General features: G+C 43.4%; 3 protein-coding genes across 5 annotated transcripts; 1 reads left to right on the top strand and 2 right to left on the bottom strand.

Moving 5' to 3' along the window:
- Window positions 1–3,325: 3,325 nt before the first annotated feature.
- LOC310636306 (E3 ubiquitin-protein ligase TRIM39-like) lies at window positions 3,326–27,678 on the top strand. Of its 3 annotated transcripts, none has more exons than XM_083356033.1 (9): window positions 3,326–3,976; window positions 7,376–7,587; window positions 8,374–8,468; window positions 10,069–10,490; window positions 14,152–14,247; window positions 15,039–15,269; window positions 16,831–16,853; window positions 18,457–18,572; window positions 24,987–27,678. In XM_083356033.1, the coding sequence occupies exons 3-9, from the start codon at window positions 8,426–8,428 to the stop codon at window positions 25,532–25,534; spliced, it is 1,479 nt and encodes a 492-aa protein (XP_083212159.1). In that variant the 5' UTR covers window positions 3,326–3,976; window positions 7,376–7,587; window positions 8,374–8,425; the 3' UTR covers window positions 25,535–27,678. The 3 variants fall into 3 exon arrangements, with proteins under 3 accessions (XP_083212159.1, XP_083212158.1, XP_083212157.1); XM_083356032.1 differs by lacking the exon at window positions 8,374–8,468 and adding an exon at window positions 4,793–4,929 and having other exon boundaries at window positions 3,334–3,976; XM_083356031.1 differs by lacking the exon at window positions 8,374–8,468 and having other exon boundaries at window positions 3,336–3,976.
- A 4,731-nt stretch (window positions 27,679–32,409) lies between these two features.
- On the bottom strand, window positions 32,410–38,105 carry LOC310636329 (uncharacterized protein). Its single transcript, XM_083356074.1, has 2 exons — window positions 37,978–38,105; window positions 32,410–34,417 (listed from the first exon to the last, which is right to left on the bottom strand). The coding sequence occupies exons 1-2, from the start codon at window positions 37,988–37,990 to the stop codon at window positions 33,447–33,449; spliced, it is 984 nt and encodes a 327-aa protein (XP_083212200.1). The 5' UTR covers window positions 37,991–38,105; the 3' UTR covers window positions 32,410–33,446.
- Window positions 38,106–47,914: 9,809 nt separating this feature from the next.
- Window positions 47,915–57,894, bottom strand: LOC310636284 (uncharacterized protein). Its single transcript, XM_083355981.1, has 5 exons — window positions 57,735–57,894; window positions 55,309–55,405; window positions 54,562–54,633; window positions 52,913–53,023; window positions 47,915–51,058 (listed from the first exon to the last, which is right to left on the bottom strand). Exons 2-5 carry the CDS (start codon window positions 55,403–55,405, stop codon window positions 48,789–48,791), a joined length of 2,550 nt encoding a protein of 849 aa, XP_083212107.1. The 5' UTR covers window positions 57,735–57,894; the 3' UTR covers window positions 47,915–48,788.
- Window positions 57,895–71,171: the final 13,277 nt, after the last annotated feature.

Genomic DNA, 71,171 nt, shown 5'->3' on the forward strand with positions numbered 1-71,171 from the left:
GAAGAGTTTTCTCCTTAGACATAAAAACCACTAGCACAAACTTTGCAGGTCTGTAGAAAACAGCCATTTTACCTCATGCTCTCACTGTTGGCAATGCAACACTCACTCTTTCTGAATTTTTTAGCTTTGAACAAGGGTTTTATGTTCCCTCTTCCACAAATGTTTCCTTCAATAGCAAAACAATGGAAGAGAGTAAGAATAGCACTGAGCAGATTGTTTATGAAAACTGCAAACATCTCAGGAATGACAAAATGTTCTCTCTCTCTTTCTCACTTTTTGGATCTTCTCTACCAGTCCCTAAGAACACATCCACAGGGCCTTTCTTGTTGATATCAGAACTCTGCATAACTTCAAACTGACAGGAGGGAAGCTCAAAAATAACATTAGACAGTAGTACTTCACCGAGAGTAGTAAAAGCTTGGAATCAATTTTCAGCAGAGATGATAAGTCAGTCATAGGTAACTGTGCTTAAACATGCTGGAGATGAACACATTTGTCTGAAATGGTATAGGTTTCCTGCCTAAGCAGGGGGTTGGACTAGAAGACCTCCAAGGACCCTTCCAACATTATATTATATTAAATATTATAATTACATGTCTGCCATCTGACAAAACATTTAAAAATAATAAATTAAAAACTCAAAGGGCAGACTTGATGGACCACTAGGCCTTTTTCTGAAATCAGTTTTCTATGTTTCTATCCTAAACTATCACAATCCCGTTATGGATGGATGGATAGCACATCTCTCCCGAATGCCTTTTTGAAAGTGCAACCCAATACACTTCTACTCAAATAAAAAGTTCACTGTTTCAATCTTTGTTCAGTCTCCTATGGAAGCAGGAGGCACAGCCACAGTACTGGATCTTTTGAATCTTTACCAATCTGGTATCCCACAGCAAGCTCATCTGAAATGGGGTCATTCAGTGTCAGGACCCACCCCAAACCATGTCTTAGGAAGACAAAACTCTTGGAGCCAAATCTATTCCAAAAAGAATCTTTACTATGACATGCTTGGTTGTAGGAATACAAGACAGGACTTAAAATTATTCCACGAACTAAACCCTTATAAAGAGTTCCCGGTTTAACCCCCCTTAACCCCATTTGGTCAGTCCCCCATCATTTACCTCGTATCATCCCTCTCGTGGGAAAAAGGAACTTAGGACCTTTTATGTTTATTGCTCTCTTCCGTGACACAAGCCAGATGCTAGCCCCCACTTTTGTTTCCCCATTTCAAAAGGCTTCTCTTTTCCTTTGAAATGCCTAATACCGGTTCAATACACATCCTTTCCCTCCTCTTCGGGAGATGGCAGAATCCATGGAATAATGTTTTAAACATACATTTATGAATATGATATAAATGGATTCTGACATTCAGAGTGATTCTGAGCCCCACAATGTCCATTTGCAAATAATTTCAGTTTGATCCTTTGCAACTGCATCAGTGCAACTTTCTTGAAGACATATATTTTACCCATAAAGAGCTATACTTACATCTTTGATTACATTTTTTCTGGTCTGGCAGATGTATGTATGTATGTATAGTATGTATGTATGTATAATTTTGTATTATATCATAACTGTTTTTAATTATTTTATGACTGTTCCTTGTCCAGAGGCATTCATTTGAGATGGGCAGCTAAAGAAATAAAAGAAATAAAATATCGACAAAAGGGGCCAAAAGCCAGAGGCCCACCTGATGAGCTTCAGCAAAGTTGAGCTTTGTGCTGCCATCTGCTGAAGCTTTGTTGTGAAGCCTTTAAAGCAGAGCCTGTGGAGGTTGGCCAATACGCTCGATCCACAAAGAGAAGTCAGTGGGAATTCCTTCCGAGTTTCTCCCACTCTTGAAAAATCGTCATTGCTTTTTCCAACAGGACACGTAGCGTGGTCTTTAATCGTCTTTTTGGTACGTTAGTTTTTGCTAGAGATCTTGGCTGTTCGACGGAACAGAAAGGCGGGAGCGGAATCGAATAAAGAAAGCAAAGCGGGTTGGTCCAGTTAGGTTGGATGTTTCTCAGAGCTCTTAAGACTACACGGGGACCCCCCAACAACCCTCAGTCTTTCAAAACACGTGTCGGCGTCGCCCACCCCAACAGCAAATGTACCCCAAGTCACGGGGCATCCCTGCCTTTGTCTCCCCTCGCGAAGCGCCGAAGGCTTCCTCCCCGGTTAAATTCTTGTTCCTTTGCGGGCAACGCAGCGGCGGTTGCAGTTTTTCACCCGCGCTTTGACCCGTTTGGATGCAAAGAGCGTCAGATGAGAAGTTTCTCGTCTCTGTTTAACCCTTGTGCATAAGCTCGGCACGCGTGCAAAAAAATCCCTCATAGTTTCTTACAGCCAGTATGACGCTTTATCCAATTACTGCTGAGGACATTCATTAAATGAGCTCCGGTTTCTATTTTCCACCACTAAATATATTACAGCTTGCGTGTTTGGAAGTCTTGGCATCCGTGCCACTTTCATATAAAAGCATCAAAATTTGCATCGCCCAAGGGCTGACTGTCGTTCAGAAAGACGTCTCAATAAAGGAGGATATTTGTAGCTCAGGATTGAAATGTGGGGGGGGGGGGTCCTTGGTGCTCTTTTGCGTGCACTCGTGTCAGACGGAACGTATGTCTGCACACCTCCCTTAGCAGCGGCCGATCGCTTCCTCATCTGCTGGTGCGGTGACTCTTATCCTAAAAAAGGAGGGCTGTCCAAATTTGGCAACTTTAAGACTTGTGAACTGAACGGAGATTTACACGTTTTTGCACGTGTTTCCCTTTCACAGTTGCACTGAATAAACACTGCTGGCTTAAGTATTATTATTATTATTATTATTATTATTATTATTATTATTATTATTATTATTAACAACAACAAACAACAACAAACACAACAACAACAAAACAACAACAACAACAACAACAACAACAACAACAACAACAATAATAATAATAATAATAATAATAATAATAATAATAATAATAATAATAATAATAATAATAATATTTTATACCGCCCTTCTCCCGAAGGACTCAGGGCGGTGTACAGGGCAATAAATATATAAAAAAGCGGAATACAAAAGTTAAAAAACGATTAAATATTCAGCCGTTTAAAACAGTATTAAAACATACTAAAACCCCTACCCTAACCCATGCTAAAGTCCGCGAAATAATCTGAACTTCACGACCCAGCACTTTCTAAACTAAATCAACGTTTTTCATCCTTGGGAACTTTTAAGAGGTGCGGACTTTCAAGTTCGGGAAAGTTGAAAAACACTCTCCGCAATTCGGAACGCGCGACTTCTTCCGCCTAGCTGGCTGAGGAATTCTGGGAGTTGAAGTCTCCGTTGCAGGTTCTCTCACTCGCTCCGCCCTACCCCCATAAGGGAAGCGGGGAGGCGGGAAGAATCATCCGAGCGATCCCAGAAGTTCGCGTTCTTTTTATAACTCTACCCGTTCCGAGTCTACGGCCAGCCGGAAGAACCCTTGAACTGAAGCACCCAAGGAGAAAGGGCTCGCACGACGGTTGATCCTCGACGTCAAAAAAAATAAAAATAAAAAAAATGCCCGAGAGTCCTCCTCACCATCGAGTCGGAAAGCAAAACCGCCCTCGCGGGATCCGAGGGTCTCCGCGGGGCTAGAAGGGCCGCTTCCGGTGACGCCAGAGCGGAGAGAGGTCTGCGTCGGGAGGAAGATGAAGGCGGCGGCTGGGCGAGGGGTAGGCCGTGCAGGGAGCCTGATTGCCGCCCGCGGGGACCGAGGCTTTGGTGGGGAGGGAGGCAGGTGAGAAAGCCGCCCGTCGAGGGGCAGCCCTGGGCTGCTGGCCGGGCCTGATCGCAGCTGCCTGGCCAGAGGCGTCCAGAGTCCCGCCGTCCAGGCTGCTGCAGCCCCCATGGCAGTCCCGCCTCTTGCCCGCCTCGTGGGACCCTCCGAGGGCAGCGCGGCGGCGGGTGCCGGTTCCCCTCTGACTCGCCCGCGCGTCATTGGCACGGAAGGTAGGATTTACTAATCAAGGGAGAATCTGTTGTATGTAGCTCTGGATTTGACACGAGGGCTCCTTGGCGCTCTCCCGAGCTTGCTTGCTTTTCTTTTTTTCTTTTTTTCCCCAACTCAGATGTATTTTATTTGTTCGTTTCTTGCATTTGAAGTATTCTTCCATGACATCTTTGGCCTGAGATTCTTTGCCATCGTCTTTATATTACAGGGGTCTTCAAACTTGGCCCTTTTATGACTTGTGGACTTCAACTCCCAGAATTCCTCAGCCAGGCATGCCTGGCTGAGGAATTCTGGGAGTTGAAGTCCCACAAGTCATAACAGGGTCAAGTTTGAAGACCCCTGATTTATAACAACCACACAACGTCAGCCCACAACTTTACGAGGCTTTCCTTCTCTGTCGATCTTGCAGAGAACCTACCCGCTCACCCAGCTTCTTGTTGTCATCAACCTTTATCAGACTGATCTGAGGTTCGGCACAAAGAGCTTCAACCAGAATTGACATCCGTAGGTTCATCAGAATTCGATGCAGACGTTTATTTGTTCGTTTCTTGCATTTGAAGTATTCTTCAATGACATCTTTGGCCTAAGATTCTTTGCCATAGTCTTTATAACAGGGGTCTTCAAACTTGGCCCTTTTATGACTTGTGGACTTCAACTCCCAGAATTCCTCAGCCAGGCAACTCAACTCAACTCAATTCTGGGAGTTGAAGTCCACAAGTCATAAAAGGGCCAAGTTTGAAGACCCCTGCTTTATAACAACCACACAACTGCAGCCCACAACTTTACGAGGTTTTCCTTCTCTGTCGATCTTGCAGAGAACCTACCCGCTCACCCAGCTTCTTCTTATCATCAACCTTTATCAGATTGATCTGAGGTTCGGCACAAAGAGCTTCAACCAGAATTGACATCCGTAGGTTCATCAGAATTGGGATGCAGACGTTTCGTTACCCAAGTAGGTAGCATCTTCGGAGCTAGCAAGGAGCGCGGTTTGCTGTCGGTTTGATCTTCTGGTGGCTTGCCTGACGAGATGCGTGTTTGACATGAACGCTAGTTGCATTCTTACCCAAAGCCTTTTTTTGAATATCCCAACTAGGGATGGGGAATTGCCAAACCCTTTGCAGAGCAGCCATTGGAGAACGCTGGACTTAGCATAGGAGAGTGCGTAATTTTAAGAAGCCATTTTCCAAGTTAGGGTAAGGTCAAGAAGTGCCCTAGTCCAGTCTGGGAGGCTTTCTAGTGTGGAAAAGCTGGAGAGAATCCCAGCTGGAAGGGACCGGTAGAAGCTGGAAAGAGTCCGTTTCTTCAGCTCTTCCTGGGAAGATCCATTCTCCAATCTACACCAGATAATTCTCTAGGAGTCCTTTGGTGTTCTCCCAGCTTGATTGTTTTCCTATAGACTTTTCATCACCCAAACCAGGTAACATCATCAGTTACCTAGTTACAATTAGTGCAGGTTCGAGTCCCACCAGGCTCAAGGTTGACTCAGCCTTCCATCCTTCCGAGGTAGGTAAAATGAGGACCCAGATTGTTGGGGACAATAAGCTGACTTTGTAATAATGCCGCTTGGGGGGTGTGTGTGTGTGAAAGCCCTAATAAGCAGGCATATACATAGAATGAAGGCTACTGCTAAGCTTGTAAGCCGCCCTGAGTCTTCGGAGAAGGGCGGGATATAAATGGAATTAAAATTTTAAAAAAAATTAATAAGGAGTCGGGTTTGGTCTCAATTTATATTCTAAGAGGCTTGGTCTGTCAGTGTTGGTGGCGTTGGCCTTAGCGATTCTGTGGTTGGGCTGTTGGCTTCCTTGGCAGTTTCTTGATTGGGGTATTGTTTGCTTGATTGTTGGTCTGATGTTAATCTTGGAGTTAATCTATATTCATCTGACTGCTGATTGCTGGTGGGGAGGTGTTTTGGTCTTTTTGTTGCTTTTTTTGCTTGTTGATTGTCTCTTGCACAGCATGTAGATGTTGTTTATGTGTGTATTGATGGCTGATTTGGCAGACTGCCAAGTTTCTAGAAATTCTAGCATTTTTGGACTTGGCTTGGTCTAGGATGGTCACATTTTCCCAATTAAACTATGGTTAAATCTGTTTATATGTTGTGAAATTAAAGAATTTTCATCATGTCTTCTGACTTGGTGTTCATGGATGCCTTACATTCTGGCACAGTGGTTAGAATGCGGAACTGCAGGCTACTTCTGCTGACTCCTGGCTGCCAGCAGTTTGACAGTTCAAGTGTCACCGGCTCAAGGTTGACTCAGCCTTCCGGCAAGCTTTGTTGTCTTTACCCAAGCAGAACATTCTGAAGGAAAGGGAGCAAAGAAAATTTTAAAACAGGCAAACTTTTTTGGAAGTCATATTTGGAGAGCAAATGGAATATGTTTGGCATATCGTCAATTGTTTAGATGCCATCAAGTTGTTTTGGACTCCTAGCGACCACATCTATCAGGGTCTTCAAACGTGGCCCTTTTATGACTTGTGGACTTCAACTTCCAGAATTCCTGAGCCAGGCACGCTGGCTGAGGAATTCTGGGAGTTGAAGTCCACAAGTCATAAAAGGGTCAAATTTGAAGACCCTTGACAAAGATAGATTTTTTTCCACTCTGATCTATCCTTATCCTGTTCTTTCAGGTCTCCCAATGTTGTGCTGATTGCTCCTAAAACTCAATCCATTCAACTTGTTGCTGCTTGTCCTCCTCTTCTCTTTCCTTCTGTTTTTCCCAGCTTTAGAGCTTTTTTCCAAAGAGCTGGGTTTTCATGTATTGTGTTGGAAAAGGGATAATTTGAGCCTGGTCATTTGTGCCTCTGAGTGAGAACTCTGGGTTGGTTCATTCAATGATCCATCGGTTTGTTTTCTTGGCTGCTTCAAGAAAACAGCTGCTGACAAGCAGAGTCAATGAGGGAAGTCAAATTCACTTAACAGCAACCTGATTCACTTAACAACTGCAGTGCTTCATTTAAAAACTGTGGCAAAAAATTCATAAAATGGGGCAAAACTCTCAGAACAATTGCCTCACTTAGCAATGATAATTTTGGGGCTCAATTGTTGTAAAATGAGCACTATCTGTAATGGTGTTCTTGAAATGTAAGATAAGATAAGATAAGATAACCTTTATTGTCATTTTTTTTTACTGTGGGCACAGTGGCACACATCAAAAATAAAACTTACTTGCCTGCTCTCCAAGTGAAACACATACATGACACACACCTAAACATACTGTATACAACATATGTATAGACCCACACCCCTACATATACATAACAAATAAATATTAAATACTGTCCAGCTTGAATATATAACAGAAGGTTGGTACAAAACATAATGTGCTTTGAACTATAGAAGCTGCTTTATGAATATGAGGTACTGTATTTTAATTTTGTTTTCCTTTTGGCATGACAAGATAAGCAGATGCAGGAAATACCTTATTTCAGAAGTTAAATTGGTGTTGAAGAAAGAAGAAAGAAAGAAAGAAAGAAAGAAAGAAAGAAAGAAAGAAAGAAAGAAAGAAAGAAGCTGCTTTCACTCATTGGATAAATCTCAACTATCCTCACTTCTGCCCAAAGAAGAAGATGCCTGTGATAATCGATCAGCTACAGATGAATCAAACAAGGGGTAGGTAGAGTATTGTAAAGCCATTAGTCACAGCTATCCAACAGTCTAATCTTGTGGAGGGGTGAATATTAGCTTGTTGTAGAAGTTTGGCTGTAGGGCAGTGGTGGCGAACCTATGGCATACGTGCCAGAGGCGGCACTCAGAGCCTTCTCTGTGGAGACGTGCACCATCACCCCATCCCCGACTTCCCCCACGTTCGCCTGACCAGCAGCCCCCCCCAGAGGAAAGTTGCCCCTGGGCGTGGCCCGCACAGAGCAGCGCAGCCAAGGACATGGCAGCGAGGACAGGACTCCACCCTCGTGCCCCGTCGGGCGCAGATGATGCTGCGAGGCACGGGCGGAGGGCACGGCCACCATGGCATTGCTGGGCCACTTGGGCAATCTGCTACGGCGGACCGTGGAGGCGGTGGGTGGCCCTGCGGGTGGGGCGGGCACAGGGCGGAGTGCGGGGAGGTTTTTGGGCACGGTCTCTAAAAGGTTCGCCATCAGTGCTGTAGGTCATGGTAGACATTCTGCTGCCTCCATCCTCTTTGTTAAGGCCAGATTAACAGAGTTTGGATGCGAGCGCAGCTCTGTCTATAATTTCTGTAGTGATGGAACTGTATAATCCGGAGCTGTTCTAGAGAAACTCTTTTGGCTCAGCTGGTGTGGAAATTATGATTGCTCAGGGCAAAACTGGAGTAGATGTTGGTTCTGCACGTTGTAGGCGAATTGCTCCCTTACGTAGATTTACTACAGAAGGCTCTGGATTTTTTTTTCTTCTTCTTCTTTGAATGTTCTTTCTTAGAAGTGCTGTAGATATTTGCATATCCCGTTCAAGGGAAGGTGTCCAGGTTGACATGATGTTCATCTTTTTAGCAGCTGGATCCGAATCCCTTCCAGGTCCGTAGTAATGTGATCGTGCGCTGCTTTGACAAATAGCTGTATAAAAGTCATTGAGGAGATAAAATAGAAAATGTGGATTAGTTTTGGTCACTTGAACTTTCCCCATTTGGGGGAGTGCCCTGAATTGGCCCATTTAGAATTCTGAACATCCTCTTGCTTCCGATGCCTTTAGAAGGTTTATTAGCCGTCATGCCATCCATTTCTTGGCTTCTCAGCTCTCGGCTGTCTAGATCAGGGGTAGGCAACCTCGGCTCTTTTATGACTCATGGACTTCAACTCCCAGAATTCCTGAGCCAGCATAGCTGGCTCAGGAATTCTGGGAGTTGAAGTCCATGAGTCATAAAAGAGCCGAGGTTGCCTACCCCTGGTCTAGATCCTTCACAGTCCTGCTGTGCTTCTTAGCAGGATGTTCTCCTCGGCTATCCTCTTTGCTGGTGTTGACTTTTTGTTCGTTTGTTTGTTTTGAAGTGAAGCCTCTTTGAATTTCAGCATTTTGGACAGGTAGCCCTTGACTTAAGAGCCATTCAGTGACCGTTCAGTTACAACAGCACTGGGGGAAAAAAGTGACTTTTTCACGCTTTTTCAACCATGGCCGGATTCCCTACAGTCACATGATCAAAATTTGGCCACTTGGCAGCAAGTGTCCCGGGGCCGGGCGACCTTTGCGACCTTTGCGACCTTCTGATAAGCGAAGTCAAACAGGGGAGCCAGGTTCACTTAACAATCAACTTACTAACTTAACCGTTGTAGTGGTTCCCTTTAGCAGCTGTGGCAAGAAAGGTCGTAAAATGGGGCAAAAGTCGCTTAGCAACAGATAATTTGGGGCTCAGTTGTGGTTGTAAGTTGGGGAGCACCTAACTTCCCAAGTTCAGAGAAGGACTACCGTATTTTCCGGCGTATAAGACGACTGGGCGTATAAGACGACCCCCCAACCTTTGAGATGATTTTCAAGATTTTTCGTCTTATACGCCGGAAAATCAGCGAGCCCGGGAAGGCACGCCCTCCCCTCTCACTGTGGAGGAAGCAGGGCAGGCTGACGTCTGGCGGGAGCCCGCAGGGCAGTCCTGCGCACGCGCGCACTCCCCGGCTGCTCCTTAGCAGCTGGGGAATGTGCGCGTGCGCAGGACTGCCCTGCCGGCTCCCGCCCGACGCTCTTCCCTCTTGAGGCAGCATCGCTCCCCGTCTCCTAAGGAGTCCCCGGGGATGCTGCCTCAAGAGGGAAGAGCGTCGGGCGGGAGCCGGCAGGGCAGTCCTACACACGCGCGCACTCCCCAGCTGCTAAGGAGCAGCAGGGGAGTGCGCGAGTGCGCAGGACTGCCCTGCCGGCTCCCGCCAGCCGCTGATTTTCCGGCGTATAACACAGCTGGGCGTATAAGACGACCCCCCAACTTTTGAGGTGATTTTCATGGGTTAAAAAGTCGTCTTATACGCCGGAAAATACGGTAATTTCCATTTCTCATCAGAATCTTTCAGTGTCATAGATGTAAGAGCAGATGCCAGGTTTTCTAGAGAAGGGGAGGGATGTCTATAAAATGTAGTGTTAAACTGTGAACCTGGTTGATTCTGACTGCAAGGCTCCTCCCCCTCTGTGTTACAGAAGCCATGGCCACCACAAATCCTCTGGAGAACCTCCAAGTGGAAGCCAGCTGTTCTGTCTGCCTGGAATACCTGAAAGACCCTGTGATCATCGACTGTGGCCACAACTTCTGCCGGGTGTGCATCACCCGCTGGTGGGAGGATTTGAACAGAGACTTCCCTTGCCCCGTGTGCCGTAAGACATTCCGCCACCGCTCTCTGAAGCCCAACCGGCAGCTGGGCAACATGGTAGAGATTGCCAAGCAACTCCAAGTCACCAACAAGCGGAAGATTCGAGATGAGAACTTATGTGAGAAGCATAATGAAGTGCTTCGCCTCTTCTGTAAGGAAGACCAGGAGGCCGTTTGCTTAGCGTGCGAGATCTCCCATGAACACCGTTCCCACACAGTTGTGTCCTTGGATGACGCCTCTCAGGAGTACAAGGTAGGACGATGGCAATGGCACACGATGGGTACAGAGCTTTCCCTGGCTAAACTGACTGCTGTGATAAAAGGAAAAAAAAGGTGTTTTTGTTGTTGTTGTTTCTGCTTGGAAACCGCTTCTGGACTTTGTGCTTGAGGTGGGGGGAAAAATTGAAACTTTGATTTTGGGGTTTTACCGATTAGATAGGTTTGTTGTTATAGAAATGGCTAGTTTACACTACTATGTAAAAGTAAAAAGCTGAGGTTTGATGCTATTATCTTATTTTACTGCACCAAAGGGAATCGGAAGTCAACTTGCCTTTTCTTTCTTTTTCCCTTGTTTTTTTGCACTCTCCCCTTCCTCTTTCCCTCCCCTGTCTTTCCTTCTATTTGTTTTTGTATTGTATGTTATAATATAAACCAAGGGTGTCAAACTCGCAACGCCCACTTACTGTCAGATTGTTCTGGTTCTGGTCCATCTTACATGGACCTTGTTAATCTAAGCTCTCATGACTCTCCTACAGGTGAAACTCGAAAAATTAGAATATCGTGCAAAAGTTCATTTATTTCAGTAATGCAACTTAAAAGGGGAAACTAATATATGAGATAGACTCATTACATGCAAAGCAAGATAGTTCAAGCCGTGATTTGTCATAATTGTGATGATTATGGCGTACAGCTCATGAAAACCCCAAATCCACAATCTCAGAAAATTAGAATATTACATACAATCAATAAAATAAGGAGTGTACATAGAACAATATCGGACCTCTGAAAAGTATAAGCATGCATATGTACTCAGTACTTGGTTTGGCATGGAAGCTATCAGCCTGTGGCACTACTGAGGTATTATGGAAGACCAGGATGCTTCAATAGCGGCCTTCAGCTCTTCTGCATTGTTCGGTCTCATGTCTCTCATCTTTCTCTTGGCAATGCCCCATAGATTGTCTATGGGGTTCAGGTCAGGCGCGTTTGCTGGCCAATCAAGCACAGTAATCCCACGGTCATTGAACCAGGTTTTGGTGCTTTGGGCAGTGTGGGCAGGTGCCAAGTCCTGCTGGAAAATGAAGTCAGCATCCCCATAAAGCTCGTCTGCGGAAGGAAGCACGAAGTGCTCCAAAATCTCCTGGTAGATGGCTGTGTTGACCCTGGACTTAATGAAGCACAGTGGACCAACACCAGCAGATGACATGGCTCCCCAAATCAACACAGACTGTGGAAACTTCACACTGGACTTCAAGCATCTTGCAGTGTGTGCCTCTCCATTCTTCCTCCAGACTCTGGGTCCTTGGTTTCCAAATGAGATGCAAAAGTTGCTCTCATCAGAAAAGAGGACTTTGGACCACAGAGCAACAGACCAGGTCTGTTTTTCTTTAGCCCAGGTAAGACGCTTCTGACGTTTGTTGTTCAGGAGCGGCTTGACAAGAGGAATACGACATTTGAAGCCCATGTCCAGGATCCGTCTGTGTGTGGTGGCTCTTGATGCACTGACTCCAGCCTCAGTCCACTCCTTGTGAAAGTCCCCAACACTTTTGAATGGCCTTTTCCTGACAATCCTCTCCAGGCTGCGGTCATCCCTGCTGCTTGTGCACCTTTTTCTTCCACACTTTTCCCTTCCACATAACTTTCTACTAATGTGCTTTGATACAGCACTTTGGGAACATCCAACTTCTTTTGCAATTACCTTTTGAGGCTTTCCCACCTTATGGAGGGTGTCAGTAATGGTTTTCTGCACAACTGTCAGGTCAGCAGTCTTCCCCATGATTGTGATTCCTACTGAACCAGACTGAGAGACCATTTAAAGGCTCAGGAACCCTTTGCAGGTGTTATGGCTTAATTAGCTGCTCAGAGTGGGACACTTTGAGCCTAGAATATTGCACCTTTTCACAATATTCTAATTTTCTGAGATTGTGGATTTGGGGTTTTCATGAGCTGTACGCCATAATCATCACAATTATGACAAATCAGGGCTTGAACTATCTTGCTTTGCATGTAATGAGTCTATCTCATATATTAGTTTCTCCTTTTAAGTTGCATTACTGAAATAAATGAAGTTTTGCACAATATTCTAATTTTTCGAGTTTCACCTGTACTTCATGTCATTCTCTTAATTCTGATATCTAATTTCAGAAGAAGGTACAACTTATTAAATAGCGCCATTTAAAGTTAAGGAAGTAATTCAAGAGTTGTAGGCGATGGGAGAAAAGGAAAAGGGAATACCAACTATAAAATATATTTTATATATCCAGACATAGTTTCCCTAGAGCTGTATAATACGACTAAGGATACAAGGAAAAAGGTTAGGTCAGGGATTCCCAAACTTTTCAACTTCTTCATGAAGTTTCAGATTGTTCATCAACCCATTTTACCATGTTTCCCCCAAAATAAGACCCGGTCTTTTTTTTTTTTTTTTGACCTCCAAAAGAGGCATTAGGTCTTATTTTGGGGGATATCTTATTTTTTCCACTGTCTTGCTTTGCGGTGGTGGCAGCACCACCAGCCCCTCCCAGGAGGATGGGGCTTTTGGTGCCGCGGCGAGGCAGGTGTTGGGGTGTGGGAGGCCTGGCTGCGGCGGTCCTGAAGTAAGTGGGTGCGTGGGGCAGCTCCGTCCACCCACCCCGCCCTTGCTTGATTTTTTACACGTGCTCCTCACCCCACCTCGTGTAGCCAGACGGTAGGATGGAGTGGGTGGGGTCTTCACTAGGTCTTATTTTGGGGGGTAGGACTTATATTAGGTGCATACATAAAAAAAACCAACTAGGTCTTATTTTCAGGATAGGTCTTATTTTTGGGGAAACATGGTATTATATGGAAATAATTTAATAAATGCAACTTTACTATTACTACTGATAATAACAATTTTGGATAACCCTTATTGACTCTTGGGGTCAGGATAGACGATTTTGGGCAACCTGGCTTGGATCAATCAATCAATTTATTTGTTAAAATCCCCCTGCGTATTTAGCTTTTTGTTTCCCTAAATGACCGTTTCCTTCCTTCCTATTCTCCATCTCTTCTTGGAGAAGAGATGGCGTTAGTGGTAGGAGTCAGACTGAAAAGACCCGCTGACTTCTCTTGGGATGGCAGGCACAAAAACAAATGGAGTTGCCCCCACTTTTAAATCCCTAATGGAGGGAGAAACTTTTTTAGTTTGATTCTATAATGCCATCATGGAATCAGGAAACGTTTGAATTCCTAGGTTTTGCAGTTGTCTGCCCTCTGCCTAGATTGGCAGGTATAATTTTGTTGGATAAAAGCTTTGGCACCTGAACTTTTGGGAAGGTTTTCTTCTTTTTCACTTCTGTTCCTTATAATTGATTTGTGACATTTATACGTTCATCAATACAGCTTTTGCTCCTAACAAGAACTATGAATTACATTAGCTTCATGAAATCTTCACGTATGTAAACTGTATGCAATTGAACATCATTGGATGAGGAGCATCTACAGAACTGATGGTTTATTTTCTCCTCACTGCGTTTCCCAAAGCAATCTTGTCACGTCGGCTCTTACCCTCGTTATTTATTTATTTATTTTATTTATTTTAATCCCATTTATATCCCACCCTTCTCCGAAGACTCAGGGCGGCTTACAATTTAAGCACAAACCAATGTGCTTAGCAATATTTTAGCTACCTTTGCAAGCTCTTAACTCAGATGTACTTTTTTTTAAAAAAAAATCAGGAAAAGATGCAGAAATGTTTGGAGCCGTTGGAAAAGAAATTGCAAGAGATTGCCCACTGCAAATCCCGAGAAGAAAAGAAGGCCGGGGAACTCAAGGCAGGTGTTGAGTCTTCTGTATACTGTCGAATGGCAGAATATTTATTCTTAATTTAATTCTTCACTATAGCCAAAAGAAGAACAGTTTTAAAATGGATGTTAAACTTCAGCCTTTTGTGCCTCTGTCCCCACTTTAGTTAATTTACACATTTTTCTTACAGCTGAGGGCGCCTATTTACCACGCCAGGAGACATTACCAAATCCTTAAATGATACCCAGGTCAGATAAGAAAGGCCTCTCCTGGTTTCAGAAACGTTTAAAACAGGGTCTCCAACCTTGGCAACTTTAAGACTTGTGGACTTCAACTCCCAGAATTCCTCAGCCAGCCAAGCTGGCTGAGGAATTCTGGAAGTTGAAGCCCACAAGTCTTAGTTGCCAAGGTTGGGGACCTCTGGTTTAAAAGGTATCATATTTCCAAGTAGTAACAATACACGTAGTCCTTGATTTGCAACTATTCGTTTAGTGATCACTCAAAGTTGCAATGACACCGGGGTGGGGGGAGGGAGAAAGGCCTCGTAATTACAACCATTGAAGCATCCTCCTGGTCGCATGATCAAAATCCAGGAAGTCCACAAGTCATAAAAGAGCTAAGGTTTCCTACCCCTGCCCTATACCATTTCAGACAACTGGCTCTCCAGTCTCTTCTTAAAAACTTCCAGTGTTAGAGCATTCACAACTTCTGGAGGCAGGTTGTTCCACTGGTTAATTGTCCTAACTGTCAGGAAGTTTCTCCTTAGTTCTAGGTTGCTTCTCTCTTTGGTTATCTAACCTTTTCTTCTACGTATCTGCAGCGGAAGGTTGAGGACCGTCGTCAGCTCGTCATTAGTGAGTTCGAGGAGCTACATCTCTTCCTAGCAGAGGAGCAGGAAATATTAATGCAACGCCTAGAAAATGAGGAGAAGGAAATTTTGCAGAAGTTGAAGGAAAATGTGACGGAGTTGTCCGAGCAGCGGATTGCCCTCAACAGCCTTATCACCGAAATCGAGGAGAAGTGTTTGCAGTCGGGCATGGACATGCTCAAGGTACGAGCTCCCTGCAAGAATTTAATTGCTTCTGTCTGTGAATCAGAGAACGGAGTGCATTCTGGGAGGAAACTGGGCGTTTCTGGTACAATTCAAGATTGTTTTGGCATATAACAAAAAGTGAGTTTAGAATCAGAGGGGAAAACCTGGGAGATTTTAAGAAATTTCCATAGGAAAATGCTTTCTGACAATATATACTCAAACTTTGCAAGAACTCCAGATAGCACATGTAATTTTCTGCCTGCCCTAGCTGCTTCTAGCTAGTCTTGAGTTATGACTGGACATTTAATGACTGTCTGAAGATACAGTGGCCTTGCAAAAGGTACTTTACAGCTTATAAAACCCTTCCAGCTGTTGTAAAATATTGTACCAGGCTCCCTCCATAGTCACATTGCCACATTTTTTGGTGCTTAGCCAGTGACCATCACAAACAGTTGCAATATCCTGCAGTCATGTGGCTGAGGTTTGTGGAAGTTTTTTATTTTGCTGATTTTTGACAAAATCCCCTTTGGGAGAACGGATTCACTTAATGACTGTGTGATTTGCTATAAAAACGCTAAAAATTTTTGGATCCAGTCAAGTGGATTCGTTAACTTATGACTGAAACAATTTATAACTCAAATTCCAACCCCAATTTTAGTCATAAGTTGAGGACTACCTGCATTTCATAGTGGATTTATAAAGATAGTTAAGTTGAATGGTGTAAAGAATAAATTCAGGATTTTTTGGTGGGGGGCGGGGAAGTGGGGGGAGAATCGGGGTTTCCTTAGTCTTAGACCAGCGTTCTTGGAAGCCTTTAATTGGAATGCTGGACCCCTTCCATCTCTGTAATTCTAAACTTACATCATTGTTTATTCCCTCCCTTGGGAGGCTCAAAAACTACAAGCTGCTGTTTGTTAGAAAGATGTGTATGACTGTCCATCTTAAATGTTGGTATAGGGCAGGGGTAGGCAACCTTGGCTCTTTTATGGCTTGTGGACTTCAACTCCCAGAATTCCTGAGCCAGCACAGCTCAGCTTGGAAACCTCTCCGTTTCCCCTCAGGATGGCTGGCTCAGGAATTCTGGGAGTTGAAGTCCACAAGTCATAAAATGGCCGAGGTTCCCCACCCCTGGTATAAGTGACACATTAGATAGCTAAAAAAAATGTTTGAAATAAAAGCTGCAATGTTATCTGGGTAATTTAATTGTTCTGAGTGCTACTGCTGCAGCTTCAGAATTGCAATTTTCTTTCATTGGAAGTGATTTTTCAAACGCCAGGTTTAGGTTACTTGTCAAGGTTGTGTAAACCTATCTTGTTTCTTCTGTACGACCAACATTTATTTAATGGTTAATGAGTCTGGAGCCCATTTTCTGTGGCTTTGTGAACGCAGTTTGTATAGTTCTTGCAGCTTCTAGTTTAAACGTGTTGGTTTAATTCTGCAAACGTACTGTGGGAGGATTGAATAAGTTGATGAGATCCTCACGCCACCTGCCAATCCGTCTGGTGCACAATTTCCTATGCAAATGGGATTTTTTAAAATTTCAGATGCAATCTTAATATTATTTCTTGTCTTTATGCAGGACGTGAAGAGCACCATTGAGAGGTAAGGAACAAATTCCTTTTCAAGGAATTACAGTAGTTCAGCTGCTGCTGCTTCTTAATAGAGGCTGGCAAGATTGTTATTAACTGTTATCCTCAAAGAAGTAATACAACCAACTTAAAAATGTTGAATATGTGGAGGAATGTGTATGTGTTCCCATACTGACACCACGTTTTCATTTAATTTTCTGAAATTGGAATTAAGATGGGATACTTTACACCCAGATTCACAGTCTTTAGCGAAGTTTACTATATTACTTGGGCTTTGAGTTGCATTCTGGGGCCATTTTTCAAAAAAATAAAAATTTTAAAAAAATAATACCAGGAAAAAAGTCCATTTGACTTGACTTAATGTGAACGTTAAAGGGACGCGGTGGCTCAGTGGGTTAGGACGCTGAGCTTGTCGATCAGAAGGTCGGCAGTTTGGCGGGTCGAATCCCGAGTGCCGCGTAGCAGAGTGAGCGCCTGTTACTCATCCCAGCTTTTGCCAACCTAGCAGTTCGAAAGCACGTAAAAATGCAAGTAGAAAAATAGGGACCACTACGGTGGGAAGGTAACAGCGCTCCGTGCGCCTTTGTCGACTAGTCATGCCGGTGACATGACCACGGAGACGTCCTCGGACAAGCGCTGGCTCTTCGGCTTTGAAACGGAGATGACCACCGGCCCCTAGAGTCGGAAACGACTAGCACGCATGTGCGGGGAAACCTTTACCTTTACCTAATGTGAACGTTATTTGCAATAAGTTAATAAAATAATAGTTGGTGACATTGTACCATCTTTTTCGACGTTACCAGTAAGCCCATAACATCCAGCTCATAAATAAAATAAAGTAAAAATAAATAATATTTTAAAATAATATAAATAAGAAAACAAAAACCTCCAAGGGCAGACTTGATGGACCGCTAGGTCTTTTTCTGCCGTCAGTTTTTATACGTTTCTGTGTCTTTGGCCACCTTAGGATAATAACTCTGAAATCCAATTCAGTAAAAGGTGTAGATGTGAAACAGCTCAAGATGTGTAGCTTATCAGATCTTCCTTGATCCAAATTGATTACAAATAGCCCTCAACGACCACAGTTGAGCAAGATAGTTATTAAGTGAGATGCTCCCCATTTTATGAGCCTTCTTGCCACGTTTGTTAAGTGAGTCATCACTTCAGTTGTTAAGTCAGTAACACAGTTGTTAAAGTCAGTCTGGCTTCCCCATTGACTTTGCTTGTCAGAGGGTCACAGAAGGTGATCACATGACCCCCAGGGCACCGCAGCTGTCATAAATACATGCCAGTTGCCAAACGGTCAAATTTTGATCACCTGGCCATGGGGATGTTGCAGTGGTTGTGTGAAAAATGGTCATAAATCACTTTTTTTCCAGTGCTGTTGTAACTTTGTGCTGTCGCTAAACAAACTGCTGTAAATTGAGGACTATCTCTCCTGGTAGCAAAAGTTGTTTCAGTAGGGTAGTATGTTTTATCAGTTTTGACTAGGAGGCCCGGTTCAGTCTTAGTTAGGCAGAGATAGGCTGTTGTTAAAAAAAATAAAAAAATGGGGGCCATTCTGCGAGTTGAGATTGACTGGCTTTGACCCAGTTGTTCTGTTCTTGTCCGTGCAGATGTGAAGAGGCACAAGCCCACGAGTCAAGTCAGGTCTCCACTGAGCTGGAAAAAAATTTCTACAATTTCCCAAGACAGTACTTTGTCCTGCGCAAAATTATTAAGAGGCTCACAGGTGAGTTAACGATGCTGCATCCAGCATTTTTCCATGTGGCTGGAAAGAGCTTTAAGGCAGGAAGACTCGCCTTTTGAACTGGTGATCACGTCTGGAATCTGGCAGGTCTTGCAAAATGGCTCTGGGTAGTTCTTGACGTCAACCGTGGTTGAGCCTGGAATTTCCGTGATACGTTGAGGTCATTAAGCAGGTCACAACATAGCCTCACTTTATGACTGCATCCTGACTTTCCCAGGCATGGTGCTTAAGTGGAGTGCAGAGTGCCTCGGGTGGGCGAGGCCCGTAATTTTTGAACGGTCACTGAACGAATGGCTGTTAAGCGAGGACTATCTATACTTGCCCGTTCACTAAATAATCGTTGTGGGCATTTAAAACCATTACAAAGTGCTTATTTACTAGAAAGCTGCCTGCTGCCTCCGGTTGCTCCTGTGGGGTACACTTCCTCTTCCCAGTGTTGTTGTTTTTTCCTGGAGAATGTGGAAGATTTCCAGGCAAAACCATCAGTTTTCTATAGCAAGGCTTTTCAACCAGTGGTACGGGTACCACCTGTGGTACATTGGCACCTGGCAGGTGGTACGCGACCACCCTAGAAAAGTGGTAGCAGGGGAGGGGAATGAGCTGAACCGGTGGCAGCACCGCACAAGCCTGAGCGAGAGACGGTTGGAGCTGCAGGGCTGTCAGGGCTCAGTGGAAGCGCCAGGATCAGCGCTTCTTCGGGGCTATCAGGGCTCAGCGGAAGCCCCAGAATCAGCGCCAGACTCCAGCTGTAATTTGAGGACTACCTGTACTTCATCACTTTTTTCCTTTTTTTTTTTTTTTTTTTGGTCATCAGGTTTTTGACACCTTGCTAGGCGACTGGTGGTACTCAGATGTTGCCATAACCTAAAAGTGGTACAATGGGTGAAAAGGTTGAAAAGCCCTGTTCTATAGGAAGCCTGTGGAGTCCAGAGGTGCCGTTGCTTTGCACCGCGCAATGTCAGCTTTGTATTTTCTGATAGGGATTTTGATTTTAAATGTGCTAGATGTTGAAATGGGCTGATTACGGCTTCTGGGATTAGAAGCCTTGCTCATAGGGTGAGGTGGTTCATTCAGATGCCAGGGACACTCTGTATTCAGGATGAATTTGGCAGACTGGGTTTGAGTACGCATGGTTTTGTCCCTGTGTGCACAGACACATCCCCGGAAAAGATCCCTAGATTGGCACGGAGAGGTAAGATAGCGTTAGAAAAGAGATTATACAAGCGCTTGGTAGATTCGTCTGTTCTTAAATGTGGACAAATGTAACGTGAGGCTTGACAAAAGGAAGAAAGCTGGACAAGATGTAGTCATTTCCTAAGCAGAGGAGAGTTTCATTTCCATTTATCTGAAAAGCAGATAAGAACATGAAAGATGCATTGGTGACAAGCCAAGTGATATCTCGGGTCTGTAAGTGTGTCCTTGCTGTATCCCTTTGGGTTATGCTTTGGGGCAAAACGCGTTAATCAGAAAAGTTGTCAGCTGGATCTTCCAATACCTCTTAATGATCCGTCCTACAATGCAACAACTAATGTAGATCAGCCTTTCACAATCTTGTTATTTTACAGATGTATCCCTATCGCAACACATCTAGAAGGTACCAAATTTGGAAGGCGAATTGAAATAGCCATGTTAACCAGTTTAAACTTTTTGTAAATAAAGTACATTTCTTCAGAAAACACTCAGAATCCAGCTGCCACACACGCCTTCCATCGTAACAGATTTCTTATACTTTTCACTGCTTATTTGTCTTGCCAAATTTTAACCATTGATTTCACTAGATAACAAAAACTTTGCTTCCTGAAAACTTTTTAGTGTTGTCTTACAGATTTTTGGTTGCTAATCACAAAAATTCCTGCCTGAGCAGTGGGTTGGACTAGAAGACTCCAAGGTCATTCTGTTCTGTTCTGTTCTTTCTATTCATAACCTGTAATTTAATGTATAGAATTCTTCTGTTTTTACACAAAGGCAGTGTACAACCTTCAGCACCTGCTGCACGTGTGAAAGAAACACACGAATACAACTGAAATATCTGTAGAGACTAAAAGTGGTGGCTCTGCTGCTTGGAATGCAGCTCGGCTATACCAAGAACGGTTGTTACATACGCAAATGGGACAGCTGTGCAAAGGAGTCTCATTATGTTAAAAAGAAATGGCCACGCTGAAAGAATTTGGTTCCAGGACAGAAAAACGTGGCAGACGAAGCTGTCAGTTGACCTGATGGTTATTTTTGCCTCCACTCCACATAAAACTCGGACTGATGAAAAATGTTATGAAAACGAACAAGGAAGGTGATGGTTTTCATTATTTGAGAAACATGTCCCCAAGAATAACTGATGCCAAGATTGAGAGAGGTAGTTTTGTTGGTCCACATATCAAATATGTCGTCAGTAACAAGCTTTTTGAAGCTGTGTTAGTGGGGCCAGGGAAAACGACTTCGAAAACGTTCAAGGAAGTTGTTAAGAATTTTCTTGGCAGCTACAAAGCACTAAACTACATTCAGCTGCTTGGCAAACTTCTTACAGCATACAAGATCATGAAGTGCAATATGTCACTGAAGATTCATTTTTTGCACTCACACTTGGACTTCGTTCCCAAAAAATCTAGTGATGAACACAGTGAAAGGTTTCACTAAGACATTGACACAATGAATCAAATGGCATCGGGGCAACTGGAATCCATCAATGCTAGCTGATTATTGTTGGACACCGCAACGAGATGCATCAAGTCCTTAGAACTAGACCCTCTTCATACAAATTGAATTGAGAAGAATCTGTCTTGGGAGATTTCAAAGCACTCCTTTCTGTTCTTGGTAACACGATGATCCTATAAATATTACTTTTTTCTTCATCTCAAATGATTTCTCCCAAGACCCCCAGAGAGGAGGCTTAAGATACAGAAGGATCTGGACAGACTTGAACATTGGGCGCTATCTAACAAAATGAAATTCAGTGGTGAAAAAAGTAAAGTTCTACATTTAGGCAGGAAAAACCAAATGTACAGGTATAGTATAGGGGGTACCTTGCTCAATAGTAGTAAGTGTGAGAGGGATCTCGGAGTCCTAGTGGACAATCACTTCAATATGAGCCAGCAGTGTGCTGCAGCTGCCAAAAAAGCCAACACAGTGCTAGGCTGCATTCACAGAGGAATAGAATCAAGATCATGTGAAGTACTAATACCACTTCACAATGCCTTGGTAAGGCTACACTTGGAATACTGCATCCAGTTTTGGTCACCACGATGTAAAAAAGATGTTGAGACTCTAGAAAGAGTACAGAGAAGAGCAACAAAGATGATTGGGGGACTGGAGGCTAAAACATATAGGGAACGGCTGTTGGAATTGGGTATGTCTAGTTTAATGAAGAGAAGGGCGAGGGGGGACATGATAGCAGTGTTCCAGTATCTCAGGGGCTGTCACAAAGAAGAGGGAGTCAAGCTATTCTTCAAAGCGCCTAAAGGCAGGATAAGAAGCAACGGATGGAAACTAACCAAGGAGAGAAGCAACCTAGAACTAAGGAGAAACTTCCTGATAGTCAGAACAATTAATCAGTAGAACAACCTGTCTCCAGAAGCTCTGAATGCTCCAACACTGGAAGTTTTTAAGAAGAGACTGGACAGCCATTTGTCTGAAACGGTATAGGGTTTCCTGCCTGAGCAGGGGGTTGGACTAGATGACCTCCAAGGTCCCTTCCATCATCATCATCATCATCATTATTGTATTTAAGTTTTCACATTGAGATGTAGAAGTGATATGCAGGGTGTATTATTTTACACATAGATCATGAGTGATAGATGCTGATCACTCTCAAAAAGAGTTGTTGCTCTTCCGAACACATTTTACGAAATCACAAACTTTAGCATTTGTTAGATCATTATCATTTGCCGCTTCTTAGGAATAGGAATAGGTAATCTTAATATGTAATTCAGGATTTTTTGCACACATTTAACACACACATATAATAATTAGTCACCAAATGTACTCATTGGAAAATAACAACTGGATGATGGCAACTGTAGGATGATTAAGATACCATGATTATTTCAGAAGCTTCTTCTGCCACCAGGATTTCCAAATAAGCACGTTCTTCATCTTTAAAGGAGAATGTCCTGGCACATCTGGAGAATTTGTCAAAAGATTGGAAAATGCTGTCAGCTCCTTTTAGCTGATCTCTTACGTTGATCTGCAGAATTTGGAGACCAAGTCTTTTTTTCCCCTGCCTTCAGAGAGCTGAAGTTTCTGTTGAATCTCAAGTTTTTAAGCCCTGAGTGACAACCAACCTGATTTGTCTCTACAGGATCTGGATTTCCAAGTAGTATGGGACAAAAACAACCAAATCGCATATGAAAAGTCAAGGATGACTTTTATTCTTCTAACATAACTATCGTTGAGGCACTGCAATCATGTTCACAGAACAGACAACTTTCAGATCCAATGGATTAAGAAGGAAAGAAATTTCAGTTCACTGGAAGCATTGGGAAGCTTGTCCTTAATGGATTATGATCTGTATTTTTCATAGCCTTACTGTGCCATTGAAGGACGGAAAGCAGCCCTGTTTTTTTCTATTATACAGACACTGCCTGTAAAGGATATACTTTAGGATGGCAGACATCCATGAAATTTGCAGTATGTTACCATTTTATACTTTATCATTTTTTTTTGCTGTCTCCAGCATTGCAAGTCTCTCTTTTTCCTCCATTTCCCCCATTTTCTCAGATAATACTATTCATAAATCTCTCCCTCCCTCTCCCCCGCCCCCCTCCTTCCAGGCTGGTCCTTCAGGCAGATTTTTCTTACCTCCATAAAAAAGTTTTCCAATGCATTCTTGAAATTCTGAAGCTTTGTTTTGAGAGAGCAAACAGTTCCTCAGGATAGTGTCATCTTCTGCCCTTTTTTCTCAAATATTCCACTTCTGGCCTTTAATGCCACGTAGCTGTTTCATCTCAGTTCTCAATGTTTATGAGCACTATGGATTCTCTATTAGCCCCAGAAAAGACTCCAATTTCAAGACAGTCCTCTCCTCAGCCTTTCTGAGCACTTACTTCCACACCGAGTATAAGCTTTATAAGTCACTGTGTTTGTGAATCACACGTGAAGAGCTGATTTCTGACCCATAATTATTTATTTGAGTGGCTTATCTGTTAGTGTTAACAGTCTGTTCTATTCTGAGGCCAATCGTATTGGTATCATTACGTTATATTGAAATTGATGAGACAGGTGGCTTTTGTATCTGAAGATGCCCGTTGGCATAAGGACAGGTTTTTGCCTAAAATCCTAGATATGCAATAGTCCAAACATAATGCCTGCATGGTCGCTATAATTACATTTCTAAATTCACAGAGGACCACTCAGAGAACTGAAGGTACAGGTAAATAACCAGTTTTGACCTTGCTGGATCAGACCACAGTTCATTTTCTCCTAGGTAACGTGGCACTTAGCAGCAGGGTCTCAAGGGGTGAAGAAAATAATCTGCTAGTTGGTAACTGGGGTTTGCTTGGCAGAATATATTCTGTTGGTACGTTAAAAGATGCACCGCCTCCCGGTGCATTTTTTAAGCAAAATTCAAAAAGTGAGGAATCTTTTGGGGTTGGCACTGGAGTCAAAGTTGTGTGCTTGCTCGCACCCCACCCTGTCTGTGTGCTGCAGTTATCTTCCAACATTCCTAAAGTAAGACACTCAGTTGAAAGCTTTTTTTTTTTTGTTTTTTGGCCTGGGGCATGCCTCACCAAAGGAAGACCCTCTGTGTCCTCACTCTGATGTGCCTGTTGCACCAGACAGATGCTTTAAGTGCGTTTTCTGAGTCTTTTCTGCTTCTGAAGGTTGCAAGGCATCTTTCCTGCTTCCAAGGGTTGAAAGCAGCATGGTGATCGTACAGTAACAGCCCTCCATTTCACAGAGTTTTTCTGTAAAGCAAAATAAGTGGCTTCCAGGTGAGGACTATGGAGAACTAGGACGACTCCACGGAGGTCCAAGCCTACTAAAAGATTGAAATGCAGATGTGTTGGTGGCGGATGCTTTTTTTAAAAAAAAAAAACATTTCCAGCTTTGTTTCATTGTGTAAAAAAATCTGTTGAATGTTGCTATTGAGGAATGCTGGGGAACTGGTAGAAATAACAATATCTTCAAAGACTTTTAATGGCTATAATCCAAATTGGATGAGGGATCAAAACAAGTCAGATGAAGAGAGGACATACTGTAACACAGGAGTCCCCAATCTTGGCCACTTTATGGCTTGTGGTCTTCAACTCCCAGAATTCCTCAGCCAGCATGGCTGGCTAAGGAATTCTGGGAGTTGGAGTCCACAAGCCATAAAGTGGCCAAAGTTGGGGACCTCTGCTGTAATAACTCTAATCGTAAGAGAAATGGCAGAGACAAACATACGTCCTTTTTTTTCCCCTGCAGGAGATTTGACCCTCGACCCGGAAACGGCTCACCCCAACTTGCTGCTCTCTGAGGACCGCAAGAGCGTCAAGTTTGTAGAGCAGCGCTTGCGAGATCTGCCCGATAGCCCAAAACGTTTTACCATCTATCCTTGTGTGCTGGCCACCGAAGGTTTTGTTTCAGGCCGTCACTACTGGGAGGTAGAGGTGGGAGAAAAGACTCACTGGGCGCTGGGGGTTTGTAAGGACTCGGTAAGCCGTAAGGGAGAAACAACCTCTGTCCCAGAGACTGGCTACTGGCGGGTACGGCTACTCAATGGAGAGAAATACGCAGCGACCACCACCCCGTTCACTCCGCTGCACATCACTATCAAGCCTAAGCGAGTAGGCGTCTTCCTGGACTACGAGGCAGGCAAGCTCTCCTTCTACAACGTGACGGACCGTTCCCACATGTATACTTTTTCCGATACTTTCACCGAGAAACTTTGGCCTTTTTTTTACCCGGGGATCCGAGCTGGGCGCAAGAATGCGGCCCCCCTAGTCCTCCGGCCACCCACGGACTGGGAATAAGGAAATGATCGTATCCCCATCTTCCTTTGCTACGCTTAGCCCGTGAATTGTGTAGAGAGAGTTTCTCCAACTCGGCTTCTGTGTGGGAAAGTGAGCAGGCGTCAGTGGCCGGCCTGCCTCTAACTAAGCAACACCGTCCCCCCAACCAGAAGAAGCGAAGCATCGCAGAAGGGAAGAGCCTCCACGCCTAGTGTTTAATGTTAGGCTTCTAAAGCTGTTGAGGTGACGTTACATTAGGAAAGGTTTGGAGAAGGCAAATCCTTTGTTAAGGGGCAACAAAGACCTTGTACTTTTCTGTAATCTGCAACTTGGGTTTCTGAAAGTTTGGATCGCGGTTACACCCGGGGGAAGAAAAGCTCTTAAGCTTAGTACAGCGTTCGGCAACGAGCCGCGTAGGATTGCGTCGGCGGTGGGCAAGGCTGGTCCAGTGTGGGAAAGGTAGCTGTTCTGTGCACCGTAGAGGAAGTGGTTCTCCCTCTGAAGGGGTTACAACCATGCTTAACTTTTGCTTGTATAAATGGTGGAAATGATCTGTTAACTCGACAGTCTTGTTTTTTACTGGCAGGTCGAGTGGATGCAGAATAGGAGGAAAACTAAAGTGCATGGTGAGAATGCTATATTAAGGCAAGGAAGCTAAGGAAATAATTCTCTCCAAGCTGATTGTTCAAAGCCACCAGTGGATTGCCGAAGCTTTTTTAATTCCCTTAATAATAAGTTGGAAAGGGCCTTGGAGGTCATCTAGTCCAGCCTCCTGCTCAAGGAGGAAGCCTTATACCATTTCAGACTTGGTGGCTGCAACCAAATGGCAGAGGTGGCCTCTGAAAGACAGTGTTGAATCAGTCATGATACTGATTTAGCTACCGAAGGAATTGCCTTCTGGATCTGGCCTTCTGACTGCTCTTTAGAAGGCCAGATCCTGAAGCTAAAACTCAAATACTTTGGCCACCTAATGAGAAGGAAGGACTCACTGGAGAAGAGCCTAATGCTGGGAAAGGTTGAGGGCAAGAGAAGAAGGGGACAACAGAGAATGAGGTGGCTGGATGGAGTCACTGAAGCAGTAGGCGTGAGCTTAAATGGACTCCAGAAGATGGTAGAGGATAGGAAGGCCTAGACTAGAGGAACATTGTCCATGGGGTCGCGATGGGTCGGATACGACTTTGCAGCTAACAACAACAATGTCTTTATGATTTGAATGCATTGGGATTGCATCAGAAGGGCCAGTGCACAATCTCTCTCAGTTCATAGTTCCTTTGCCTGTGATATTTCAGCTACGTAACCTCATCAGATGCAAGCAGACTCCCTGAGAGGTTAGTGGAGTGTTGGCCATCTTACCTGGAGGGTGAGACAAATAGCTTATGGCATTTGCCTAGTCAGGGAAATACTAGGTTCAAAAAGAAAAATAGGGGTCAGAAGTCAAATATACAGTCACTTTCGGTGGAATCTGAATGTCTTCCAGTACTTCGCCATAAATATAATCTCCAGTCCTGTTCTTTCTTCAGGATAATCTCTAGCGCCCATTGACAGGTACAGCTGAGCCAAAATAGACACAGGAGGACATTTTCAGTGTAAAGCTTCCCACCGACCTTCTCCTCCCCCATTATTATTCAGAACCTTCTTTCTTGAGAAGATGGGCATTGGACAAAAGCCAAAAACCTGTTTGCATATTCAGAGTCCAGGTAAATTGGGTTGACTGATGTGCCATCACCCTGCTAGCTACAGGATCTGTGTTGGTCCCTCTCAAACTAGTCTTTGCTAATCTGTTGCCCTCTATGTATGTTAGGGGACAGCTTATACAATTCCCATATAACAGGGGTGTCAAACTGCTGGCCCGCAGGCCGGAGCGTCATGGAGAAACCATGCCCATCCCATTTTCAGCAATGGGAAAAAGTTCCGATACGCCGCGCGACGTCACGTGACATCGCGAGCTTGACATGCCTGCCATATAACATGGCCAATGGTTGTACATCATGGAAACTTTAATCCCAATATATCCAGCAGCAGCAATGGAAGGCTACCTCCCTTTGAAAGAAAGCCTGTCTTGCTTTGTATTGTTTGGGTAAAATGTTTTTAAAATACAGACAGCAAAAGATAACAGCAAATATGTGGTTAAATGGCATGCAAAATAATAAAAGTGGAAGACATTCCGTGCCTTTATGTGTATGCAATTCTTTTGCCTGCTCCTTTGACAAAAAAAAAAAAACCCTAACAAAAATAATATAACCTTTTGATAAAGGAACCTCACCTGCCTTCATTTTAGCTACCAAGGTTTTATTCTGGATAGCGGAAGTCCAAATGAAGCAATTGCAGGGGAAAAACAGGGCCTTAACTAGTTCTCCATGTTTACAATTAGATCAGATTTCTCTTCAAATTATGCATGAAATTCTGAGAACTTTGTACAGAAAGTATCAAAGTTTTACTTTTAAGGTTTGAGATGAGCCGAAAGTATAAAACTTCGAAGTTCAACACAGACCATTTCAGACAACAACAACAAAAAAAGCATTGCTATAGAAATGATAATGGAAAGTTCAGCTGAAAATGTTCTGGCCGTGAGCTGAGATATGCCACACTAGGAGTTTTCCTAACAATCTTATTCCTTAAAAAAAAAAATCTCAGTCCCAGAATAAAAATATAAATACTAATTGAATTAATAAATAAATAAAATTCCTTGTGTAATAATATATTCCTTTCAGAAAATTAACTTCCCTGGATAGTTAAAGTGACTAAGAAGCAAGTATTGGAGCGCATAACACCGGACATGTCACTAGAAGGCAAAAATCACGAAACTGTGTCTCTTGGGCCATGTCATGTGGCGGAATTCATTGGAGAAAACAATTGGGTTAGAAAGAGTTATTTATTTATTTATTTTATTTTATTACATTTATATACCGCCCTTTCCTGGAGGACTCAGGGCGGTTTACAGGGTAATTAAAAACCAAAATACAAAAGTTAAAAAACCAAGTTTAAAAAAAATTAAATTTATCCCTGTATAAGTAAAACCCCAGTTAAAATAAAATTAATCCTCAGCCTGGGCCAGAGAGCTCGAAGAGCCAGGTTTTCAGGTCCCGGCGGAATGAACGGAGGTCGGGGGCAGTCCTCCGCTCCACTGGCAGTTAATTGGTAAAAGGAAACCAGCCCTCCAAAGAACACAATGGCTGGACGCCATCAAAGCTGACACCTACCAGAGCATGGAAAAACTCGAAGAAGTGCAAAATCGGAAGATGTGGAGTGACTTGGTCCATAGAATTGACGAGCATTGGACTCAGCTGGATGGATAACCTCATCATCAGAAAACTAATGGATCCCATTAGCTTTGATTGCCTATTGTTCTCTCTCACCCACACAAACAACTGTTACCCAGAGACACAAGAATACACACATGCTCTGATCCAGAAGTGAGAGGAAGGAAAGGATGAGCTGGGAAATGAAGGGAAGGGAAGCAGAGGGAAGAACAACATTTGATGGAGTTCAGAGGAGGGTGTTCTGGAACGTAGGCAAATGCATTAGCCATTGTCCAGATAGTATAAACTCCACAGAATGGTTTTAAACAAAATATTTATTGATCAGGAATTCTAAGCAGTAATTCGCGTTTGCTGTAGATACATCTGTCACATGTTTCATATTCTGTCCATTCTCATAGGGTAAAAAGAAATAATTACCCCATATAGCGAAGCATGGTTGAGGATATCAGCCGAGGCATTCATTCATTCATGTATTTATTTATTTATTTAATTTATATGCCGCCCTTCTCCCTGAGGACTCAGGGCGGCTCACAACAATAAAAATTAAAAAACATAGGATGAAAAGTTTTAAAAAAGAAACAATAAATACAATAATTACGTGACAATTTAAAAACCCTGATAAAAACCTAATTAAAAAACGTAGTCAGTCCAGATCCGCTTGTTGGAACAACCAAGTCTTCAGGTCACGGCAGAAGGACCAAAGGTCAGGGTCATCCGCAGCTCCGGGGGTAATTCGTTCCAGAGGGTCAGCGCGCCCACAGAGAAGGCTCTCCCCCTGGGGGTCGCCAGCCGGCATTGCCTGGCCGATGGCACCCTGAGTAAGCCGACTCTGTGGGAGTGAACCGGGCGATGGGATGTTGAAAATGGCAGCAGGTGGTCTCACAAGTACCCTGGGCCTAAGCCATGCAGGGCTTTAAAGGTTATTAGCAGCACCTTGAATCGCACCCGGAGGGCAACCGGAAGCCAATGCAGCTCGCACAGGAGTGGTGTAACGTGGGAGTACCGAGATACTCCCATGAGCACCCACGCGGCCGCATTTTGCGCCAGTTGAAGCCTCCGGGTGCTCTTCAAGGGCAGCCCCATGTAAAGAGCATTGCAGTAGTCCAGGCGAGAGGTGACGAGGGCATGAGTAACCATGCATAGGGCATCTCGGTCCAAAAAGGGGCACAACTGGTGCATGAGGCTTGATTAGACAAAGGCTTTTTTACAACCTTGGCATGTAGCCAGGAAATCCTGTAATAAACTTTGAAGTCCCTTCCAATGACTAGATAAGACATAGAACTGACCAACAACTAAACTACATTTCCCAGAGGCCATCTCTTAAGGAGCCGGCATTTAACCCTTTAAATGCTAAATGCTCTAACAGCACAGAGAGAACAACTGTGATAGTTGTACTTATGAGGACCAGTCCTAGGATTCTTGTTCCAGGGCAGTTTCAATCTAAGTTCTTAATCTTCTTTTATTTGTGGCTAAGTCTGGATGGTAGTTTAAGCACTGCAATACTTTGCTTATGGAAGTTCTGAATTATTACATAGTCCTGGGCCAAAATATCAGGGTGGCCATTCGGTCTTACTTATAAACGAACATCTGCAAATGTCTGTCTTTTAACAATGGTTTTAGATTCATCTGAGTTTCTGGTTTGCAAAACTGAAATTTCCAATTGGTTGTTTAAAAGTGATTATCAGCAACTTTGTTGAAGATTTTATCTCTTGGTTTAACAACCTGAAATAACGGAGACCTTCAACTGGGTGATTTTAATATCTCAGTTAAATCATCATGTTATGCTAAAAAAGCATTCTCTTTGCATGATAAGAGACCCCCTTCTTACTGTTAAGCTAACACCTTGGATGTGATCTGGGATCAGATGTGTCTGTGGTCTTTAATAATAATTTCACAAGCAATCAGGCTGCTATATTATTACTTTTACTCATCAATGTAACCCCTGCGATTTTTCAAAAACATTAAACCAGGCCCATTTCAAAGAAGTCTATGACATTACTTGTAGTAATCTCTGTGGCACTATAATTGAAATTTAGCCAGAGGCTAAATATTCCAGCAGACGAAAAAATATCTCGAGTAGAAATTTCTCTCGCTAGTTAAATCTGGAGTTGCACAAAGTTATATTCAAGTTTGGAAACTGGAAAGAGATTACTGGAAACACTCTTTTGAATGTTAAGTGGGACTGTTACCAAGATACAATGAATACTGCATTTTTCTTAGAGCAGGCAAACAATATTACTTTCAAAATGTAAAAACTTTAGACCTGCTTTTACACACAGCAGCTCAGGACTGTCCTTTTTTTTATATACTCTTCTAACAATTCAGGTAATTACTTTGTGCCAAGTATTTAGTTGATTTAAGCTTTCTGATGTTTCTGAATTAAGTAGTTCAAGCTACAGTGTACAAAATAATCTTTATTGTCATTTTTTACTGCGTGCGCAATGGCACACATCAAAAATGAAATTTAGTTGCCTGCTCTAAAACATACTATATACAACATATGTAATATAGACCCACCCCCCTACAAATACATAAAAATAAATTATTAAATACTGTCTATCCTGAATATATAACGGAATGACGAAGCCTGAGAGTTCACAAGGTTAATGCTGTATGGAATGAAACTATGGCTGAATCTAGATGTTCTGCTACAAAAATGTACATTTTCTCCCACTTTAGCCGAAGTGGTAGATGCTGTTGAGAAAATCTTTGTTCCTTTTGCTTGCGCCAGTGCCTCTTCTGTTTTCATCTACAGCACAGGTAGTCCTCGACTTAACAACAGTTCAATGACTGTTCAAAATTACAAACGGCCCTGAGAAAAGTGACATAACGACCGTTTTTCACACCGACCGTTGCAGCAACCCCATGGTCACGTGATAATTCATATGCTTGGCAACAGACTCGTATTTCTGACGGCTGCAGTGTCCTGAGGCCACGCGACCTTCTGACAAGCAAAGTAAATGGGGAAGCCAGATTCATTTAACAACCGTGTTCCTAACTTAACAACCGCAGGGATTCACTTAACAACTGTGGCAAGAAAAGTCGTAAAATGGGGTAAAACTCACCTAACAACTGCCTCACTTAACAACAGAAAATCTGGGCTCAACTGTGCTCGTAATTTGAGGGCTACCTGTACGGTGTTCCCACTCAACTTTTCTATTAATGATCTTTAGAACCTGTTTCTATCAGATTTTTATCTGAGATATTCTACGAAGTCTTCACATATCATTAACAACTTCCTGGTGGCCCAGGGCAAAGCAGCTCTCCTTCGCTAGATTTTTCTCCCCCCCACCCCCCCGACACCTTGAACCACCAAATATCACTGCCAAACCCTTCTGCTGTGGGAAAGCAAGTGCTGAGACAGGGAAAAATCGTCTTGTCTCCCTTTTATCTTCATTCTAATACAAATATTGCAGGATCTGTATCCAAAAGATATCCTAACAGTTGAATTAGAGTTTAGAAGCCTAGGATATCCTAGAACCGTGGTGGCGAACCTAGGTGGCACGCAAAGCCCTCTCTGTAGGCACGCACGCCATGGCCCCAGTCCTAGGCCTCCAGCTGGCTTTTATAAAACTTTTTCACTTTAGGCCTCCGCTGCCGTGTGCAAAAAAAAAAAAATTCAATCAATCAATCAATTTGAACTTCTCGTAGGAAAAAAAGATCTCATGAAGTTGGAATTGATTGAACTTTTTAGTCCCACCCAGTCTGCCGTTACCACTGCAGCCATGCCCACGCAATGAGCCACGCCCACCCAATGGGCCACACCCACCCGGCACCCGACGATACATAGGTGGGGTTTGGGTTGCAGTTTGGGCACTCGGTCTCTAAAAGGTTCGCCATCACTGTCCTAGAAGGAACAGGACACCCAGTAACAATTTAAAACTTTATTTAAGCAATGATCAAAAAGAGAACAGAAGAATACAATATGGAAAATACAGCACTGATGGATTCCTGGATTGGAGATAAAGCGATTGCTCTGCAAGACTTTGACCATTAATTACTTTTTATAAATGGAGTTGTGATTTATCTACAGCTGTTCACTTACAGAAGAAATTCTGCAACTGTGAACTGATCAAACATTCTGATTATGTAAAACAAGCAATAATCTGTCAGCAACAAAATGATTGATAGGCTCAGTACACTGGTAGGATCCCAGGAATCGTGCATGTGGGAAGGTACAGTGAGGAAATGCTTCTGCTTGTAATACAGGTAGTCCTCGACTTACAGCCATTCGTTTAGTGACCATTTGAAGTTGCAGAGGCACTGAAAAGTTACTTTTGACCATTTTTCCACACAACCCTTGCAGCAGCCCCATGGTCATGTGATCAAAATTTGGACGCTTGGCAACTGGAATGCATTTATGATAGGTTGCGGTGTCCCAAGGTCACGTGATTCCCCTTTTGCGAACTTTTGACAAGCAAAGTCAAAGGGGAAAGCCAGACTCACTTAACAACCGTGATACAAACTTAACAACTGAAAGTGATTCACTTAGCAACTAATGCAAGAAAGATCGTAAAATGGGGCAAAACCCATTTAACAACTGCCTCGCTGAGCGACAGCCATTTTGGGCTCAGCTGTGATCGTAAGTCAAGGGCTACTTGTAAATCATTTGTCTCTACCGCAGAACCACAAAGCTTCCACCCACCCTGGCTTCTCTGATATCGTTCCTTAACTTAGTGCCGTACAAATATTCTGGCCAACCAAGACCATCCTCTGGCTTTTACCCTAAATACAATCTTCCCATGCATATCTTTGTATACGTTGATTTCATTCTTCCCAGCTTCCGAACGGAAGGTCACATTGCTCCCTCCGCATGAAACCTGCAACACGGCATTGTTCTGCACAGCTTGCGGCTCCTTGGGAAATTCCTCTATTGTCTTATTTAGGCACTGCCGCAGCTCCTCTGATCCTTCGCGGGAAGCCAGCTGTTGGTAGACATTCAAGAGGCTGCCAAGGCTGAGTGGTAAAGGTTGGCGCCCCAGCCTTGCCACATAGACTTGTGAATTGGCTTCTCTGACCCGGTAATGCGTTTGGCCATCCACCCAGAACACCTCGATATAGTTTTCTCCTTTTCCAGACACGAACTCCTTCCTTGTTCCGTTACACTCGAGGATCATCTTGGCATTTTCCTGTAGAATCTGTGGCTCCAACGTGAATTCCTTGATCGCTTTATCGAAGCAATTATCCATGGCTTCGCAAAACGGTTCGGATTTCTTGGCTTCCAGCAGGATGGGCACAGTGAGATTTTTAGGGACTGCTTCTGTGTTATCTCCTTTAGTATGGACAACACTGGGGGGCACGTTGTTCCCAAATGGATACATTGCACCCAGCCCATTTACCTTCGATAATAAAAAAGATGAAATTAAGAAAAAACCCAAAACAACCAGGAGGAAAGCCAAGGTGAGACTTTTGATGGGAGGCAGAGTTATTGTGTACTTGTGAGAGGAGCAGAACACGTTATTTTTGATGCCACTCTTTATCTTACGCCATAACACTGTGGCATAATCGTAACACTGATTTTTGTAACGGAGCCCCCAGAGTTTCTTCAGGTAGGAAGATCTACAAACCAGTTTGAGCTCATTACCTTCTTCATCAAGCAGAAAAAGCTTAGGGAGATCGTTCTCCTCTTTCATAGTGGCAAGAGCTGTCAAGGAAAAAAAAAGTTTGGAATTAGGGACTCCTAAGCCACAAACAGCACCAAACTTACTGCCCAAACTGCCACAGTACTGCCAAAGCCTCTAAATCAGAGGTCTTCAAACTCGGCCCTTTTATGACTCATGGACTTCAACTCCCAGAATTCCTCAGCCAGGCACACAGGCTGAGGAATTCTGGGAGTTGAAGTCCGTGAGTCATAAAAGGGCCGAGTTTGAAGACCCCTGCTCTAAATGGTTTTCTTTGAACTTTAAACAGGTAAAAATTTTGGTAAGATTGCCCATTCTCACCAGGTCAAGCTGCCCATTGTCTGAAAAGGTGACGGACTCCTGCCTCTTTAGTTTATCCCATTACCAAACACAAATTCGAAAATAGCTTGGTCAATTGCTATATAGGCAGTCCTTGATTATGACCACAGTGGGAACTTTCATCACTAATGGATGCAGTCATTAAATAAGTTGGGCTCAATTTTATGATCCACTTTGCCTTTGGTCGTCAAGTGAATCAGCATAGTCATTAAATGAATCCCCATTGTCATTAAGCGAATCCAGCTTTCCCCACTGACTTTGCTTGCCTGAGAAGGTCACAAATGGCAATAACATGACTTAAAGACATCGCAGCTATCATAAATACATGCTGGTTGCCAAGTGCCCAAATTTTGACCATGGGGACACTGTGAAAGTCAAAAGTGTGAGGACCTGTTATCACATTTTTTAACACCGTATGTTTGTTAAATGAGTGGTCATAAGTCAAGGATGACCTGCATATATAATATATATTTCCCAGAAGCTATATTTACATTTTTAATTATTTTGGCCTCCCAAAACTACAAAAGGCTATCTAGTGACAACACAATTTGTCACTTCTATGATTTCATTGTGGCCATTCTCCCATGTTTACCTGCATTGATTAAACATTTAATTAATAATAATAATAATAATAATAATAATAATAATAATAATAATAATAATAATAATAATAATAATAATAATAATTTTATTTATATACCGCCCTTCTCCCAAAGGACTCAGGGCGGTGATGATACCCTTTAGTGCTATTATGCTTGCCACTTCCCAGCAATACATGCTCCTCATGCAAGCTATTGCAGGAAAGATACTGGTAGTTCTCACTTAATGACCACAGTCAATATCAGCAATTCCATCTCCAAGCAACTTGATTGTAAATTGAACAATTATGTGACTGCGATTTATATTAACAGTTCCAGTTGTGGTCATTAAATCATATATGGTGGTTAAATGTGAAGCCACATGACTCTGACTTGTGACATTCTGCAAGCTTCCCCATTGACTTTGCTTGCTTGGAATCCAAAAATGAAGGTTGCAAATGGCAATCAAGTGACCATGGATCAGTGTGACTGTTGTAATTATGTGCCTGTTGCCAAACACCCAAATTGCAGTCACGTGACTGCAGAGACATTGCAATGGTCACAGGTTTGAGGGCCATCGTAAGTCCCACTTGTTCAGTGCTGTTTTAAGTTCAAACGCAAGAACCACCTGTATAGCCAGAAAAAGTTATTGAAGTTGTGAAATTTCATAGGTCACTACAAAAATGCCAGCAACAGAAACAGGAATACCATTCAAAACCACAAGAACACACCATCTGCAGCCACTGGTATTAAGAGAGGGGCAGACAGAGAGGACAATGGAGTGTTGGCACAGCATTGTTTCCAAGGATATGAAACAATTTCTCCAAATTCTTTCCCAAATATGAAAGGTGTAGGGTAGGCCATACATGGGGTGGGGAGAGGAAGGCACTGCTCTAATGCTACTAGGGATCACTTACAGCCCAGTAAACTGCCATTAAAGAAGATTTCTAAGGTTATACTTTGCTTGCCACAATGTAAAAAAGATGTTGAGACTCTAGGAACAGTGCAGAGAACAACAACAAGGACAATTAGGGGACTGGAAGCTAAAACATGAAGAACAGTTAAAGGAATTGGGTATGTCTAGTCTAATGAAAAAGACTATGGGGTGACATGATAGTAGTGTTCCAATATCTAAGGGGCTACCACAAAGAAGAGAGGGTCAACCTATTCTCTGAAGGCAGGACAAGAAGCAACGGATGGAAATTAATCAAGGAGAGAAGCAACCTAGAACTAAAGAGAAATTTCATGACAGAACAATTAATCAGTGGAACGGCTCACCTCCAGAACTTGATTAATTTCCATCCATTACTTTAAGAAGAGATTGGACAACCACTTGTCTGAAATGGGATCTCCTGCTTAAGCATGAAGTAGAAGACCTCCAAGGTCCCTTCCAACTGTTATTTTGTCAATCAGAATAGTTCGAGCCATGGTATTCCCTGTGACACTCTATAGAGGCTAAAGCTGGACTTTTACGAGGCAGAATAGGAAGCATATGGATGCCTTTGAACTTTATGTTGGAGAAGACTCCTGGATAACCAGGAAAACCAACCAATGGATCATCCAACAATCATCCCAGAGTTCTCATTTGAGACACAAATGACCAGGCTCAAGTTATCCTCTTTGGACACATGATGTGAAGACTCAACCCTCTAGAAAAACCTCCAATGCTGGGAAAGCGGAAGGAAAGCCAAGAGGAAGACCAGCAACAAGACATGCACGCTTACTTAACAGTGGCAATGAGTGTACAGTTGGGAGAACCAGTCAGGAGGGGCAAAGCATCAAGGAGAAAATCTATGTGACTGCTAGGAGCAGATGACTTAATGATACATAAATCAGTCAAAACTTGCAACAGTAATTGCAACAGAGAGGGACCTCGGAGTCTTAGTAGACAATCACTTCAATATGAGCCAGCAGTGTGCTGTAGCTGCCAAAAAAGCCAACACAGTGCTAGGCTGCATTAACAGAGGGATAGAATCAAGATCAAGTGAAGTACTAATACCACTTTACAATGCTTTGGTAAGGCCACACCTGGAATACTGCATCCAGTTTTGGTCACCATGATGTAAAAAAGATGTCAAGACTCTAGAAAGGGTACAGAGAAGAGCAACAAAGATGATTGGGGGACTGGAGGCTAAAACATATAGGGAAAGGTTGCTGGAATTGGGTATGTGTAGTTTAATGAAGAGAAGGGTGAGGGGTGACATGATAGCCGTGTTCCAGTATCTCAGGGGCTGCCACAAAGAAGAGGGAGTCAAGCTGTTCTCCAAAGCGCCTGAGAGCAGGACAAGAAGCAACGGATGAAAACTAGTCAAGGAGAGAAGCAACCTAGAACTAAGGAGAAACTTCCTGATAGTTAGAACAATTAACCAGTGGAACAACCTGCCTCCAGAGGTGGTGAATGCTCCAACACTGGAGGTTTTTAAGAAGAGACTGGACAGCCATTTGCCTGAAATGGTATAGGGTTTCCTGCCTGAGCAGGGGGTTGGACTAGATGACCTCCAAGGTCCCTTCCAACTTTATATTATTATTATTATTATTATTATTATTATTATTATTATTATTATTATTATTATTATTATTATTATTATTATTATTATTAAATCTGCAAATCACCAGGGTAGTTTTCAATTTTGATGAGCAAAGGGAAGGAACCAATAAAAACTCACCTTTCACCTCCATGTTGCAGAACAGCCTTCCCTAACCTGGCCACCTCTCGCTGCCTTGAATGACTTGGCCAAGATAATGGCAAAAACGGGACCAAATCTGCAACCCTCAGTCTTTGCTCTCTACGTCCACAGAGATTCGGAATAAAAGGAGGATAAGTCTCCTCCTCTTGAGAATCAGGCAGCTGATTGGTAGACCATTTCCCAAACCTCACCAGAATGAGGAAACGGAAAACGAAACTGATCCAAAACTCTCCAAAACACACACCACCCCTTGTTATCAGCCAAAAGAAGATTAAGCAAAAAAAAAAAAAAAAGGAAACATCTTCCTGCTGGCTGAAAATCTGCTTGTGAAATCTCTTACAAAGAAGAAATGCCGCAGTGATTTCTTGCGTTTCTTGGGGAACCGAGCTCAGGCATGTGTGAATGCAGCCCCTGCCTCCCATTTTTCTTGAGCAGTTCCCCCGATGAGCGTTCCCATCTAAAGTTGGGCAAAATAATAATAATAATAATACATCCCGTGTTAATACATTCAGAAATTTGGGTCGTCTGCTAAAGGTCGTGCGTATCCACGGGGGCTCATCGACGCCATTTTACTAGGAATAGATACGAACATTAGGAACTCGACGAAACCAAATCCTAAAAACACCGATTTCGCCTGGAGAAAGGACGGCGCCTCTCTCTAGCCCAGGGGTAGGCAACCTCGGCTCTTTTATGACTCGTGGACTTCAACTCCCAGAATTCCTGAGCCAGCATAGCTCAGCATAGCTGGCTCAGGAATTCTGGGAGTTGAAGTCCACGAGTCATAAAAGAGCCGAGGTTGCCGACCCCTGCTCTAGCCAAATGAAATGGGGGAGGGAGAGTAAATTGCGCTGCTTCCATGAACTTTGGGAGGGAAACGATTGCCTTCCGCCTCTTTATTCGACTCTTCTTCGACAGGGACCCGATTTCCCCCCTGCTGTAGCTGATGGAACCGCTCACATCCAGAGTAACACAGCCGCAGGCTAGGGAGTGAAGCTGGCGGGAAAGCGAAGTAAATAAATAAATAATAAATAAATAAACAAACCTTTATTGTCAAAGTACAACGTGTGTACATTGAGATTAGCTGAGCCTCCCCCCCTGCTCTCTCCCCCCAACACACAGTGACAACAAACCCTCCATCCCACCACACTATGTAGTAATAATAATAATAATAATAATAATAATAATAATAATAATAATAATAATAATAATAATAATAATAATATAAAGTTGGAAGGGACCTTGGAGGTCATCTAGTCCAACCCCCTGCTCAGGCAGGAAACCCTATACCATTTCAGGCAAATGGCAGGCAAATGTGAACCAACTACACCACACACCGGCCTCCCAAGTCAATTCTGCATAAGATTATGTCCCATTCAAAAGCCTAACAGCCCACGGATAAAAGCTATTTTTCAGCCTGTTGGTACGGCTGGCTATATTCCTATATCTCCTACCGGATGGTAGGAGAGTAAAGAGATACCGTCCAGGGTGTGAGTCACCCCTGAGAATCTTCCTCACTCTTCCAAGGCAACGAGCCCTGGCGATGTCATCCAGTGGTGTCAGGGAACAGACCCACAATGTCTTGTGCTGTGCTCACTACCCTCTGTAATACTTTCCTGTCCGCGGCTGTCAGACCAGCATACCAAACCACGATACCCTACGAGAGGACGCTCTCTATAGTAGACCGGTAAAAGAGGGTCATTAGCTGTTGTTCTACCCTGTTCTTCCGCAAGACCCTAAGAAAGTGAAGCCTCTGTTGGGCCTTTCTAGCCACCTGAGTTGTGTTAACTAAGTTGTGTTAACTAAGTTCTGTTAAGTAAGGAGGAAAGCGAAGCAGAATTGAGCCTGTCATCCTATCTGTCAAGACAAGCAATGCGAAAGAAGGAGTTACCAGACCGCACCCCCAACAGCACCCACCGGGTGCCCTTTTCGGCTTCTCCTCGGGCTTTTCTTCGACGGAACACTTTCCGAAGCGACGCGCGGCCGACTCGAGGCAGAACGCTTCGGACGCAGAACTTGGTCCGGCCAATGGCCAGGAGCCGGATCTGGAACCCCTTCCCGGGGTTTAAAATCCGAGGCGCCTTTCAGGTCCGGCGCCTAGGGGTGGGCGAGATGGCTTCGAAAGCTGGGGGATTATAGTGACGCTTCTCGCCACTTTTACAAAACAGGCTTGTTTCTTTCAATAAAGGAGAATATTTGTAGTTTAGGGTTGAAATGAGTGCTGTTTGAGCTTGGTTGTTTTCTTGCAGATGTTTCATTACCCAAACTAGGTAATAATCAGTAATTTTCTTTGGTTAAATTTCTAAGCCCTCTCAAGCCTATCTCAGTGAAGGTATAGGCAATGATAATCCCAAATACATCAAGATGAAATTTTAAACAATATTAGCCTCCCAACTAGTGACTCCGAGCCACCTACAACAAATAAGCAATTTCTGCTCCCCCCCTCTTTTCTTTAGGATTACATCAAACCCACCACCAGAATTCAACATCAGTATTGTTCACAGTTGAAATCTGATCAAGGGAGCATTTCCCCCAAATTAAGCACTAGAATTAATGGTGCTACCGTATGTATGTGAGCTAGCATGGCTGAAAACTGAGCACATTCAGTAACTAAGAATGCTCCCTGAATGTTGGAGAATGGAAAAGCAGAAGAGGTAGATGAGAATGGAGAATCCTGCTGCAACCCACAATGGGAACACAGCTGTCATTCCAGCAAGCAATTCTTTTGTGTCATCTCTTGAGGAAAAGTTTTGTAACTCCTAGAAAGGCAGTTTTCCCCAGTGTGTTGCAATGAGAGCAGGAGCAATTCAATTTGCCTTCGAGTTTGGAGGAGGTGGACATCATGAAAAGTACAATCATTCCTGAAGACTAAAACCTGAAGATAACCTGAGAGCCCATATGTCCATCAACTTTTATCAAATATTATATTTCCAAACCAGGCAGATTTTCCAGCTATTCTGTCTGACATGGGAAAAATATTCAGATGGAACCTCAAACTCAGAACTGGCAGTTTTATTAAATCAACAGGGACTGGATATTTGGTTTTTGGGACTGGTTTTTAGGCCAGCCCTACTGGAACTAAATCTTTGGAAAGAATGAAGATCATTCCGCCGGGGCCTGAAGACCTGGCTCTTTGAGCTCTCGGGCCCAGGCTGAGGAGACATTCATTTTAATTGGGGTTTTTAATAGTACAGGGTTGATTTAATATTTTTTAAATTGGGTTTTAACTTTTGTATGGTTGATTTTTAACTCCTTGTAAACCGCCCTGAGTCCTCAGGGAAAGGGTGGTATATAAATGCAATAAAATAAATAAATAAATAAATAAATAAATAAATAAATAAATAAATGTTTGCTTTGATCCAGCTGCCACTCTTCCGATAGAACACAGACAGCAATAGATGTGGTGTGTGTTGCCTTTTCTTTCCTATTTGGATTGGGAAAAATATTGTTGGGAAAGGGGGCCTTTTAAAGAGTTTGGACCAATACCTCTGAAAGAAAACTTTTCCAAATCAGTGGCAGCAATATTATTTATACCATCAATGTCATTCCATTGTGTTTAATGTCAAAGTACATTCACGGAACTATCCATAAGCTGGAACCATCACCTCTGACAGCATACATTTAATCCAGTATTCATTTAGAGCATATTTTTCAACAGCGGGCTGCTCTTCACAAGACTATACCAAATAAAGCAATCTGGGGATGTGGCAAAAAAGAGCTATCATATGGTACTACCACAGAATTGTCACTCACCACCAGAGTTCAACATCAATATTGTTTCACAGTTGAAATCTGATCAAGGAAGGATTTCCCCAAAATTAACACTACAATTAACCAATGGTGCTGTGTATGTGAGCTAGCATTGGCTGACATGGGGACGGAATGAAAGGCAGTTCTGAATTTTTCATTTGGCTCATATCTGACCAATTTTCCAGATGTTAAAAAATGTTTTTGTGCCACTTGAGGAAAAGAAAAGATTCTTACATAGCATTTTTAAAGCCATTTCTCAGAAGAGGAAACAGTTTAGGCCTCCTTCAGAACAAACATTCAGAAAGCTGAGGATTATTAACTACGTATAATGCAGGCAAGATGTCCTGACAGCAAGAGGCTTCCTTTAAGCAACTTGTTAATGTTTCTCAACCTCAGAAACAGTAGGATGCATGGATTTCAACTCTTACACTGGGAGAATTCTAGGAGCTGAAATCAACATATTTAAAAGGTGCTGAAGTTCAGAAACAGTGAGCTAGAGCTAGACGAAGGCTAACTGTATCTTAGGATAAACCACATTTTGATTCAGGAGAGAAGTATTCTCTGTAAGCCAGCTGAAAACAGAGTTGTTAAACAGGTTCTAGGAACATCAGCATTTATATTTATACAGGTCAAATATCACAGCTGTTTCTGTTGCACAGTATACATGTTAAAGTCAGATCAATAAAAGGGGGCTGAGATGGTAATTGGACTCTAAGGGTAAAAAACAATCTCACTGAAGTTAGTTTCATCTCCAAGCTGATCGATTTCTTTGTTGAACTGAGTAAAGATGCTCATTTCTTGTTCAATAGCTTGGATTCGATCCTCAAGAGAAGACATGGTGTTCTGGACCTGTTCCACAAGATTCTTTAACATATCCTGGTTGGTTAACACCATACGCAGAGCTTCTTGATTCTTCAGAATAGCATCTACGTAAAACAAGACATAGAAGTGTGATCATTCTAAGAAGTCACTTGAAGGAAAAGAAATATTCCACACCTTTGGTTACTCAGCCTATTACTGCCACGGTCCCTACAATGCTAGGGAGCCAAGATTTTTTTTTGTTTAATCCAGAAAGGTTCTAACTTATTTCAAACATCACACCTGCTCATACAATCTTGTGTAAATTATATATAAGAGCTGTGGTGGTGCAGTGATTAGAATGATGTAAAAAAGTAAAGGTAAAGGTTCCCCCGCACATGCGTGCTAGTCGTTTCCAACTCTAGGGGCCGGTGCTCATCTCCGTTTCAAAGCCGAAGAGCCAGCGCTTGTCCGAGGACGTCTCCGTGGTCATGTGACCGGCATGACTAGACACCAAAGGCGCACGGAACGCTGTTACCTTCCCACCGTAGTGGTCCCTATTTTTCTACTTGCATTTTTACGTGCTTTCGAACTGCTAGGTTGGCAGAAGCTGGGACGAGTAACAGGCGCTCACTCTGCTATGCGGCACTTGGGATTCGACCCGCCAAACTGCTGACCATCTGATCGACAAGCTCAGCGTCCTAACCCACTGAGCCACCGCGTCCTTAGAATGATGTAATGCAGGCTATTTCTGCTTACTTCCAGCAATTCGATTCTCACTGGCTCAAAGTCGACTCAGCCTTCTCAGGTCAGTAAAATGAGGACCCAGATTACTAGGGCAATATGCTGACTCTGTAACCACTTAGAGAGGGCTGTAAAGCACTATGGAGAAGTATTTAAGTCTAAGTGCTATTGCTGTTATATATTAAAAATTGTATATTGATTACATATATTGTGTAGATTGTATGCTCATACAATCTTTGTATAATCACTCTGTACAATCACTCAAAGCTTTATGTTTTCTAGGAAAAGCACAGGTCCCAACTCTGATGCTTCCTTCCAATGCATTGGATTACCATTATCCCAGGTGAGACTAGGAGACTGAGAAAGAGTCAGGATGGACACAGGTCAGACCTCCAACTTATTGTTCAGTGGCATCTTGTCACTTACCCCGCATGGCTTCTGGGTACCACTGGCAACTGCTTGGCTGCGTATCAGGGGTAGCTTTCACTGGTGATGTTTCCAAGTAGAGGGAAGGCAGCAGATGTAGCTGGCTTTGTTGGGCCACCTTGTTCAATGCTTCTTGATTGTTACTGCCTTTAGCAAACAGTTTAAAAAGACATTTGTTCTCATTTTATTTATTTATTTATTTTATTTATTTAGTTATATTTATATACCGCCCTATTCCCTGAGGACTCAGGGCGGTTTACAGGGAATTAAAAATCCAAAATACAAAAATTAAAAACCAGTTTTACTGGAACCAGTTTTCTTTTACCAAGTTTTAGCATAATATTACTAATTACCATTTGCCAGCTGGAAATTCAACTGTGGATTTTCTTAATGGGAAACTTGATTCATGGTCTTTCTGAATCACAGCTGAGGACAACCATTTCTGAGCTTATCATGGGCTTTGTTTTGGATAAGCTCAGGCTGAATGTGTTTAGCTTTACTGTATACACCCGGGAAATATCAGGATATGCTTAACTCTGGCTAACTCAATTAGGTCAGCTTTCTAGGCTCATTCAACCTATGGAAGTCATTAATAACACAGTTAGAGTTATCCATTTTCATTTTTGTGTCCTGCATCACAAAAATGAGATGGGATAATTTCTACTTCAGAGTGTTGTGTGAACACAGCCATAAAACACTTTGCTGCCAGGGTTTCTTTCCCCATCCTGTCTTTGCAGGTATAAGATTAAAATAACAGTGGCACAATTTCAGGGTTTAAAGCTAAATAGGCAGAATATAAACAAATCAGGAGCGCATCCAGTTGAGGAAGACCAATACTGTATACAAACAGGCAAGTTGAGAATCAGCATTTACAAAATAACTTCACCCTACTCTCCCCAATGATAAAACCTGTCCCTCAGATCATTTGCTCATGTGCAGAGTTCCTCCCTCACTACAAAGCCACCCCAAATGGCCCTTACCTATCTACAAATAAACCATACCCAGTTCCTAAAATACTTCCTCCTCCCCTGCTCCTATTATAAATCTATTTTCTAGAAGTAAAGCTTTAAGTCCTATTTCATTCGTTTCACCGCAAATGACGATCTCCCTTTTATCCATTTTTTTTTAAAAAAAAACAGCTCTTGGACATCTCTCTCACCCAATTCTACCCGCAAATCTTCTTTCAAAGTCATTGCGCTTTCCACCTCCTCCACTCGCCGCCCTTCCATCCTCCTAACGCAGAGAGATCCGACCAGCAACCAGCCTCGCTTACAGCTCGAACATTTATTTATACACCACTCAGGTGCATTCATTCTATTGCGGCTACCTGTGGGTTCCACTCAGGTCCGATTTGATTGTAACCAATCAGCTTCCAGCAACCTTCCCCCCGCCCAACATTCTGAGAAACTCAGTTTCAACTCCGGGCTGAGTACCCTGGCTTTCTTCTTGTTTATTAGTCGATTATACAGAGACGCGAAGCGTTAGGAAATGATACGCTTACTTACTCAGGGGTCGGGAAGAGAAATAATGTTGAGGGATTTTAAAAAGTAAAGCATTTATCACGGTCTACTCTAGGCTTTCCTGGAACTAGACAAAAAAAGGGAAACACTCAGGAATAACGCCTTTCCGACTAACCACTTTTTACTAAAAGGCATAAACTCTTGATTTTTTTTTGTTCATCGACTAACGTGGCGTGTTTAACACGATGATGTTTGAAAACAAGGAAAAGTAGACGCGATTATTTTCACTTCAATCTCTTCTCAGTCCACCATCTTTCTACTTAGGCTACAGTACTATCACGCAGGAAAAGTCCTTAGCCTAACTCTTAGCCTAACTCTTCATCTTTGTGAAGGAATAGTTCAACGATGCCTTGAGCATTATCTTTTCAGCAGGTGAAGCCTTTTACCAGTCTGGAGATAAAAACAAGTAATAAAAACAAGTCAGATTTGGATACATCAGCTTTTCTCAACCTGGAACTCTCAAGGAGGTTGTGTCAATGATAATTCCAAAGTTAAGACCACATTTTTGGGATTAGAGATCCATCTGGAAGGCATGAGGTAAAAATACTGAGTTAAGGCAAAGTAACTAAAAGAAAATTATTAAACCACTGATACCTTTAACTCCAATTGTAGTTTCTTTCTTTATTGTGGTCCACAGGCTTCAACAATAGTTAATATCAGAGTATAATTAAGTTATTTTTATACAAGTCTTTTAACTGAATTCCAATTCCAGATGGTGAAATTATTATTTTGTGATGTCTTTGTGATGTCTCTGCCGCAGGTATGCACAGTTATGTCTATTTTATCTGATGTGAATTTTGAAGTTCCAGATTCATCAATCTCTTGCAGTGAATTCTGCAGTTCACATATGTTTGTTATATTATTGTTTCAGCCTCATGTTAGAAGGTGGGGAATACAGTGACTATTAGGAACTGCTGGATAAACCAAAGAATATTCCAACCAAGTGGATAGGATTGATTAGCAGGTTCACACAACATACCTGACTAAAATGGAATTGGATAGCTCAAGATGTTGTAGAAACCCACTCGCTGCCTTAGCATGATATATCAGGCCATTATTATATGATTGGTTGGGGAATTCTTGTTATTTGAATACAATTATATTTTGTTTATAATTCAAATAAAGGTTTAAGGGAATTGTGTCAATGTAGTATCAGACTTTGGGTTGGGCAAAATACAGGGTTTTTTTTTAAAGGTAAATCTTCAGGATAAGAAGCTTTAATTTCCATTTTACAGATGGGGAACTGAGGCTAAAAGACAGTTAAACAATAATCATCTGGTGATTTTGCTGTTGAAGTGGGATTTGAACTTAAATCACTTGGGTGCAAAAATAAATTCCAACTTTCTACTTTTATCTGGTGATAGCAGTTTTCTCCAAATGAGTGCTGTATGTTTAAAACCAAACATATTTACAAAATAAATGTGAGTTCCACAGACTTTAATGACAAATAAGCATCAGTAGAGCTGCAGCTGAAATTTCTTTGCAATCCCATGCAAAATTCATCAATTTTAAGTTGACTTTTGAGCCCTCTAAAATATTATTCTGTGTTCGAAATTAGAGAGGCAGGAACATTTATAAATTGATATTTGTAGCAACAGTTCTTATGCATGATTCCACTGCTCTCAATAAAATCCATCCATCCATTCATTCATTCCATTTCTTTAACCACCCATCTCAGTCAATGACTCTGGGTGGCTTACAGTTCAAAAAAATATATTACAATCAAAATACTAAAAACATTTTAAAACAAAAAACAATAGAAACATCCAAAATAAATACATATAGCAGCCAAGACACTTGGCCAATTAGCAATAGGCCCTTAAGACATTTGGTGCCCCAGGCTCAGGAACATAGCCAGGATTTTAGGGCCTAAGAAAGGCTAACAGGGTTGGGGCCATTTTAATCTCCGAAGGGAAGATGCTCCATAGAACAGGGGCCACTGAAGAAAAACTCCATATTCTAGTCCCCATCAGCTGTCGCTCTTTGGCTGACAGGATCTGTTGCATGCTGCTCAACCTGGTTCAATAGGTAGAGACTCTTGGGAAAAGATGATACCTCAGGTACCCCAGTACAAGCCATTATAGACCTTTAAAGCTAATTACTGCAACGTGAATCCAGAAACACCGGCAACCAATGCAGCTCATGCAAAAGTGGTGTAATATGTGCTACATATCTGGCATCATTCACTACCCATACAGGCGTATTCTGCACCAATTAAAAGTTTGAGTGATCTTCAGGAGCCGCCTCATATAGTGTGTGTTACAGTAGTCTAAACAGAGGTTATAAGGACATGAGTTACTGTGAGCAGGGCCTCCTGGTCCAGGTATGGGCACAGTGGTGCACCATCTGAAGGTGTACAATGGCCTTGTTAGTCACAGCTGCCGCTTGTTCTTTGAACAGGTGCCATGAATCCATAAAAAAAGGTAAAGGTTCCCCTGCACATGCGTGCTAGTTGTTTCCAACTCTAGGGGCTGGTGCTCATCTCCGTTTCAAAGCCGAAGAGCCAGCGCTTGTCTGAGGACGTCTCCGTGGTCATGTGGCCAGCATGACTAGACGCCAAAGGCGCACAGAACGCTGTTACCTTCCCAGCATAGTGGTCCCTATTTTTCTACTTGCATTTTTACGTGCTTTCGAACTGCTAGGTTGGCAGAAGCTGGGAAGAAACTGCCAACCTTCTGATTGACAAGCTCAGCGTCCTAACCCACTGAGCCACCGCGTCCCTTAGAAAGAAGATACTGAGTCTCAAAGCTCTCCAACTTTAGGCAAGCTAAATGCTTCAAGTGTGTTTTCTGCAGCTTCTTCAGACTGTGGTGCAATGCCAGGTAAACTTTGGATGCCTTAACAAGGTAGCTGGGACATCTTACCTGTAAATAAATGGGTCCTCATGTGCAGCACCATTACCCTGTTTCTAGTATGCTTCCACTTAATTGTATTCATTAGGAAAAGGACATTATAGCTTTTGTCAGCTGGCTGCTGCCTTAAACTTTCCCCCACCCAATTATGGTAATAACCAGTTCAAAGCAGCAGTTACTCTCTCAACAGAAGGCCCTATCTGTAGCTCTGGGTTGAACTGTGGAGTTCTTTGTGTTCTCCGAGCTTGGGTGTTTGCTTGCAGACATTTCATTACCCAATTAGGTTAAAAAAACATAGGTAACAAACATCACAGGTGATGTTTGTTTGCAGACCTTTCATTATCCAACTGTCATCAATGAAGTTACCCAGTTGGGTTAGGAAAGATCCAAAAGTAAGGACTAAGCTCAGAGAGCACCAAGGACTCTTAACAACAGTATTCTACCACTTCAGAATGGAGAAGATCCAGGAATTGTTGCAACTATCGAGTATGCCTCATATCAAAAGCTCCAGGCCCGTGTAAACCTCCCTCAGAAGAACATAAATATGGCTTCTTTCTCTTTTAGGATAGCAACTTCATGCAGGTTTCCATTCCAACCCAGTGCAAACAAGCAATCCTTGGCTCCAATGGGGCAAAATCAGCACTCTGCCCAATTTGTCGAGTGAGGCGGGAAGATCATTGCTTCTTCCAACCCATCCACCCTGTTAGGATGTTGGGGGAGGGGGCGGCCATCCCTCTTGCGGGTAAGGGGATGCCCATCTACAGCTGTTTTCCCCTAACCTCCATGGATCTGGAGGTAAAAATCCCTTCCCACCCCAGCTCCGCAGTCCTCCAGCTGAGACAGCATTGGGGATGAAGCTCTGGAAAGGCGGTGGGGCCTCGGGCCAGGTGGAAGCAGCCGTGGGGATGCTGTTCCTGTCCCCCTCGCTCCACCAGGAGGGCATGAGAGAAAGAGGAGGGTCAGGAACAACAGGAAGCAGCTCTTCGGGGTGCTTATTCTCGGTTGAAACGGAGGTGTCCTTCTGGCTTTCAGGTTGTCCTTTGGGGAGCCTCTCTGCCGCATGAGTGTGCTGATGGCGGTTGCGGTGTGAGCTGCGGCTGAAACACTTCCCACACTCGGAGCACGGGTAGGGCTTCTCGCCCGTGTGGACCCTCAGGTGCCGCTCCAGGTGGGAGACGAAGCCAAAGCTCTTCCCGCAGACGGTGCAGTCGTAGGGTTTCTCGCCCCGGTGAGCCCGTTGGTGCGTGAGCAGCTGTGCCCCGGCCACAAATCGCTTCCCACACTCCTTGCATTTGTGAGGCTTTCCGCTCGAGTGTGTCCGCTGGTGCTGCAAGAGTGTGGAGCTGACGCTGAAGCTCTTCCCACATTCACCGCAGTGGAAGGGTTTCTCTCCCGTGTGGATTCTCCGGTGGCGGTCCAGGTGGGAACTGACACTGAAGCACTTCCCACAGTCACCACACTGGTAGGGCTTCTCCCCCGTGTGGATCCGCTGGTGTCTTTCCAGGTGGGAACTCCAGCTGAAACTTTTCCCACAGGCAGGGCATCGATAACGCTTGTTCCCGGGCATGTGGGATTTCTGGTGCTTGACTAAGGAGGCCAGTTCCCTGTAGGTTTTCCCACATTCGGCACACTTGTGGGGCCGGTCGGGAGCATGCACACGCTGGTGCCTTTCCAAATGGGAGCTGACGCTGAATGTTTTCCCACAGTCTCCACACTGAAAGGGCCTCTCTCCTGTGTGGGTCCGCTTGTGCTTGATCAGGGCCGAGCACCAGCTGAAGTTCTTCCCACACTCCAGACACTGATAGGGCTTCTCTCCAGTGTGGATCCGCTGGTGCTTCACCAAAGACGAACTCTGGGCAAATCCTTTCCCGCAGTCGGAGCATTTAAAGGGCTTCTCGGTTGACATTGGCAGGGAGGGAGGAGGCTGCTGCGTGGCCACCCTCTTCCGGTTACATTCGGTGCATTTGGTGGGGTCCCTGCTCCGGGCTGGAGATTCCTGGAGATGATGGAGAGTGGCCGCACTGAGGTAGTAGCTTTTGCCACAATCTGTACACTGGTGTGGCTTCTCCCCCGTGTGGATCCTCTGGTGCCTGTAAAGGTGGGAACTGCGGCTGAAACGCTTCCCACAGTCGGGGCATTCATAGGGCCTCTCTCCCGTGTGGATCCGCTGGTGTCTCTCTAGGTGAGAGGTGAAGCTGAAACTTTTCCCGCAATCGGAGCACTCGTAGGGCTTCTGGCCCAGATGTTTCCTCTGGTGAGCCACCAAATTGGCCCCGAGTGCGAAGCCCTTCCCACAGTCCTCACACTGGTAGGGCTTGTTGTTGGCGTGAATCCTCTGGTGCTGCACCAGGGTGGAGCTAACACTGAAACTCTTCCCACACTCTTTGCACTGATAAGGCTTCTCCCCGGTGTGGATCCGCCGATGCCTCTCCAGGTGTGATCCAACGCTGAAGGCCTTCCCGCACTCCTTGCATTGGAAGGGTTTCTCTCCGGTGTGGATCCGCCGGTGCCTCTCCAGGTGCGAGGTCCAGCTGAAGCTTTTCCCGCATTCCTCACACTTGTACGGTTTGTCACTTGCGTGGTCTTTCTGGTGCGTGGCCAGGGCCTCGGCCTCAGAGAAACTTTTATCACACTGGTCACACTTGTGGGGTCTTTTGTCCAGATGCAGCTTCTGATGCCGGAGAAGATTGGACTTCTGGCTGAAGCTTTTGCCACACTCTGTGCATTGGTGGTTCTTGCCATGTGCTGGTGGTTTTCTAAGGGACACCTGAGAATTGGAAGCAACCATGGTCTGTGGGAGGGGTTTGTCTTGCTGCTCCTTTCCTTCGGTTAGGGAGCCCCTCGGCTCAGTCCCTGATGGTTGGTTCTCGGCCTCCATTGGATTCCTCTCTAGGACATCCCCCTTTTGTAGATTTGTTTTGCTAGGAATTACTTCCGGAGGAACAGGTTCATTCCTTCCTCTCAATCCTTCCCCTGAAGAGATAAATATTGCAGAGATGACTTGAAAGCCATCCTTTCCCAGAAGCCATTAAACAGAAGGTTGCTATAACATTATTTCAACATGTATTTGCATTAAACATTTTATATTTCCACCTTACGTTCTATGTGTATCAGCAAAGCCTATGCTAAGTTGGTAACATGTTGGCAACAATTGTCTTGGTTTGCAAGACACACTTTTGAATAAAGAGCCTACCTTTGGTGGTATATATGAGCAAACTTGAGATAAAATGTCCCTGTTGTTGCCTTTCTGACATACAGGCAAAATCTGCTAAAACTGACTGGTACAGGTAGTCCTTGACTTATGACCACAATTGAGCCCAAAATTTCTGTTGCTAAGTGAGTCATTTGTTAAATGAGTTTTGCCCTATTTTACAACCTTTCTTGCCTCAGCTTGTTAAGTGAATCACTGCAGTTGGTAAGTTAGTCACTCAGTTGTCAAGTGAATCTGGCCTCCTCATTGATTTTGCTTGTGAGAAGGTCGCAAAACGGGATCACATTACCCCAGGATGCAGCGGTGGTCATAAATGTGAACCAGCTGCCAAGCATCTGGATTTTGATCACATGATCATGGGGATGCTGCAAAGGTTGTAACTCTGAAAAACGGCCATAAGTCACTTTTTTCAGTGCCGTTTTAACTTTGAACAGTCATTAAATGAACTGTTGTGAGTCAAGGACTACCTATATGGGATCATGTTGTTGATTTGGAGACTGAAAATTTGGTATTTTTCTATGGCACTTCTTTCACTTATCAGAAGACAAGCTCTGAAGAACAAGCTTGCTCATAACTTTGAAAACATTTTTATTAATCTTGATGAATTCTGTTTCTCTATTGTTATTTGAAACACACCGTCTAATTCACGGGGGTCAAATGCAACACATCATGTGGCATGTCGCAACGTATTGAGACTTTTTCCCCATTACCGGAGCTGGTTGTGGGTGCAGCCTCTGCATGATACAACCGGCCCAGGGGCCGGTAGTTTGACACCCCTGGTCTAATTGGATACCTTTGGTTTTTAAAGAAGCAATGAAAACTAATGCGCTAGAGCAGGGGTCTTCAAACTCGGCCCTTTTACGACTCATGGACTTCAACTCCCAGAATTCCTCAGCCAGCAGGCTATATAAATTCCTCAGCCAGCAGGCTGAGGAATTCTGGGAGTTGAAGTCCATGAGTCGTAAAAGGGCCGAGTTTGAAGACCCCTGCGCTAGACGAAAGCCTGCTCTATTGTTGGTCGTTCAATTTATATAGTTAATTGTGATTGTTGTTTTTTCCTAACATCCTGCTGAGAAGACATGAAGATAAATGTAATATGAATAGTTATTCTATCACACTATTCAGGGCTTATGTGCCAGAATCTAGCACGGATGGTGACAAACAAAACTTTCCTCTTACACAGTGAAACTCCATCCCATGCAGGTAGTCTTCATCATATGACTGCAATGGAGCCTGTCCATTATAGTCATATGTCATGATGGTCACAAAACAATTTTATAACTTTGTGTAGCGGTCATTAAGTGAACATGGTGATGGTAAGTGTGAATCCATTGTTTGTTATGATTTTGTTGAAAACCCGGAAATAAATGCTGGTTTTCGGCAAAACTTTGTAAAATGCGGTCACGTGACTCCAAACAGCTGTAAAGGCAGCCATGTTGTTGAGTGCCCAAAGTACAATCATGTGACCAGAGGAAGGGGCCTGGCCATTGGAACTCTAGATCCAGGTCATAAGTCCTTCTTTTCAGGTAGGTCATAACTTTGAATAATTGCTAAGCAACCAGTTGTAAGCCGTGGACTACCTGTATATTTTAAAATAAACAAACCACAATTCTCACCTGGATTTATCTGAGTTGGCATTGTCCTTTCCTCACATGCCTGAAGTTCTGGAATCCATGAATCTTCTCGATCCATCCAGGAGAGCAGATCAGATTTAGAAAGTGGAAATCCTGCTGGCAAGGAAAAGCTTTAATACAGGTTGTCTTCAACGTATGGCCACAATTGAGCACAAAATTTCTGTTGCTAAGTGAAACATTGGTTAAGTGAGTTTTGCCCCCTTTTATGACCTTTCTTGCTACAGTTGTTAAGTGAATCACTACAGTTAAGTTAGTACCACGGTTGTTAAGTGAATCTGGCTTCCCCATTGACTTTGCGAAGGTTGCAAAAGGGGATCACATGACCCTGGGACACTGCAACCATCATAAATACATGCCAGTTGTCAAGCATCTAAATTTGACCATGGGGATGCTGCAACAGCTGAGTAGTTTCTTTATTTTGTTCACCTACAGGCAGAATTTGCAATGTATGGCTGTGAAAGTTGGACCACAAGAAAGGCTAAGCGCCAAAGAATTGAGGCCCTTGAACTATGGTGCTGGAGAAGACAAGGCGTTCAAACCAGTCAGAGATCAACCCTGACTGCTCTTTAGAAGGCCAGATCCTGAAGCTAAAACTCAAATACTTTGGCCACCTAATGAGAAGGAAGGACTCACTGGAGAAGAGCCTAATGCTGGGAAAGATTGAGGGCAATAGAAGAACGGGACGACAGAGAATGAGGTGGCTGGATGGAGTCACTGAAGCAGTGGGCCTGAGCTTCAGTGGACTCCAGAAGATGGTAGAGGACAGGAAAGCCTGGAGGAACGTTGTCCATGGGGTCGCGATGGGTCGGACATGACTTCGCAGCTAACAACAACAGGCAGAATCTTGTTGGACTAAAACAACTACCTGCATAACTAAGGGTATATTCTGTGTACTGATAGGGTGGGTCTGCCTTCACCCTCTTTCTGCCAACCAGACATTCCAAATTCTGCTGCCTTTTTGCCTCCAGGGACTCCAGACTACATTCCACCACATAGATACAGAAACTGGCTTTGTTGACCCAGAAAAGGACATAGTTGAACTATGATACCCACTGCCATAGCTCTAGTGATGGCAATCAACTTAAAATATTCTAAATGGGGACTGGAGGAAGTCTGGGGCTTAATTCAGCCTAAGGCTACTAGTTTACATTGTCATAAATTATCTCAAATATCCAAAAAGGTAGGATGTGTCTAAAAACAATTGCTGGAAAACAAGAACCAGAGGTGGAAATTTAGACAGCTGCATATACTACCACCAGCAGCAGAAGTTCTCTATTCCTGACTGCCCATTCGTGACAACTACATGTCTTAATATTATCTTCTTGGCCATTCTGGGAAACAGTACACTTTTTATATTTAAATACTGGATTGAAAAGTTAAAAAAAAACCAATATTTTTAGTAAGGAATGTGTGACTGAGGAGATTGATTATCTTGGACCAAAAATAGCAGGCCAGTATTTTTCTTTCTTGTTTCTTGTTATTATCACACCTTCACATATACACACACACCTAAGTTTATTCACATAAGCTTTTTGCAGAAGTGGAGAACAGAGCAGTTTTGGTAATTGCACCTGAGGCACAGAAAATCATTTTTGTCCTGGGTGCAGGATCATAAAATCCACTAGTCTTACCTGACGGCAACCCTCTCCGGTGGGGCTCAGCTAGTGCAGTGATTCGGGGCAGATTGATTGCCATCTCTTCTGCTAACAAGAAAAAGTGTGACAGACCCCCATTAGGACACCGGGCAGATTGGGTGGAACCATGTGGATGCAGTGGGCCACTGATGCAGCTGGGTCCCTGCATTTGGCTGAATTATATTGTGACCACTCTGGACAACAACCCACTTGGTGTTCAGCACGCTGGGCTGGACCTTAATTGGTGAAGGCTAAGTAACTTTATAATTGTGATCAGCCTTGCTCCAAATGCAGAGAGCGAGGGAGGTGAGAAAAATACACGGAAGAGAGGCCTATAAACCACGACACCTAAGTCAAACCTTCACATTCAAATACTGTATACCTTCCAAACATCAAACGATGGAGAAAAACAACATGGTAATTTCTTGCTGTGAGTTTTCCAGAAGCGATGTCCTACACATTGAGGACAAGTCAGGCTCTCTGGATTTGGGGTTTGATCCTGTAGAGCAGGGGTCCCCCGGTCCGTGGACCGGCACTAGGCCACGGCATACCAGCAACCGGCCTGCACAGACAAGTGAAGCCCCATCCGCTGGATGCAGGCAGCCTGTGAAACCACACACCCCCTCTGGACCAGAGAAAAATCTTTCTCCACAGAACCAGTCCCTGGTGCCCAAAAGGTTGGGGGCCTCTGCTGAGGAGCAGTTCCTTAGCTTTACATATTAACCCCAAGAAATTGATCCTTACCCAGAGAGATCAGAGTCTCGTAGTTCTCTTGCATGTCCCTCTGGTCGAGAAGTCTCCAATACGAGGAGGCCGTTCCACCTTGGAGGCCACAGGGCATCTGGAAAAACACCCCTCCCTGCATCAAATTCGTTCAAGCATTCACCTTTTCAGGCTGCAGGTAGTCCTTGGCTTACAACCACAACTGAGACCACAATTTCCATTGCTAAGCAAAGTGGTTGATAAGTGAGTCGTCCCCAATTCTGCAATCTTTTTTTTTTTGCCACAGTTGTTAAGCGAATCACTTCAGTTGTTAAGGGAATCATGCAGTTGTTAAACAAGTCCATCTCTCCCCCCCCATTGACTTTGCTTGCCAGAAGCCAGCTAGGAAGGCTGCAAATGATGATCACGTGATCCTCCTCTTCAAGATTCTGCAACAGTCATAAATGCACGCTGGTTGCCAACTGCCTGACTTTTGATCAAGTGATTGTGGGAATGCTGCAACAGTCGCAAGTACGAGGACTGATTGCAAGTCACTTTTTCAGTGCTGTTGTAGCTTCAAATGGTCACTAAACAAATAGTTGTAAGTCGAGGACTACCTCTACTTCCAAAACCTGAAATTTAATTCCACACATAAAAGTGGGCAGATTGAGGAGCTTCAGGAAAATAAACAAAACAGAAGATTCTACTTCTGTCAACTATTTGGGGTGATCAAACGCTCGGCAAAGAGACGAGATTGCAGGCTGCAAAAGACCCAGGTCCCTTTTGAAATTCAGAATTAAAACCATCCGAATTTTCCAGTTTTTAAGAGAAAAGTCAAGCCTTCAAATACAAGTGCAATACCATCCCATTGCAGATGCAAAAAGCAAACGATGGCAGTTAATAGCATCCTAGACTTTTATAGATTTTTTTTGTCCTCATCTCTAAACTATCCACAGGGCCAAATTTGCAGAACATGCGAGGTTAAAACACGGTTGGGTAGTTTCTGGTTCTGCGTAAACATTACATCACCTCTAATCTATTTCAGCCCCAGGCTTCAACATGCCAAGGTTTTTAGCTTTGTCTACTCTACACCATCCAGAGTTTGTTTGATGGGCAGTTATATAAATTGCTTAATAAATAATAAAGTAGGGCCTGCTTTCTATATCTCTGCCCAGCTTCACTGCTACCTCTGACCCCATTCCAATCTTTTTAATATCCATTTTAAGTGCAGCCAGTAGCTGGCCAAACAAAATCCAGGAAGGTCAACAAAGGAGAGTCAGATGAACCCGTGGTTTGATTTGACATCTAAAGAAATGAACTCTAAAACTACATCTGCCTTTTTGGAAGCTGCACAATGCTGACTCAGCTTCAGTTTAGAATCCTTTACAATTGCCCTGTCTTTCCCCCCCCCCATACATTAGCTACCTTAATCTAAATCAAAATGCAGTGTGTACTATTGTTGGAATGGTACTAGATATATATTAACGTACGTGGTTCTTAATTAAACAGCATTAAATTCGGCTCATTGCTGCTACACTGTATGTAGATCACCATTTTAAAGCCTGTTTTCACTCACCAGGACACAATAAAAAACTCAAGAGAAAGTCAATTCTGTACCTCAGTTCACACTGAACAGAAGGAAGGCTAAAAGTCAAGGCTTCAAACTGATGCTAAAAAAATAATTGAAAAATGTAATTTGAGGGGGGAGGAATAGGAACAGGATCTTTACTGATCAACTCAACCCTCAGGAGCAATTTGCAGGCTTTCTTCTGAGTTCTGCAGAACAACACTTCGTCAGGCAGAATCCAGCCAAAGGGCTCTGTAGAACTCTAAAGCAGGGGTCTTCAAACTTGGCCCTCTTATGACTTGTGGACTTCAACTCCCAGAATTCCTCAGCCAGCATGGCTGGCTGAGGAATTCTGGGAGTTGAAGTCCACAAGTCATAAAAGGGCCAAGTTTGAAGACCCCTGCTCTAAAGCTTGCACACTCTTCCTCCTCTCAGCTTGGCGGCTTTCTTGCAGACCTTTCATTACCAAACTAGGTAACATCATCAGCGCCCTCTCCTCTCCTGTCAGCCTGATGAAGCTACTGCTCTCATTGGCGCTGACGGAGGGTAGCTTTGACGCCGTGCACGTCCAAAAAAAGGACCGGATGACCGAGGCCGCGGGGGGCTGTTTAGAATTTCAGGGGTCTTCAAACTTGGCCCTTTTATGACTTGTGGACTTCAACTCCCAGAATTCCTCAGCCAGACACGCTGGCTGAGGAATTCTGGGAGTTGAAGTCCACAAGTCATAAAAGGGCCAAGTTTGAAGACCCAGATGTTTAATAGCGGGCGCGGCTCCCCTTAGCCCCCTGCCCTTACATCGCTTGTCCAGCCAGGCACAGGGGATCAGCGCAGCGCTGCAGGCGGGATTCACCCTTCGCATCCCGGAAGCGCTGCCTGCACCGATCCGCGGCGGGTTCCCCACCTGGGCCGGGCCAAGCCGGCTGCGAGGAAGGTCTCCCGGCGGCTGGCGGGGTGGTTCTCCTGGTCCGCTCCGCGGCGCCGTTGCTGCCTCCGAGTCACCCAGGAAGCTCAAGGCGTGACGCCCCGAGCCGGGGAACGAGAGAGACGGAAAGCCGGGCTTCTTCCCCGGCGCCACCCAGGGCCCTCTGGCGGCGGTCGGAGACGAAGCCTCCTCCGCGGGTGGACGAAGGGGGTTCTCTCGGGGGCGGGGGGCGCAGATGTGGGGGGGGGGCGAGGAAGGCAAGGCCTACCTGCCTTCCCCCCTCGTTACGCCAAGATCGATTTCCAGGCCCCCCAAAAAAGGCGGCCAGATTTTGAAACGGCCAAGGAAAACCTCTGGCTTTCAGGCTGCCCGGCCTCTGCACGCTAAGCCATGGTTAGCTGAAGCAGGGGGTAAATTAACCCGATTATCTGTGGGGGGTCAACCGATTAACCAGCTTGATGGCTTAGGCTTGCATCGTTATATTACACCAAGCTGTAAGTCAGAGGTCTTCAAACTTGGCCCTTTTATGACTTGTGGACTTCAACTCCCAGAATTCCTCAGCCAGCGTGGCACGCTGGCTGAGGAATTCTGGGAGTTGAAGTCCACAAGTCATAAAAGGGCCAAGTATGAAGACCCCTGCTGTAAGTCATTAACCGCGGGTTTTATTTTTCCCCAACACCTTCAGCATCTCCAGTTTACGGGCAGAGCTACGTTTCAAGATGCAATGGTCAAGAGAAGCACTGAGAGCCAGGCAGCGCACAATTTCATAAATTATTATTGATCAGAGAGAGGAGCATTAATGATGGCATCTGTGGTGATTATGTAGGTCTATCCCGACATTACAGGTCATCCTCAACTTGCAACCACAAGTGAGCCCCAAATTTCTGTTGCTGAGACATTAGTGAAGTGAGTTTTGTGTCTCGTTTAGACAACCTTGCTTGCCACAGTTGTTAAACGAACCATTGCAGATGTTAAGTTAGTAAAACAGCTGTTAAGTGAAGCTGGCTTCCCCATTGACCTTGCTTGTCAGAAGGTCACAAAAGGTGATCACATGACCCCAGGGCCCTGCAACCGTCATAAATATGAGTCAGTTGCTAAGCATCTAAATTTGGATCACATGACCGTGGGGATGCTTCGACAGTTGTGTGAAAAATGGTCATAAGCCACTTGTTTCAGTATCTTTGTAACTTTGAATGAATGAATGTTGTAAGTCGAGGATTACCTGTAGTTTGAATCAATCCACTGCATCATGTTTGCTGAGCTTATGGACTGTGCAGGTTGTCCTTGCAAGCATTTGCTTAGTAACCATTCAAAATTACACAAGCAATGAAAAAAACAAGTATTTTTCATATTTACGACCAGGGGTCTTCAAACTTGGCCCTTTTATGACTTGTGGACTTCAAATCCCAGAATTCCTCAGCCAGGCACAGGTAGGTAAAATGAGGACCCAGATTGTTGGGGGCAATAAGCTGACTTTGTAATAATGCTGCTTGGGGGGGGGGCAAAAGCCCTAATAAGCAGGCATATACATAGAATGAAGGCTATTGCTAAGCACATTGATTTGTGCTTTAAATTGTAAGCCGCCCTGAGTCTTCGGAGAAGGGCGGGATATAAATGGGATAAAAAAAATCCTTAATAAAATCATACTTTAAAAAATAGAGTGCTGATTAATACAGATTCTTAGAATATCTTCTGAGGATGGAGACATCTGTACTGTACAGTATATTCATGTACTCCTTCCATCACTGATCTCCTTTGAACTGATTATCATCTGTCCATTAGCATCCTTTAGAATGCCAATTTGTGGTTGTGATCTTCTGAGTTCTGAGATGTTCTGGACGACTTTCTTTGGTTTTTCCATATTTGTTTCTTCAGTGTCTTTACGGATATTGTTATAATACTGTTCGTCTCTTCTAATTGCTCTCTGAAACTCTGTTGTTTGTCTTTCTTAGCTCTGGCTTAGAAACTGGGAAACCATGAATTGCTCAATTGGGGATTAAAGCTGACTGGGTCACTTTGGACCAGTCACTTTCTCTTATAGGCCAACCCACCTAACGTTGTGGGGAAAATAGGAGAGCTTTCAGTTACATACACTTAAGGTGGGCGATAACTATTTGAAATAAACATTTCTTTGTACAGTGTCCCTGGTTTCTTGTCAGTGAGGTCCAGCAACTGAACCAGAGTAAATACATGTCTATGGAAATTCTACACACCCACTTGCACTACTCAGGTGACCCTGGAGACACAGATAAGCCTCCAGGTAGCTTTAATGACTCGCTAAAAGAATGCAAATGAACAGCGGACTGCAAGGAGTACAAATCCTTCCATTCCCCACCATCCAGTCAGAGCTGAAGAAGCTTCTTGGATGAGAAGCGAAACTTCTTCAAAGAAAAACAAGAAAGTCCAGTTACCTTGTGAAGAAGCATCTTTGGGACACTGCAAATACACTTTTCTATTTGCCACGGCAGATAACACCACAGATAGTCCTCAATTTACAAGCACAATTGCGCCCAGAATTACATTGTTCAACAAGATGGTTAAGTGAATCATGCTTAACTTTATGGTCTTTTTTTTTTTGCAACAGTTATTATAGGTTATTGTTGTTAGCCGCCCTGAGTCCTTCGGGAGATAGGGCGGCATATAAGTCCCAATAATAAATAAATAAATAAATATTAAGGATATTGCTGTGGTTAAGTGAATAAAACAGTCATTAAGTGAATCCGGCTTCCCCCACTGACTTTGCCTGTCAGAAGTCTGGGAAGATTGCAAATGGTGATCACACAACCTCAGGATGCTGCTATCATTGCAAATACATGCTGGTTACCAAGTGCCCAAATTTTGATCAATGATCACGGTGATACTGCAATGGTCATAAATATGTGTACCAGTCATGAGTTGCTTTTTTTCAGTACCTTTGTAACTTCAAACAGTTGGTAAATGAATGGTTGTTAGGTCAAGAATTATTTGTTAACTCTGTACTAGCTACTTCTGTCAGCCTGATGCTGTTCAGATATGCAGGGATGCAGTGCCTAGGTTTCTAAGACTCAGGGCTGAAGCATTTGATGTTTTTCAGCCATGATGGAAAAAAACAATTACCAGTATGTTCACCAATAAGAGAGAAGAAAGCTCACTCCCCTCTAATTTTCTCCAGAAAAACTGTTGGTGAACTCAATAATAGGAAAAATAAGCAGAGAAGGGAAAATCCCTGCTTTATCTGGTTTTATTCATTTCCCAAGATATATTTGAATTTTTAAAAAAGTCTGGATTTTCAATTTCCATGTTGCCTGAGGACAGAATGGGACAACTCACTGTGGCCAAGTTGCTGCAGCCAAGTTGCCATGGCCATCTCAATGTGGGACAACTCCCCACGGATAACTCACCAGCGGACACCTTGCTGCGGGACAATTCAACAAGAAGAAGAAGTTGGAAGGGACCTTGGAGGTTATCTAGTCCAACCCCCTGCTCAGGCAGGAAACCCTATACCATTTCAGACAAATGGCTGTCCAGTCTCTTCTTAAAAACTTCCAGTGTTGGAGCATTCACCACTTCTGGAGGCAGGTTGTTCCACTGATTAATTGTTCTAACTGTCAGGAAGTTTCTCCTTAGTTCTAGGTTGCTTCTCTCCTTGAATAGTTTCCATCCGTTGCTTCTTGTCCTGCTTTCAGGTGCTTTGGAGAATAGCTTGACTCCTTCTTCTTTGTGGCAGCCCCTGAGATATTGGAACATTGCTATCATGTCACCCCTCACCCTTCTCTTCATTAAACTACTTCATTAAACTAATTCCAGCAAGCATTCCCTATATGTTTTAGCCTCCAGTCCCCCAATCATCTTTGTTGCTCTTCTCTGTACTCTTTCTAGAGTCTCGACATCTTTTTTACACCATGGTGACCAAAACTGGATGCAGTATTCCAGGTGTGGCCTTACCAAAGCATTGTAAAGTGTAGTACTTCACTTGATCTTGATTCTATCCCTCTGTTAATGCAGCCTAGCACTGTGTTGGCTTTTTTGGCAGCTGCAGCACACTGCTGGCTCATATTGAAATGATTGTTTACTAGGACTCTGAGATCCCTTTCACAGTTACTACTATTGAGCAAGGTACCACCTATACTATACTATACAATTTAATTACTTAAAATAATTTTTAAAATATTTTATTTTTTGTCATTTACATTTTATTTTGTCCCTCCTTTACTTAATGATTTAATGTCCCTCAGTGAGTTGGCCATGGTGAGTTGGCATGTGGCAAGTTGTCCTTGACCCACCTAGTGATGCCCTGTCCTAGCAAATGTAAATTGCCAAGCTTGGAAGAATGTGTTTGCAGATACACACTTTAACCATGAGGTGGCATGCAAGTTTTACAGATTCCCTGTAAAATAATTGGGATGCAGACAAAGGATATATTCCTTGGTATACCATAAGGAATTTTGGGAACCTTTCCAGCAATTTGGTTTATAGTTCAGCCAAAGCACAGCTGTTACTTATTGATTATGAGTCACTATTATATTAAGCAAATGCATCTTTATTTCAAACAGAAATAAATAGCTTTGCAGAATTCAAGACATGGAATTTCCAAGAGCATTTAAAAAAAAATACAGAGAACTGCAAGTACTTGTTTACTTTTAACATGCAGATTTGAAAGTGTTTTGAGGGTGTTTGATATGCATAGATATGTTTGAATGCTTATTCTTTCTCAAATGCCTTAGTTGCTATAAAGCATGATTTCTTAAACTAAGCTAGAATAAGGGGTCCTTGGTGCTCCGAGATTGTTTTCTTGCAAACGTTTCATTACCCTAACTAGGTAACATCATTGTTAGTCTAAGCATAAAAATTTAAGCTAGCATAAAACCACAGTTATTTATGAATACAAAGATATAGTGCAATTATATCAAGAAAAGGTGAAAATTCCCTCATCAAACTTCTTTTAATGGCTACATGAATGTAGCTTTCTTGCAAACATAATGGAAGCAGTTTGCCATCATATTTTTCTGGGATTTTTTTCCTTATTATTCAGCATTGCCTATAGCTAGAACTTCCTTGTAGTTCCCATTCAAGTATGAAATCAAGTCACCCATTTGGATTTTATGGAATCAGCTAGGCTCAGGTATCTGATTTATCTGTGGTCAACTAAGGTAAGCCATTATTAGCAGGTACATAAAGAGGATTATTTTTGCACACCTGTTGATAAAGTAAGGCAAAGCCAAATATAGAGCTCACAGTCAGATTTGTTTTGGTTGACAACAACTTTGAAATGTGCTTGAATATTAGTAGCTCGGGTTGGTAGTTGGGATGTTGGTTTGATCTCCAAGCTTGACTGTCAGAGCATGCTCAGTCTTATTGTGCTGGGGAACCTTTACCTTTACCTTTAACCCAGGAGTAAACATAGTAAAGGTAAAGGTAAAGTTTCCCCCGCACATGCGTGCTAGTCGTTTCCGACTCTAGGGGCCGGTGCTCCGTTTCAAAGCCGAAGAGCCAGCGCTTGTCCGAGGACGTCTCCATGGTCATGTGGCCGGCATGACTAGACGCCAAAGGCGCACGGAATGCTGTTACCTTCCCACCATAGCGGTCCCTATTTTTCTACTTGCATTTTTACGTGCTTTCGAACTGCTAGGTTGGCAGAAGCTGGGATGAGTAACAGGTGCTCACTCTGCTACGCGGCACTCTGGATTCGGCCCGCCAAACTGCTGACCTTCTGATCGACAAGCTCAGCGTCCTAACCCACTGAGCCACCGCGTCCCTCTGGATTAATTAAGCCACAGTAAATAAGTATCACCTTGGATGGTCATCAGTGGGGTTGGAGTGTCCATAGAAGAGGGCCAGAAAAGTCAGTGTTGTGCAACTGAAAGTTCCATCTTTTTTTATGTGAAGCCAAGCTGGGTTTTACGCATTAAAATATGGTAAAATATACCAAAATAATGTATTTATGTTCTCTGAACCAGGTTCTACTATCTTTAAACAGGCTTCCAAAATCTGATGCCTTGGAAAAAGTGTTCAGCAGATAACTCCACTTGCACTGGGACACCACAACGGCCATTTTACTTGTTTTGACTTTCTCTACTGAAAAATGTGGCTGGATTTGGATGGATGGATGGATGGATGGATGGACGGATGGATGGATTCTCTATAGCAGCACCTATCCTGTGGGATGAGGTTTCCCCCCAAGATCCAGAAGCTCCCCACTTGCTTAGAAGACTTGTGAAGATATGGTTGTTTACCCAGGCCTTTGGTGAGGGAGAGTGAACCCCCTTGTTTCATCATGCTTTATCTTTTATTGATTTATTATAACTTCTTGTTTTGTTGTGAGCCACTGAGAGAGAGTTGGGCAACATACAGGTTTATTATTATTATTATTTATATTCTTTGCTTCAAGTCATTCTTGGGTCCTGGGAACTATATAGACAGGTCCCTGAAGTTTTCTAGGAAACATTTTCAGAAGGGACGTACCCTTGCCTCCTGCTTCCCAGGGCTGAGAGAGGGGGGGGGGGACTTGTCCAAAGTCAGCCAGTTGTCTTCCATGCTTAAGGCAGGATTGGAATTCAGGTTTCCCCAGTCCTGTTCCGCACCTTAACTACTGGAACAAGCTACTACCTCCTATTAACCAGTGGAACAGCTTGCCTCCAGAAATTGTGGGCGCTCCACCACTGGAGATTTTTAAGAGCTTGGACAGTCACTTATCTGAGATGGTTTGAGTTCTCCTGCTTCAGCGGTGGGCTGGACAAGAAGACCTCCAAGGTCCCATTCTATTCTATTCTATTCTATTCTATTCTATTCTATTCTATTCTATTCTATTCTATTCTATTCTATTCTATTCTATTCTATTCTATTCTATTCTATTCTATTCTATTCTATTCTCTCTCCTCTTTCTATCTTTTTCTCATCTCACAATTATTTCATATATTTTCGGTGAGGTTCTTGGTACTCTCTGAACTTGATTGTTTGCTTGCAGACTTTTCATGTTACTAGTTGGGTAATGAAACATCTGGAAACAAACAACCAAGCTCAGAGAATACCAAGAACGTCATAATTCAACTCTCTATTCTACATATTTTACTGTCAAAGCTACGTCTACCACAGAAGCTGGTGTAGCATAGCGAGTAAGACTGAGCTGTGATTCAAGAATTCCAGGACAGCTTCTGTTGTGAATTCATTAACCTGCCTGAAGGGAAACTGCTCTCTCTTGAGCCCCATTTCCTGCAGTGAAAAAGTGAAGAGTGGGTGCCAGGAGGCCAATGCTATCCTCACCTCCTACCAATTTCATGGGAATGTTCGTGCTCTTTTATTTACAAGACTATGACATTACTGTACTTTTTTCCAGGATGTATTTTGACTTCTCTGTCTGGAATTCCTGATAGTCTCCTTTCCAGGCATTAATCAGGCACAGCCCTGTTTCATTTCTGAGCTGCCTGCAGAACTGCTATTATAAAACATATGACTGCTTTCTGCCTTAGTCATTAGAGCAAAACCTCTCATTCGCTCTTCTTTGTTCCCCAAACTGCTTATCCCAAAGTCTTATTGAACTTCAAAGTCCAGTTGTAAGTCCCTTCCTTCAGCACCATTTTAACTCTGGTTGCTGAATGAATGGATATAACTCAAGGAGTCTCTGTATCATAAAACCAATATCATTGAATGATCTTTAAATAATGGTAATGTAATTACCATGGGTAATTTCTTTGATTTCTCTCTTAATAGGAATACTTCCAGACATTTTTCCAATATATTTTAGTCAATGTGACAATCTTTAAAGGTCCCTGTTGTGATGGGTAATGGGTTTCGTTACCCACAAAGGGGGGGACATTTATCCAAATTTAGGTAATTTACCCAGATTTGGGAAGCACCATTTTAGATTTGCAGCATTAAATATCCACCTTGATCAGCATCACATTCCTGCTTCTCTGAAACCATAGGGCTGTACAAAAGAGCAGATTATTTATTATCTTGGGAGAAATGGTGAGAAATCCCTCTTTAGCAGATCTTTGAAAATTGTCTTGGTCTGTCCAAAGTCCAGATATCCGGGATTGCAAAATAGCAATGGTGACCTGCTTGGCAACAGGAATTGACAGCAGAGAAGCTGTGATTCTGATTTGTGTCTGTTACAACGGAGCCCAACAAGTTCATGGCAATATTGGTAAGCGTATGGGTCTCTCTCGTGGGTGATGGAGGAGGGAGGCCCACCAAGGCCTGGGAGTTCTATTTAACTATTTACCACATTTATTTTATCCTTCCTTCCTTCCTTCCTTCCTTCCTTCCTTCCTTCCTTCCTTCCTTCCTTCCTTCCTTCCGTCGTGGAATAACCCAATGGAAAAGACAAGAGACAGCAACACAAAACAATAATTCTTACTTTAAGATTCAGAGGTTTATTTTGCTAATGATTTAGAATATAGCAAGCATAACATCACTTACATTAATAACCCATTGCAATGAGGACCATATGGCATAGTAGATTCCAAAAGGACAGCTGTAGGCCAATGGCAAATCAGTCAGGTCCAGTCCCAAACCTTTATACCCTTTCTCATTCTAAGACTAGTCAGATGGTCCACTGACTTTTTACTGACCTCCTGCTGAACTCCTGCTGAACATAATTTTCCACATATACCTATGTACATTAGAACCCGCATCCATCAGCTACTTTCAGTTCCCTATTTCTTCCTGTTCCAGTCCTTATGTTCTAAATATATTTGAAACAAGCAAAATCATATTAAATGAAATACAATTGCAAACTGTAAAATTAAGCATAGCACAGATTTTGGTTCAATACTTTGTCCATGAGGCCTGATTCAGTTTACCCGGGCCTAAACCTTGCATAAAAGAACAATAGCCAATATTTTCATTTTCCGCACTTCCTTCCTCTGATAAGCTAAATATAAAATCAGCTGGACTTGTTGGCTAGATAAGTGATTGCAAAGAAATGACTGCTGCAGTTTATGACATGTGAGTAGTTACCTGCTCTGGAGTTGCAGTTGGTTCAGTAGACAGAAGTTTAGTTGGGCATGTTTAGATCTTTGATCGGACATTGTGTAATTGAGCCCACAGCGTGTGTACCCACCAAACAGAATTCAGATCATCCAGTGTGCAAGTTTCACATACAATATTGCTACCTCCCAGCCTTTTTTCTAGACAGTCAAAACACTGGGTGGTGGTCCTTTACTAAATGTCCAGTTCTGAACTTGAGAAGCATTCTGGAAAATGCATGAGGAAAGAAAGTGGTGTTTTGTTTTCACTGGCAATGGGAGTTGAACATAAGTAGTTTTATTTAAAGAAGGCCCCCTCCCCCTCAAAAGCAAAAATTCTGCACCTTCCTTTCTTATGATGTCCTTGTGTTGTTCCTGTGGCTCCTTGCAATTTTCAATTATTTCTTTTACCTGGTCTTGTCTTAAAAAGGTAAACGTTCCCCCGCACATGCGTGCTAGTCGTTTCCAACTCTAGGGGCCGGTGCTCATCTCCGTTTCAAAGCCAAAGAGCCAGCACTTGTCTGAGGACGTCTCCGTGGTCATGTGGCCGGCATGACTAGATGCCAAAGGCGCATGGAACACTGTTACCTTCCCACCGTAGTGGTCCCTATTTTTCTACTTGCATTTTTTATGTGCTTTCGAACTGCTAGGTTGGCAGAAGCTGGGATGAGTAACAGGCGCTCACTCTGCTACGCGGCACTCGGGATTCGACCCGCCAATCTGCCGACCATCTGATTGACAAGCTCAGGTCTTGTCTTAAGACAGAGCTTTTGTCCCAATATTGAGTGCCGGAAGGTGAAGTAAGAGTAGTAAAATTTCTTTTAAAAAATTGCCCTTTCCTTGAATGCTGTTAATGTGGGCCTCAGTATCAGATGTGAAAAATCCTTTCCTTGCTTAAAATTTTGTATTTTGCAAGGAAAAAAACCAAACAAAAACCTTTGTCCTTCGAGCCGGAATCGAACCAGCGACCTAAGGATGACTTTGGTAGTTCTCTACAGTCCTCCGCTCTACCAGCTGAGCTATCGAAGGGATGAGCCTGGTCTGCTCTGTTGCTGCTTTTCACTTTGGGTGTGGTGCCTACTGAGCTGGATTTTCATTTGCAAATGTCCCTGCTTTTCCAGTTGCGTGGCTAGCAAATGTAAAGGAACACCTGCTTTAAAGATAAAGGGTAATTTGGTAATGATTATATGCATTAGCTTCTTTTTTCCCCTAATCAGAGTGCCTAGGAAATCTCAGCAGCCACAAGAGGGGAGGGGAGGCCCTTAATATATTAGTAATTAGCTTTAGCACAGCTATGGTTTTATCATAGAAGGAACTCAGCATCGTTGTTTCATAAAAAAACATCTACCTAATATACCAACCTTATTACTCCCATAATGATATTTGATTTGGCTGTGTGTTTGTGTGTGTTTTTAATTATTTAATGTTATTCATTTTTTAATTAATGTCCTGTATTATGTTCAAGGCAGCATGTCTGGTTTTCACCCTCCCCCACCAATTCACTTCTTTAATTCATACAACAACCCAGTAAGGGCTGATTACATCGAGAGACAGTAAAACTGCTTCACAATCTCTCAGGTGCTTTACAAAAACCAAATGCAGTTGGAGCTTTCTATCCTAGCCCAGCATTCTAACCACTAGGGCATAGGGTAGGCAACCTCGGCTCTTTTATGACTCATGGACTTCAACTCCCAGAATTCCTTACTAAATAAATATATCTTATTTTATGATAAGTAAGATAAAACTGATTTAGTAAGATAAAACTGGTTATGGCTGGCCTGACTCTTGTTGCGATCTGCATTCCTAATTTTAGGTACATCATCTGACTTTTATCAGCGCTCATTAAGCAAGGATCTTTAGTTATCCGTCTATGTTAGTCTTTCCTAATCCGATGATCAGAATTCTCTGCCCAAGGCTAAGGAATGACTAAGAAGCATGAGCAGTGAAGCCCAGTAAGAGTGTCAAATTAGGGAAAGCCGGCTATAAAATGGCTACAAGTAATCCTCAACTTACGATCACAATTGAGCCCAAAATTTCTGTTGCTAAGCAAGACGGCTATTAAGCAAATTTTGCCTCATTTTACAACCTTTCTTGCCACTCTCGTTAAGTGAATCGCTGCAAACACAGTTGTTAAGTGAATCTGGCTTCCCCATTTACTTTGCTTGTCAGAAAGTCACAAAAGGCGGTCACATGACCCTGGGACACTGCAACCGTCATAAATACACGCCAGTCGCCAAGCGTCCAAGTTTTGATCACATGACCAGGGGGAAATGCTGCAATTGTCACAAGTGTGAAAAATGGTCACAAGTCACTTTCCAGTGCTGTTGTAACGTCAAACGGTCACTAAACAAATGGTTGTAAGTCAAGGATGACATGTACTGAGTTTTTTTTATAGCATTTTTGTAACCCTATACCATTTCAGACAAATGGCTGTCCAGTCTCTTCTTAAAAACCTCCAGTGTTGGAGCATTCACTACTTCTGGTGGCATGCTGTTCCACTGGTTAACTGTTCTAACTGTCAGGAAGTTTCTCCTTGGTTCTAATATATAATATAATATGGAATATAATATGCAAATCAAATCAAAAAGACACAAATGACAGGGCTGGCCTTCCCATAAGTCATAATAACTCGCTCAAGTTGGCAATGGGATGAATGGGCAAGGAGATTGTCTGACGGGCTTCCCACAGCCATTATTCATTTCTTGGTTTGTGGTGTCTGCTTCAACCCTGCTCTCTGCCCTGGAGACCTGCTGGTTGAATCTTGCCATTGCGAGGCAAAACCGGCTTCCCCCATTGACTTTACTTCTCAGAAGCTAGCCTGGAAGGTCACAAATGGCAATCGTGTGACACCCCCCCGCCCCCAGGACATGGCAACTGTTACAAATACATTCCAGTTGCCAAGTGGCCATATTTCAATCACATGACTGCGGGGATGCTGTGATAGTTGTAAGTGAGAGGACTGGTCATACTGTTGTAGCGCGGGTAACCGCGTGGAGACAATGAAGAGACAGCATTGTATGTAATGCCTTTTATTGAGTACAAGCTGGAACTACTTGCCCCCCACCTCTGGTGCCCCTTATAGTTACTGAAATGCCAGGAACCAGCCAACCCGGTTGCCCCATGTTCCCACCGGCCAGGTGACACCCAACCCGATGCCTTATATTTCCCGCCGGCCAGGATGACTAATCAGGCCACCTGACTCATGCCACCTTAAAACCAGGTGAGCGCCTGTTACTCGTCCCAGCTTCTGCCAACCTAGCAGTTCGAAAGCACGTAAAAATGCAAGTAGAAAAATAGGGACCACTATGGTGTGAAGGTAACAGCGTTCCGTGCGCCTTTGACGTCTAGTCGTGCCGGCCACATGACCACGGAGATGTCCTCGGACAAGCGCTGGCTCTTCGGCTTTGAAACGGAGATGAGCACCGGCCCCTAGAGTCGGAAACGACTAGCACGCATGTGTGGGGGAACCTTTACCTTTACCTTTTTTACACAACACATACATCACTGTGCCATTGTAACAGTTGCTAAATGATTGGTTGTGTGAGTTAAGCACTAGCTGGCTTACAAATAATGCCGATCTGCAATTCCTCATCAGTGAGGTACTGAACGCAGTGCTGCAGTCAGTATTCCACAACACTTTTGTTAGCAGCTCAGATGAAGAGCTCATCAAAGATGCAAAACGAAGTGAGATATTTAACGGTTTAAAAGAGCAATCTCTGAAGTCCTCCTAACAGTTTAGAAAAGCGGGGTTTGACTGTTGCTTCCTGTGGAACAATAGGAGACAAATGCCAAGACTAAGGAAGGCTTAAAGTTGGGAGCCATGTTGGAGGTCTTTTATCCCAACCTGCTCAGAGCACACGCATTGCAACCTTTGTTTGAAAACCTGCAGCGATGAAGCATCCACAACTCTAGGAGGCAGTCTGTCCCTCTGCTTAAGGGCTCTCAGCTTTACACTAATGGGGGCAGATTTGCAGGTCTTCACATCGTCACTGTGTTATCATCATCATGAAAACTCCCTATGCTACTTGTGGCGGCAGTCCCACTGTTGGTGCTGTATAGTGCTTTGAAGTTTTCATTCAGTTATTTCTTCTGTTTATATTGCCACCATCTCACAAAGCAACTCTGCGTGGCTAATAGGTTAGAAACCATACGAAACAATGTAAAGCACAGCAGTACGCAGCAACTGAACCACTAAGTCAGTCTAAACAAGCATAGCGCATCACAGCCTCCCACTAATAAAGGTAGTCCTCAGCAGTATGGCCACAACTGAGCCCAAATTTTTTGTTGCTAAGTGAGACAGTTGTTAAGTGAGTTTTGCCCCATGATTCAACCTTTCACGCCACAGTTGTTAAGTGAACCACTGCAGCTGTTAGGTTAGTAACACGGTGGAAAAGTGAATCTGGCTTTCCCATTGACTTATCAGAAGGATGCAAAAGACGATCACGTGACCTTAGGACACTGCAACCGTCAT

The sequence above is a fragment of the Vipera ursinii genome, assembly GCF_947247035.1.
Source record: "Vipera ursinii genome assembly, chromosome: 2".
NCBI classification, from domain to species: Eukaryota; Metazoa; Chordata; class Lepidosauria; order Squamata; family Viperidae; genus Vipera; species Vipera ursinii.

Excerpts from the sequence above, each read along its gene's own strand:
- LOC310636306 (XM_083356033.1), top strand. The coding sequence starts at position 8,426 with ATGATGTTCATCTTTTTAGCAGCTGGATCCGAATCCCTTCCAG. Across the intron at positions 8,469-10,068 it reads TGGATCCGAATCCCTTCCAG|AAGCCATGGCCACCACAAAT; the intron begins GTCCGTAGTAAT and ends TCTGTGTTACAG. Across the intron at positions 10,491-14,151 it reads ACGCCTCTCAGGAGTACAAG|GAAAAGATGCAGAAATGTTT; the intron begins GTAGGACGATGG and ends AAAAAAAATCAG.
- LOC310636284 (XM_083355981.1), bottom strand. The coding sequence starts at position 55,405 with ATGCCCTGTGGCCTCCAAGGTGGAACGGCCTCCTCGTATTGGAGACTT. Across the intron at positions 54,634-55,308 it reads CGAGACTCTGATCTCTCTGG|CAGAAGAGATGGCAATCAAT; the intron begins GTAAGGATCAAT and ends TTTTCTTGTTAG. Across the intron at positions 53,024-54,561 it reads CCGGAGAGGGTTGCCGTCAG|GATTTCCACTTTCTAAATCT; the intron begins GTAAGACTAGTG and ends CCTTGCCAGCAG.